Source organism: Homarus americanus, unplaced genomic scaffold (genome assembly GCF_018991925.1).
Source record: "Homarus americanus isolate GMGI-L3 unplaced genomic scaffold, GMGI_Hamer_2.0 scaffold31037, whole genome shotgun sequence".
In the NCBI taxonomy this organism is placed as follows: Eukaryota; Metazoa; Arthropoda; class Malacostraca; order Decapoda; family Nephropidae; genus Homarus; species Homarus americanus.
Genome location: NW_024722227.1, coordinates 3,875,447 through 3,926,236, shown reverse-complemented (window position 1 = coordinate 3,926,236; position 50,790 = coordinate 3,875,447). Strand labels below are relative to the sequence as shown.

The window sequence follows — 50,790 nt, the reverse complement described above, 5'->3', positions numbered from 1 at the left end:
TCATATAAGTCCATATCCTCACTATAATTATCACTATCACTGACTTGGGCCGGCTGTAGTGGGTGGCGGGTGAAGAACTGGTAATGTTTTGATGACTGGGCGACCTTGCGCGCACCATTTTCGCGCCTCTTACACAACATGGCGGATGGCGGGAGGTTTGGATCCAAAAATGGCGCGGCTTGCCAGCCGCTCTCCGCGTAATGGGGTATACGCACCGCGGAATGTGAGCATGTTAGGTTCCGGCAGGGCACCGCGTTAACGGTGAACCGCGGAATGCGGGACCGCGTAATGTGAGGGTTGACTGTACCTTTATTTGAAATTTACAATGTCTTTCTTTTTCCTGGAAAAAAAAAGTAGAGGGATGGGGTAAGGGGGACCCCCCTCTATAAAGTGCCAGGGGCCCTAGATTGTCTTGATGCGACTCTGGCAGACTGCTACGCCAATCTATTCTGAGGTGCCAAAGGAAAATTTTCATAAAAATATAAATATATTTACAATATATAACATACACACAATAGAAATATAATTATTAAGTTTAACTAGGGGATTATAATTATCTGCCGACACCTGAACATCAGGTACAATACAGCAGCTCTGCCGACGATTCTGTCAGTAGTGGTGTATGGAGGCATGAGGTCGACCAGAGTAGAGAGGAATTCCAGCTCCCCGAGCAACATACTCAAGGGATGGGGATAAGACTTAAGCCGCCCTTGAACTGGGATCCGGTTAACTCTGGTCTGCTGGCCTCCGTGAGTCCCCACGACTGAACAAGTCAGGTGATATATGTCCCCTAGAGGACAAGGACTGTAAAAACTTCACAATATCTCTCACGCCCGGCCCTTGACGTGGGTAGAGTCCTCCGATGCACTCTGGCTGAGGGAAGGAAGTCCTGTCACTACTCTGTTTCGGGTTAAGTAACCTGTATATTAAGGACACGAAGTAGTACCTTAAGCTGTGTATTCATATATTACCCTATTAATTATGTATAGTAAAGTATTACAGAACATGTATTAATCCTATGTAATATTTCCATTTATTATGCACCATGTTATGTATATGAATTATCATATTTACATTTTATGTATTCAGCTTGTGAATGCTGGCATCTGTACAGGCCAGCGTGCAGTGATACATAGAGTGGAGACCACCAGTCCTCATGGTGTGGAAGCGAGTCTCTTGGTCCATCTGTATATATCTCCCGTACGAGAATAAGAACCTATTTTTAAGATAACAAGTGTTTGTGTGTACCCTCAGGAGTGTAGAACATTTTGGGGGTATCAAAGACAAACATAGATAACCCAACACTTTAAATAAAAAGTAAACAACCCTAAACAACACCTTCACCAATTTTCCCTACAGTTTACTGGTTTGGAGGGATGACACATCGACTTCCTGACCGTTGATGGGCTGACTGTCTGGGTTTTAAATAATAGATGGACTTGCGTACCTTTGTGATGCGAGTATTTGCCATTCTTATTATGATTACAAATGCTATTCCCTCACACTAGTGGAGTACCCCAAGGCTCAGTACTTGGACCATTATTATTTATTATACAGTCAACCCTCACTTTACGCGGGCCCACATTCCGCATTTCCACGTTAACGCGGTGCCTTGCCAGAACCTAACGTGCTCACATTACGCGGTGCGTGAACCCCATTACGCGGAGAGTGTCCGGCGCGACGCTATTTTTAGATTCGCCCCACCCGCCCGCCTGTGCTCCTCGCCTCTCCCTCCTCCTCCCTCCGCTTGGGCAAGCCGCACGGTAAGGTTGCGCAGTGTGTGTCTTTGTTGCGTTATCACTGACGTCATATGACGTATCGGACTGTGATTGGCCATGCATCCCTACCCCCCTCTGCTGCTAGCTGTAATTGGCTTAAAGTATTATGACGTGTCCACCCGGGGGAGGGAGGGAGGGAGGGAGGAAAGATGATCCTTGACCTAGCCGCGCCAGTTTCATCCCTCCACGCCAGACCGTGTAAACGTGCATCCATTGTTCTCTAAAATGGCTTCCGCCGGACCACCACCCCCAGAGAGAAACCTTTCCTTACCTGGACCCAGCGGCACTAAGCCAAAGAAGACACGACGTTCCTTAAGCTACGAGGTGAAGTATACCATCATCCAAGAGTTGGAGAAAGGAACAAGGCAGGTTGATTTGGCGCGCCAGCATGGTGTGAATGAATCTACGATTCGAACAATAAAGAAGGATGCAGCCAAGATAAAGGAGCACATGAAGATCACAAAGTCTACAGGTGCTTCTATGATGGGATTAATTGAAATGGAGTCCGGGCCGATCCCCAAACTCCACTTTTTGACGACACACAACTATGTTGTAGTAAAAATATTATCTTAACTTTATGATGGCATGCACACACAATTAATAATTAAGAGAAATATCAATAATATTAGGTTTTTTAACACTTACATTAGTAGAAAAGATGGCTGGGCACACGGGGATGGGCGGTTGGTTCCGAGGCAGAGGGCAGATTATTGGCCCTCACCTGTATCACTTGTATCAATTGTATCACTATCCACCACAGAGGCGTGCAGGGCCTCTTTGTCAAACCCCCAAAGTTCATATAAGTCCATATCCTCACTATAATTATCACTATCACTGACTTGGGCCGGCTGTAGTGGGTGGCGGGTGAAGAACTGGTCATGTTTTGATGACTGGGCGACCTTGTGCGCACCATTTTCGCGCCTCTTACACAGCATGGCGGATGGCGGGAGGTTTGGATCCAAAAATGGCGCGGCTTGCCAGCCGCTCTCCGCGTAATGGGGTTCACGACCGCGGAATGTGAAAATGTTAGGTTCTGGCAAGGCACCGCGTTAACGGTGAAACGCGGAATGCGGGACCTCGTAATATGAGGACCAACTGTACTGTAAATTTCAAGGTTAACCCCGTTCGTATCGGTGGACGTCTGTAAGTCAGGGACCTCCTGACATATTATAAGTAAATTGTTATGAACTCCTTCAGCCACTTACCCAGCTTTCACCGCTAGTTACCAGTGATCAGGTCGTAGATACAGAAGCAGTACAAATACAGTGAACCCTTGAAGATCCAAACTAAAAGCGGAAACCACCTGTCTGAAAAATCCGATTGTCTGAATCTTCCGGTGAATGTACTAAATGTATAAAAACAATAAATAATGATGTAAAAAACACCAAAAATACAGTACATATCCTGACCACTGGAGTTAGTTATACAGACTTTTTCCTGTGAAAAGCCATAATTTTGAGCAACATATTACTGTACTCACTTTGTACCCAATGTACTACATTAAAGGATTAAAATTTTTATCTCTTATGCAAACTATGTGATGTACCGACTCGGTTTAGTCTGTGACATTTTATAAGATAAAAACTTTAAGCCTAAAACTACCTTCAACCTGTTTTGGGAATGCTTCTTAGCCCAGAACCCCCAAATTTTTTATCCAAATCTTCCGAAATCCGGATTTACAGGGTCCAAATCTTCAATGGGCCACTGTATTACAAGTGTCATCGAATTACCATTGGCTGTCCCTCCAGTCTCCAGTAATTTCCGGACGATCAGTATCAGTGTACAGACAAACAACAGGCAGGTAGATATCCACCAGGTCACAGAATCACTGCTTGTGAACTGAAGTCCTCTTCACAAAACTGTTCACAGAGTATGTCTTTACCACTGGACTTCTCACTTCAAATATATATAGTCAGCACACTACCAGTGTATAATTCCTTTGCCTTTTAACTTAATATAGCTCACAATTCCACAATACTTGAACTATAATTATCTTTAGCTGTCACTAGGCTTGTACTTCACTCTAAGCAGGAACGGGCGAATACTCCCCAGATGCTTCCCAGGTGCTATTTATACATCTCCTCAGGTGGCCAGAGCATCCTAGCATCATCCAGGCATTGCAAGTCAGAACGAGATACGCCTGGAAGGCTCTAGAATGATCTAGGCTTACAATGCATAAGTAAATCATAACAAAAATGATGCAATACATTCCAGTTAATTCTTACATAGGTAATACATTATTATATACAATAAAATCTCCCTAAACTTGCCAAAATAACTGCTCCTTATAATAAAAAATAATCAGAACACCTAGTTCACAAAAAATTATAATTCTAAATTATACACACACACACACACCACACAGCTTCTTGGCTGTAAACCTCAGATAACTTGGCACATATGGGGCTCTGGCCTTGCCGAGTTATCCCAAATTCCGACTTATCGAGGCACTTCCTCCTACAAAAATACAATAAAAAATTATCGACTCATTTATGTGGAAATGTAATTACTAAATATAAAAAAAGTAACACTTACCAGCACTGTAGGTGAAGAATAAAGCACCATAGGTGACACAGATGCATGGTAGGTGACACAGAGATATGTTAAGGTGGTGACACAGAGGTATGTTAAGGTGACACAGAGGCATGGTAGGTGACACAGGGGTGGGTGATACAGGGGGCCAGATATGCCGAGATTTTCCCAGATAATTTTATATATCTCGGCATTTCCCGAGTTATACTATAAAATATTCCGAAACCATATCCATGCCGAGTTATTGAGGGTTTACTGTATACGTAAAATGTTAATACCATTTCTTTTTGCACTTTCTGTATGCGCATGTACCCAAAATTACGAGTTGAAAAATAATCTATGCCTTATGAAAATGATATTTCTTTTTTTTTTTACATGTTCTTTATGTAAGATTGAATGTTTATGTAACTGAGTAAAGAACTTTAAGATAATTATACATACTGTACTGTATATTTACCTGAAATTATGAGTTGAAAATAACCATAACATAACATAATAGTGGGGAATGGTTGGAAATATCCCAGCTCTGGAATTAATTTTGGCGTTCATTTTAAATAAATTGTTCTACAACATAGCCAGTTTTTGGAGCATTCAGGATACCAGATAAACAGTCCCATACAACAACACGTAGCATCTGGCTTAAGTTACCCAAAATCTTTGGTTTTATTTCACCAATATTTAATTTCAAAAGCTAAGGGAAAACAATAATACAGTCGGCCCTTAACATACGCGGGGGTCGACCTCTAAAAGGGTAATAGTTTCGTTAGGTTGAAAAATATTTACCAGTAACTACCAGTAAACAATGGAAACGATGCACCAACGCACCACCAGCTGTGAGTGTCGGTACAGTTGCCAGGGCAGATCTCTTGCGCCATCATAGCAAGCCTAAAGTAGCCAAATCCATGGTATGGTAGCACAGGGCGATGTAAAACAAAGTATTCATTTATTAAAGTGTATTTATAGATACTGTACATAAATTGTTGTTCATTACATTTGAAACATCAATCTTTGTTAATTAAATTTGAAACAAAAGAAAACTACGATACCGTATTTTCATTAAAATATTACATCACAAGTATATTTTACCTTAACTGTGACTGAATGAATATATTCTCGGAAATAAATACGTAAATATAATATTTTTGCTGGAATGACGTACATATTACAGTGGAAAGTGGGATAAAATCATGACGAAAACAATGACTTTCGCTTTCTTTCGTTGTTCAAAAGATTTTACCGTAATTGCTTTTCGAATGGTTTTCAGTTAAAAACTGTTGTACTCGTACTGTATTACAATAATATTCTATCCTATCATTAGCCTTATAATCCCACAACTGAAAACCATTCGAAAAGCGATTTCGGTTCAAAAGATGAACGAAAGAAAGAGAAAGTCATTGCTTTCGTCAAATTTTATCCCACTTTCCACAGTAATACGTACATCATTTCAGCAAAAATATTACATTTCTATGTTCTCAGAAATAAATGGTAGTTTTGTTGAAGCGTAATGTACAGTATTTAATATTAAAATGCAAAAATAGCTATAAAAACAATATATACACCCGTAATGTACTGGCTGGGATCTCCACTCGTCCCTCCTCCCGCCAGTCACCTCCTTCCCGCTCTATCCCTCCGCCTCCTCCACATAGTCACTACTGTTGTATTACAATAATATTCTATCCTAATTCACTTGAATAAATACCACGATACCACATTTCTGAATATTTTCATTAAAATCCATCAAAATCATTTTCCTTGTCATCGTCTTCAACACCAAACAGCTCCTCCCAGTCTTCTCCTTGAACAGGGCTAGAGGGTACGTGTTTTTCGAATCATTTTCAGTTAAAAAAATTTTACATCACATGTATATTTTACCTAAACTGAGCCCGAATGAATATATTCCCAGAAATAAATAGTAGTTTTGCTGAAACGTGATGTATTTCAATGTAAAATAGGATAAAATACATGACGAAAACAAAAGACTTTACCTAACCTTCCGATGTTCAAGAGATGTTACTCATTTTTATAATAGTTTTCGGTTAAAGTACTGTTATATTACAATGATATGCTATTCATACTGTGCTTGATATAATGCATTCACGGAAATGTAATATTTTTTTCTGAAATGACGTACGTATTCCAGTGGAAAGTGGGATAAAATCGTGACGAAAACAATGACTTGCTTTCTTTCGTTCAAAAGATGTTACCGTAATCGCTTTTCGAATAATTTTCAGTTAAAAAAACTGTTGCATCACAAGTAAATTAGGATAGAATATTATTGTAATACAAAAGTTTTTTAACTGAAAACCATTCGAAAAGCGATTACGGTAACATCTTTTGAACGAAAGAAAGCGAAAGTCATTGCTTTCGTCCCTTTCCACTGTAATACGTACGTCATTTCAGCAAAAATATTACATTTCCATATTCTCAGAAATAAATACAGTCAACCCTCACTTTACGCGGTTAATGTAACCCACAGAGTACTGCGGAAAGTGAGAAACGCGTAAAGTGAATAACATAACATATGGGATTAAATGAAATAGAGACCAGCTGACCCCCAAACTCCACTTTTTCCAACACAATACCTATGTTCTAGTAAAAATAACATCTTAATTTTATGATGGTAAATGCACACAATTAATACTTAAGAGAAATAGAGAAATACAGTCGCCAAGTTAATGTCCATTCAAATAATGGACTCAACTCCCTCCCCCTCTTCTCACACTACACTCGCTGGCTCTTCCCTCTCTGAGAAATTTGGGGGGGAAAACCACTGGATTTTAAGGTATAGTAATAAATAATACCTCAAACTAAAGTTAGGATAATATAATTGACATTGCTGGATTCCTTGTAAGACCAGGAATATTTTGAATATAAATGTCATATATTTTGCACAAAAGATAACATATTTACTCAGAGTAAACAATACATCTAAAATTTGTATGTCTAATGCAAAATCTATGATGTTTATATTCAAAATGATCATCAAATTGTAAGAATTCCAGCAATGTAAATTATATTCTGGCTGGGTAATTTGTATGAATTTTATGAGCTAAAACAAATATCTTCAGTTAATAAAAAAAAAAAAATATTCTTCACACGGTGCCAGATGGCCGTCCGTCCCTCCCTCCCTCCCACCAACCCTCCCTACCAGATAAATGTGTGGGAAAACCAGACTATTTACCTTTTTAGTAATAAATAATACCTCACACTAAAGTTAGGATAATATAATTGACATTGCTGGATTCCTTGTAAAACCAGGAATATTTTGAATATAAATGTCATATATTTTGCACAAAAGATAACATATTTACTCAGAGTAAACATTACATCTAAAATTTGTATGTCTAATGCAAAATCTATGATGTTTATATTCAAAATGATCATCAAATTGTAAGAATTCCAGCAATGTAAATTATATTCTGGCCGGATAATTTGTATGAATTTTATGAGCTAAATAAAAAAATTATACTTCCGCGTAAAGGGGTACACGCACCGCGGAATGTGAGCATCCTGGGTTTTGGCAGGGCACCGTGTAAACGTGGAAACGCAGAATGTGGGACCGCGTAAAGTGAGGGTTGACTGTAGTAGTTTTGCTGAAACGTAATGTATTTCAATGTAAATTAGGATAAACTACATGAAAACAAAAGACTTTACCTAACCTTCCGATGTTCAAGATATGTTACTCGTTTTTTTAGTAGTTTTCGGTTAAAATACTCTTATATTAGTGATATTCTATTCATACTGTGCTTGATATAATACATTCACAGAAATGTAATATTTTTGCAACTACAATGCTGATGTCAACACAAGTGTGGTTACAGCAAGACTGACTGAGTGAGGGAGAGCTATGCGTGTGTGTGTGAGGTTGCGGGAGCAGGCGGTGTCCCGTGTTCGGTGCCTGCGCGAGTTGAATGGCACGCGATTTGAATGTACTTCAATTACTTCAATGTACAGAATATTCCTCCGGCAGGGCAATCCTCGTATTTGCAAATCCGTGTATGCTAAACCCTCGTATGTTAAGGGCCGACTGTACTTTATTAATACAAATAAATATAATCAAAGACACTGAAGGTACAGTACTCTATTGGGTTATTTGAATCAGACAATACTTATTTATGAACTCTATTTTTGGAAAATGTGACTCACTACAAGTTTCTGGAATGTCAACAAACCCATTTAAATCTCATTTAGGGAATTCTTAATTTCTAAATACTGTAGACTGTATTTAATGTAATTTTTATTTAAAATATTCATACAACAATGTTTTCTTTATTTTGTAATTTAAGAAGTAAAACAAACCTTCAACTAAGTTTATGTGAGCGAGTGGAGGCAAAACTTGACTTAGCAAAGGAGGATAATTTAACCTAAAGTAAGTAAGAAAATAAGCGGTTTTCTGAGATCCAGTTCCGAGGGTCTGTACCTGTAACTTTTATTTAAATTTTGTTTTATTTACATATTTGCAATACAATATGTGACTAAGTAACTACCTGGATAATTTGATATCTCAGCAATTCTTCTTCTTGTGAAATTTTCTCTTGGTATCCTCTCTTCTTGATGAAAAATGTTTGGCCAGCAGCAAAACAGGCTGTCAAAAAATAAAAGATTTACCAAACATTACTCAGCAAACTGTTCTCTTAATTTACTAAACATGTTAATGGTTGAGATAAAGACTCTGAAATACATCAACTTGTGTGTAGTGTTGGAGCTGGTTGAGGGAGATGTAGTTCTGAAAGGTGTCCTAAATGGACTTGTTGATGTACATATTGAGGGTTATGAAGGTGTACATGGTGGAAAAGAGTTTCGTATCTACAAGGAATGTGGAAGGAGAAAGAATAGTTGAGATTGGGATGCAATGAGCATAGTTGCTGATTAGGCTGATTATACACAAGTCAGGTGGCACAAAACACAGATTAACTACTTTCTCACTGGGAATTCAGATAGGAAGATTACAGCAGGGGAAGAATGTGCCTTGCAGCACAGATTGCTTGAGTGTGACACGATGCTAAAAGGTGCAGAGAAAGGAAAAGGTGTATGTTCTAAGAAGGAGAGTGTGAAAGTTGAAAGAACAGAATATAAGAGAAGGATTTTAAGTAGAGCTGAGAAGACCGGAAACATCCAGTGACAGTGTTATGGGTTGTGTAGCAAAATGTTGGGACAAAATTAAGAACATTCTTAGAGTGGCTGGACAAAGGGACCAGCCAGGCATGCAGTAATATGATGGTGGAACAATAAAGTGGACAGTGATAATGGAGAAAAGATAATGGGTGGTGACAAGGAATATCTGGAGGTCAAGCACAGGGTCAAAAGTAAGGTCTTCAAGGCTAAGAAAAAGAATCATTCACAGGATACATTCACAGACATGTTGAATAGTGCAGACACAAGAGTAGAGGTGTTCAAAACAGCCAGGCAAATAGTGGGTAGAAACAAGGATGTTGTTGGTGAGCAGAGTGAGAAATTACCAAGATTGACTATGAAGTGACAAGTACGAATGGGACAGGGGTAACCTAGGGGTAGCAGAGCCATATCCAAGGATTGAAAGAATGGGCAAAGAGAGCAATTGACAAAATGAAGAATGGAACAACTGCTGGTAGCTATGGAATTGTTACAGAAATACTGAGGGCATCAGATAAAGTTGAGGTGTCAGTGATGACTAAATTTATTACAGTACAGTAATGCAATTATGATGAATATATGTATTGTTCCAGACGTCTGGCAGAAGAATGTAGATATACAAAGGTTAAAGTGATGCCCATGAAGTGCACATGTTGTACTGTGCTGGATGCCATGCTTTGAGCAATATCATATTAGAAATGTGCCGATACCAATAGATAACGATACTCATCCTAAAGCCGATACCGAAACTTTCTAGTAAACTATCTATCTATGGATATGTTAGTCTGTTAAATTGCTGCAATTTAACGTATTGATGATTGTTACAAAGTAGGCTTTATAAATTATTAAAATTTATGTACTTGTAATTAGTACTGTAATTTAATGAAGCTACTTTTTTGTTGTAAGTAAAGCATTTATTCAATAACAGTAGCATAAATGCAATAATAGATGATTTGATATTGTAAAAGTGCTATGTGAGCTACTGAGCTTCCATGTGAATAGGATCTGGACAGGATCCTAACATTCAGGTCTATCTACTAACCAGTAGGCGTAAATCATTGCTTAGTGCCACAGTCTTAATTTTTCTTTGTTAATTTAACTTATGAATTTAGGATCTTGTTCATTACATATATACAGGTTGTACCTCTCTAGTCCGGCAACCTCGGGACCTGACCAGTGCCGGACCATGGAAATTCACCCTCGAAACACCATACATAAAGCATAAAAACATATGATAGGAAATAAATACAGCTTCTCCCCGACTTACAATGGGGTTAGGGACCCAAATCCAGGTAGTAAGTCAAAATGGTCGTAAGTTGGAAATGCTTTAATAATACATAGAAAATCTAAAATGGATGTCTCTTTTTCTTCTCAGCACCACAAAACACTCAATTTTAAGCGTGCATCTAAACCAAGCAGAGGCAAGACTACACCACTGAAGACCACTGGGAGAAAAGGACTGGCAGTTAGAATTATATCCATTGAAGAAAAACTGAAGAAATGTGACAGGATTAATGCTAGTATCTCCATGAACATGATTTGTCAGGAGTTTAGGTTGAAGAAAATTACAGGTACTTTCTACGACATCAAGAGGGCCAAGCGGAAGCTGAGGGACTATGCACTGTCGTTAGATGATGTTGGTAAAGCTACAAAGAGTAAGAAGAGGATTAAGGCGCTGAAATTTGAAAACCAAAAGTACTACCCAGTGCTGAGAGACTTGCGTACTATTGTAATTAACCAGCAACATGCACAACTTAAACAAGTTAAAATTCACGAATTTTTCAGACCAATGCCAGTGCCAAGAAAAGAGTACCCTTTTACTAGCAGTGATTCATTGGCCGTCATTGTTGCAATGTCCTCTGACAGTGACCTACCTGGCTTATCCCTTCATTCACCCTACACCTCACATCCTCGATCCCAACAGTGATTAAACCAAGAAATAAATGCTAGTTTTAAGTGTAACTATACAGATAAATAAGAGTAAAACTAAATAGTATATGTGAAATTACAGTAAAGGAAATTTAAGAGGCCCCCCCTTTGTCCTCCAACTCAAGATTGATCGAGAGTTGTCTGCTACAATAACCTCAAAACTCTTCTGCTACAATGTAAGTATGTACACTGCAAATAGGTATTGTAATCTTTAACTTTGTGGATGTGATTTTTCAGCAAAATGGTGGTCGAAATTACTGGGGAAGGGGGGGGGGGGTTGGTTCCACATAAGTCAGGTTAGTTTGAGCCTCATATACTCCGACTTTGGGGGGGGAAGGGGGTTCCTTACTGTATGTGCACTGACAGTGGGAGCATCAAAATGGGACCGCTTCATTACACTTGTTAATTATAGGTTGAACCTCGGTTGAATGGCACTGGATTTACCAGTAACTCGCATTTAACGACAAAATTAAGAGATCATAAATTTGAAAGGCCTGCCTGTAATTTTCACTAATTCCTCTACCTGCTGCAATGCTCCCAATTATGGCCTCAGCGACCTAAAAACCCTACCAGAGTTACAAGTGATCCAAAGAAGAAAAGAGTTCCCCTGAACAATATGCAGCAGGTTGAAATATTACAGATGTCTATGGTGTCGGGTCTTCACCAATTTATGATTTAAAGAAGCAGAAAGAATAACTTCTTAAGTACTATGTGGACAGTGACACAAAGAAGGGAATGTAAAAGGGTAAGCACATGAAATCAGGGAAACCCGAAGTTTTAGAAAAGTGCTTGATGCAATGGTTTAGTCAGTGATGCCCCCCCCACCCCCCACATACTTCGATTTAACAGCACAGTCCAGGTCCCTTCAATGCTGTTAAATTGAGGTTCAACCTGTACCTACAATACAGCATGCCTGTAATGAATTTATTTTAAGTAAACCACCCACCTCTACTTGTTTTTAACCTAGAGCTGTATATTATAGGACTCTAGGTATATCTCTCAAGGGGTCACTTCCTCAAACCCCATTTTCCATTAGACCGAGCTCATGCCAAACATTGCTTAACCAATAGTGGGAGAGTTATAGAACATTACCCCTGTGGATGCCAAGGGATTACTGTACAATATATGTAAAGAAGACATAGTTTGTGTGTATTGTCCCAAAACCCAGTGCAATGCCAATTGAATAACTGAATGTAAATGTGTACAAAAAGGGCCAAGAGTGTTCAGGAGACATATATCTCAACCCACCTGAATTTTTATAGACATTCAAATTAGTATTAAACTGATTTTTAGGCCTACAAACACACTATAAATGTTTTTTTTTATAATATATACATAACTTGCTCTACCAAACACAAAGACAGCCAGATAGCCTGGCGACACAAGCAGAAAATGGCCGCTAAGTGCGTAGTGACCACGAGCGTCAGCTGTCAAAACAACACTGTCCCCTTATATCCCTCACCACTACTGCCACAGGGAAGTTTCTAGAGGGTCAATATATAGTTTTTCTTACTTATTTTTTTATTGTTTTATCATTTAAAAAAGTTAAAAATTATTTTTGGAAAAGTTGATTTTTCTCAATTTACCCCACATGGGGGTTAAGGCCAGCAGCACCCTAGCCCGGGGAGTAGGGGTTAAAAGTAATCAAAATAATTCTAAGAAAAATTATCAAATACAGACACTCCCTAGGTTACAGATGGGTTCTATTCCTGGAGGCTATCTGTAAGAAGAATTATCTGTAAGCCAGAAGCGACCTTTCCAATGGTAATCATTGAACACACACAGTACACATAATTTATATACAATTACTATACAGTACAAGTATTTCTTTCATTATTATCTCTTTTTTTGCACTTTCTGTATGTAAGAATCAGTGTGATGTAACTTAATAAAATGAGGAAAATAGAACTCACAGGTAAAGTAAGAAATCCATAACCCAGGGAGTGTCTGTAATGAACTGGAGCAGTGAATGTTAATTTTTTTTATGTAAAACAATTCTCTGTATAAGTATGAGGACCATTACTTTGCATACAATAATAAACACTATTAAATCTTTGTTATCAAAGTACTGTACCTCATTCCCTCAGGCATCAATGAAACAAGGTAAACATTATAAAACTGACCTTCACACACATAATACAAAACATGTACTGGTAATCTAGATCCGATATTGTCAATGCTTCTCCTAACAAGAAAATTAGCTCCTAATAATACTTAGTAATTTCAATAATTTTGCAATAGCTACAAAGAAAAACATTACAGTACCTTTTTATGTGGTATCATTGCTTTGACGGCAGCAAGCCAACGCTCACCGCCCAAAATTGTGTAATTGGGCGAACAACTTATAGTGTCTGCTAAACTTTCTTTGGATCTTTGAGAGGTGGATGATGCAGCGTGTTGCACTTCATTTGACTGGGTTTTGCGATCTAAGGTTGAATTTTGGGCTTGGGTCTCCATTCCTTCATCACTGTCTATGTCCCAGAAACTCTGAGAATTCTTGTGAGCCTGCAAAAGATACATTGATTAAATAACTTTTCATAACATAACAGACTGAAAAATGCAGTGTATCGATTAAACCACAATAATCACAGTCAAAGATTCATCCCCAAGAACAAATAATTCAAGGCATTTTAATCATCAAAGCACGAAGCATACAAGTATCCCTCATTTAACAATACTGTAGTTCACTCAGCGACTTAACATTTTAACACTCTCATTTAACAATCATGAATTTTCAGTTTCGCAATTTTCAACTCACTAGAAAAATTTGTGAGGGAAGTCGGAATAACTGGGCATCCTGTGCTCCAAGTTAGCATTATTACAATACTGTACTGTAATGTGGCTTATAAATAAAGAAAACAATGTACTGTACTGTATACAGTGCCTGTAAATGTACAGTACAGTACTATAAAACCATAAAATAAGAAAAATGAAGAGCATTGGTGTGTAAATGTGGAAGTGAACATACATACCGTATTTAAAAGTCATTAGACAGTTTGAACTAACCTAGCTTTAATTGGAAGTCAATGTAATTTGATCAAGAATGGGGTAATGGAAGTCCATGCTGGGAGAGCAAAAATAAGTCAGGCAACCCTGTTCAACACTGTTGGAATTTTTTCAGTAAATAATTAGATAATTAGGTTGGCAGACCCATAAACAGTTAGAATAGTCAACTCTAGACAAAATAATGTCACAAGACACTGTAGATCCAAAACCTGTTGACAGCATATAGATTTTGAATATGAAAGTTGCATCTCTAACAACCAAATTTACATGCTCTTTAAAATTCAGTTTTGAGTCAAAGTACACTCCAAGATTATGCTAAACAGAATTGACAGGACTGAGTTGTATTTCCCCAAAGTTTAAAGAGCCAAAAATCATCTGTGCTGTCACCCAACCTATCAAGGATTTCATTATCTCCTCAAACATAGATAGTATGAAGGAAATTAACAAAAAACAAACGATATTGACACTAACCTGGTTCTGAAGACTCTTCTTGGATCTTTCCATGTGTGAACTCTGTTGAAATGTCAGTTACAGTAATTTGTTGATAAAGGTAATGACAAATTAAAAATAATTTTATTTACATAGTATGGAGAGGTTGTAAGAAATGACCTCAGACATAAGAACCTGACAACAGAGCCAGCAAGAGACTACGCAACACAGAGAGCTGCCATCAGATAATCATGGCTAACTCACGCAAGCATGGAAAATGGTCATAGAATAATAATGATGATGATGAAATAGATGACAATGATGATGTGTATTCTTTACAGTTATCCTCAAGCAGTAATCCCAGAAGACTGAATTGGGTTAAACTACGTGCAGTATTCTATGGGAAAAAAAAAGGATTCTAAGGATATGAGCTAATAAATTACTCAGTGAATTTTATTCCTCATTGGACTTTAAGTCAACCACAAGTTCAAATGGGGTCCAATGGACCCTGAATCCAGTGAATGAGAGATTACTGTAACAAAACATTTTCTGACCATTTGTCAATTGGAGGTTGTACAGTCAGACCATAAATTACTGTTACCCTTTCATTGTCAAACATTATGACAAACTGGCGAAAAATCCCATACAATGCTCTCACATCTGGCTTCACATTGGTAGCCCTGCTTTCCTTATCTGGGAATATGTGTAGCTAATAGTAACACTGTTTCTGTCACTTGTCATGATGCAATCAAAGAATACAAATTGTGAACATGTTAAATTAATTTGAGGAACTAATATTTCAATGCACATTTATTATTATGTCAGCAATGTCAATATTTTCTCATTTATAAAAATTTCTTGGCAATTATTTAAATAAATAGCATTAAATATTGATGTGACTATAGTGACATGTATTGAAAATAGACGAAATTACATTTTAGAGAGCCGACGACAATATTGGGCATGTTTACGGTAGTTGGCAGGCAGTTTTCAACACTTCTTTTTGGTCCATTTAGGAATAAAAAATCAAAGAAACAATATACTGTACCTGTATATAATTTATATTTATTTGTGATAGACCTTCAAACATTTCTTGGATAGGAAGACAATATTCAGATATCAATCATATTTAACTAATACAGTACTGTATTTTGTAAAAGCACCTTCAGCCCCGATCAAATTGTTCAGCCAACAAGGCATAGATGCCACCAGGTCTCCAGTCGGGCATCCAAATTGTTCTCAGGAATGCAATGCACTTTCAGTGATTATGTTGGATATCATAGGTTCTAATTTTGTGTCATTGCTGCCTTGTGAGGAAAAAAAAAAAAAAAAAAACTTTTGCTAACCTTTCAAAGTGGAATTTGCCCTATTTTGAGTTGAACTCATTAGCTATGTTTCAAAATATGATATGAATGTTTTGAAATACATGGATAAGGGAAATACCATCTCAATCAAGCACCCAGGGATAAATGTAATTTATGATCTGACTAGACTGTACAATGTACAGTCGGGGTCAAAAGTCTTGAACACTTGACAGTATTTGGCATGTACTGTAAGTACCCAAAGATCTTAGGTATTAAGGAGAGTTTTATCCCATGTTGTGGTTCAAGCATAATATGTGATGACAAATAGTGTTATTAGTATATCCCATTCAAATATGTATAACTCAGAAGTAGATGCCAGATATTCCTAAGTGTTCAAGACTTTTGACTCCAACTGTACATGCCATTAACTATGCACCATTCCTAATGAACTTTGGAGAGGGTATTTAATGGTTGGATTCTCTCACAAGTCAGTCATAAGTCATAAAAAGAACCATGAATGAGAGCTACTTTAAAATGGTAAACAAATAAACTATTACCCTTTTCAAGGTTTTAACCTAAGAGGTTAACGCCCGCATTATTAAACAACATCTTCCCTTGAAGAGGGTCATCGTGTTTCAACCCAAGTTTTAAACTAAATGAGTCCTGAGGGACACCGCAGTACTGTACTTAACGGGGAGGTGTGGCGGTAAAATTAACTAATTCCAATAAAATTAATTTATAATATTGGAATTAGCTAATCTTACCGCCACACCATCCCATTAAGTACTGTACTGCGGTGTCCCTCAGGACTCATTTAGTTTAAAACTCGGGTTGAAACACGACGACACTTTTCAAGGGAAGATGTTGTTTAATAATACGGGCGTAAAACTTCAACAGGTTAAAAATAAGAACCTACCTGAAGCTTAGAATCATGAATTGGTGCCCACACCCTTAAGGCAGTTCGGAGAGAGCTCTGGTGGGGTCCGACTGACAATGATGAGTGTTGCACTGGTAGGAGAGAAAGCTCTTCTTCTGAATCAGAATCCATTTTTAAATGTGAAGGAGGCAAAAGATTTTTATGTAAATCTTTATCCACATTTTTAATGCAATCACTTCCTTTTTCTGATGTGTTTCTACCAATTTGTGCTGTTGCAGATGGACTTATGTTTCTATTGGTATTACTACTTACTTCGTGATAGCCACTGTATTTATGGGATTTTCCTTCAAATGTCTCTGAAGCACCCCGGATATATTCATTTTGACTTATTGAAATACCTGAATCAACACTTGTAAGTGCTGATAAGACTTTCTGTTTTCGTGCTTTAGATGAAGGAGATACAGGCAATGTCGAGTCTTCAACAATACTTGAAATGTCTGGAAAACGGCCCCTCTCAGATATCTTTTGTGCACCAATATGTGTAGGTGAATGACATCTCTTCTTCTTCACAGCATTTATGCCAGTAATTATACTTTCTTCTTGACTTTCATGCCACCCTTGCCTGCTTCCCAATTTCCTTTTCTCACCTTTATTTGAAAGAAAACTGTGAATGTTATGTGAATCCTGACATATAACTCTTTTAATACAACTTGATGTCTTGCTAGGCTTTAGAATACTGATTTCTACTTGACTTTTTGTGTTATTCACCGCTTCTTCTTCGGGAAGAATTTCATTTTTTTCATCTAAACTATTTTCCAAAATATCAAACCTCTTCCTTTTCTCTTTATTTCCATCACGCATTTGAAAGACTATACAGCTTCTGGAGTGAGATAATTTTCTATTTAATACCAGCCTGCCCTTATTTCTTGGTTGGGATGCTCCCTGTCTTAAGGATAAGGAGGATATTTCTGTTTTGGACTCTTTTGGTAAATTTACCACCACTATTTTATCATTTTGATGTTCTTCTGATGGAGCATTTTTTGTTAATTCATGTCTTTCGTTGTGAATCTCTCTGACAGCCTTTGTGGACAAAGTTGGTAATGTCCCTTCACTATGTGTACTGTTTTCTTTTTTACTGTCATTTTGCTGCTTTATATGAGATTCATTAAGAACTTGGATTTGGACTGTACATTTACGTATAGTTAGAGGTTTACTTTCATGTGATAAAATGGTTTGTCTCTGCAGGTTAACATTTTTTGGTGGAGGAGGTGGGCAAGGTAACATAATTTTTGCATTTACGCTGTCCTTTTCCACCACTTCTGCAGATGATACCACCTTCATAGACGTAGCTTGCAACCTCCCTTCATCTTGTTTACAATATTCCTTCAGCCTTCCTCTCCTTTTACCTATCACTTCCTTAAATACCAGTAACTTATTTTCAGGTGAGCTATGAGTTTCTGTTACTTGTTTATGTTGGGTTTTAACCTCTGGAGATAAATGTTCATGATGAACATTTTCATCCTCAGTAGTTTTTTGTTTCTCATCCAGTTTTATTTTCAGTCTTTTACTCCTGCGAACTTGGCAAGAATTACCCCTTTCTTTCAAAGTTGACTCCATCTCTGACTCTTCCTGACAAGCTTTGTTAGTAACAGGTTGTTTAGCAGCAGCATCAGGGAAGTTTCTCAATGAATGTGGCACTTTTTCTTTTGTATTTTTACAAAATGTAACAGAAAACAATGGGAGGTTATTTCTATCTGATATATTGTTCATGCTCTTTGCAAGTTTCTTTTTCTCATAATGTCCAAGGTGGGGTATGATAACAGCATCAGCAGACTCCAAGAGAACAATTTTAAAGTTATTAGGTCTAACTTGTATTAGTTTTTTTAAGGGTGTTGCCGTATCATTATTACCGCATCCTGTTTTTTCAACAGCCAAATTGTCTTTGTTTTCAATTTCAGGTTGTACAATGTCATCCAAATTTTTTATTTGGTTATATTTCTTTTGGGCTCTTAGTTTCCTCATTGTGCTGTCAGAAACATAATTGTTCTTACAATTTATATGTTTCTTAATTATGTCTCTCACCGGTATTTCAGTTTGTTGGCTTACTGCTTTACCACAATTCCTCCTTTGTGAGTGTCCATTCTTTCCAGGTGCATTTTCAGTACTTTTCACCTTCATTAACTTCTTACTTGATTCGGAAGTGTCTTGTAAGTGCCTATTTTTCTTCTCTTGTAAATCATTTTCTTTTTCATTTTTCTTATAATTAGGAATTTTCCTGTCATTTCTGTTTTGGGTGATCTGACAATCGGATGGCAAAGAATCAGTTCCATAATCAACATCCATTTCTTCCTCTAACTGATAGTTTTCTGGTAAACCCAACTGTATCTTGCGACTGTTCAGAGTTTCTTCTACTTCTTCTGCAAAGTCTTTCTCTGTAACTGGATTGGTTGATGTGGAGCATTCAAAATTATTACTGGTTTTAAAACTTTTGCTTGAAATACTGTAGTCAGGTTTATGTTCCACAAGGAATTTCAAAAGAGATCTTCTCTGTGTTAGTTTGCTTTGAGAACCTTCAGTGCCTGTGGGAGGTGGTGTAAGACCATGAGAAAGGCAAATGTATTTATCAATGATGGAAGAGTAGCATTTGTGATTATTTTGTATAATATCTTCCGTTAACTCTTCAATTACAGAGTCATATTCATCTGCTGGAACTGCAACCTGAAAAAAGAAAACAAAAATAAGTACATCTATACTTGTACTGTATAGTACACAATACTGTACTAAATATTTCTACCATAACCCAAAATTAGCATCTGAGTGCAAGTATCTCTGATAACGTAATTATGTTACCCTAAATATGATGTCAGATTGTGCTGCCTCATCAATTGCTTATGTTGGCATTTATGCAAAATCTTGGGTTCCGAACATATTCTAAGACCTAAAAGGTCATTCAATAAGTAACCTGTTCGATTATCCCACCAAAATAACCCCTGACATAATACAACCTGCTTATCAGTAAACCTGCTTTTGTTAGACTAATTCTGTGAACTTGGTTTTGTACACTGCGAATCGTGTTTACGTTTATTGGACATGCCCTGCTTTCTTTTGTAAATCATGTTCATATCTCAAAAACCAAGAATTAACCCCAAAAGTGAAGGTCATAAAATTATGTTCATGTCACAATGAAAAACATAAGAAAAACAAATTTTAGTAATAGAATTCCTGGTTGAGGATAAAACGAATCTTTACCTAATTACCCAATATTTTTTTTTTTTTTTTTTAGGGAGATTAGCCCACCCGGGCACAGGTCACTGACCCACATCAGGGCCTGGGGGCGAAAATTTAATAATAATAATAATAATAATAATAATAATAATAATAATAATAATAATAATAATAATAATAATACAGTAATTCATAGTAAATAAAAGCTCAAATAAAATAATAATAACAATAACAACACTGTAATAATGAAAATAAAAAAAATCAATAGTGAGAAATGCTATAAGTACAGTATGTACTGTAGGTTGTGTTGTCAACTGTAAGAGAAACAATTGAGACCCTGCAATTGTGTGTAAATGAGGCAGAAAGTCAGATCAGCAACCTAGGACTTGGTCACAATATTCGTGATGCCATATGGCAGCAGGGTCTACCATTAGACAACACATTATGCTTCCAATATCTTCCCAGGCGGTAGTACCTCCCTGTTTGGTAGCTGCCTGCTACCTACAACTAGGAGAGTAATGTAACTGTAAATGACTAGATTACATAAGGTTAGGCACTTTGGTTATTATTTTGCAAACAACAACTTACCAGCTTAAATTGTATGCCAGTTTTGCAGAATTATTACCGAGTAGGTGACCACAATGAGTAGGTTAGGTTAGGTTCTTTTAGTTGGGTTTAAATTCCAAATTTTCCCTCTGCTTGAAAGTACTGTCCACCTTTGGTGGTATCATGATTGACAGGATAGGAAGGATCATAATTCAATAATTATGCATATCCTCAAACTTTCATTCAAGGGTAATCATTGATGACTGACCCGCTGCCGATTTTTCATAGAAAACAATTTTGCAAACGGCACAACTTCACTGTGTTTTGTAGTAGACACCATGGTAGTTTTTGCAAATGTGTTAAAAAGTGATTTTTTCTAAATTAAACCTAACCTCCTAACATTAGTTGATAAGAAAACAAGTGGCAGAAGGGGTCTGACTAATTACCCAAATGAACCCAAATGTACCCAAATGAAGTCAAATAATGGTCCTACATGAATAAATCGGAATACCAATCACTTCTCGACTAGTATTTGGTGTCACAAAGTCACAAAAAATTGGAAAACTTAATATAATCTGAGTTAATAGATCGAGTGCATGTACCTAACCTAACCTAACTCGGATTAAATTAAGTTTACCAATTTTTTGTGACTTAATGACACCAAATACTAATCGAGAAGTGATTCACAGCCCTATTTACGCTTGTATGACCATCATTCTATTTTATCTAATCAAAGAACTTTATATGCAGTTTCCAGACGGTAAAGTAATTTATAGACGTAGACAGGCGTTGATCAGAGCATCAATATGATTGGCTGTTTACATATGGGGATGCATCACCGCCGCATTACTGCCAGGAAGACAAAGTAGTGCATGCCTAGGCACTTAATTATCTACCAAACGAATCATTTTCAAAAGAAATGATTATCATATCAAAATTCACCAATGAAAATATAATAAGAAAATAAACATCAAAACAAATAACACGTTGGTAAGTTAGTCATCAATATCAGCCCTTCCTATATATGCCACTATAGTATATTCAGCATGAAAAAAAAGCATTATTTTCTTTGTAATAGGCAAACTGTAAGTATGGTAGCCATACATACTGAACACCAAAAATCAAATTGGATATAGGTACGATAGCCGTATTGATGGACTGTTTTGTTAATTTTTAGGTTAGATTAAGTTAGTCGGAAAGAAGCCATTTTAGTAACTATTATTATACAGTATAGTCTGTCGTACTTATATCCTGTACCTTATTTTTTCCATGCCTAATCTGCATGACAGTGTTTATAATAATTACCACCCTTACATTATAATCTACAGTGGCAACAGTCAACGTACCTCATTATTTATGTCAGGCTTTACACTTTAATGGAAAAATCATACTGAATTCATAAATGGGGATAATGTTTGTTGGTATTATTATCACTTCGGTCATCCAACAAATTTTAGTAGGTTAGGTTAGGATGCATTTGAGAAGCATTGCTGAGACCAATTTTCACCAGTTAGGTTAGGTTTGGCTAGGATGCATTTGAGAAGCAGCGCAGACCAATTTTCTCCGGTTAGGTTAGGTTCCAAATAGGTAGATGACCAAAACGATAATTTTACCTGTGAATTTTGGGGCCTGTCAAACTTTTTAAAAATGAATATTGTACTGTGATAGGCTTTTCTAATTGAATATGGAAATAACTATCATTTTCTTGTGCAAATCAATATAACACTTATTTGTGTTTATATATTTCATGATTGACGATAATACCAAAATAAATATTATCAACATACCTGTAATTAGCGTCATAAACTGAACTAGAAAATCACCATAAACTGGTGTTTGTGGAATAAAGGCCAAAAATAATCATCATTAATGTACAGAACCATTCTTGTGTACTATCCTGAACAATATTGTGAAGAAATATTACTTATGGTACTTAAAATATTAATCTAAAGCTAGTTACATAAATAAAGGCAGCAGTTACTATATAGTAGAGAGATGTCATCCCATATTTGTTAGTTTGCGAAATTTTCTGATGAAAAGAAATGACTGCACCACTTTCTTCAAACTATTTTAAGTCTTTACCCTGACAGCAAACAGAACTACAGTACAGTAAGAGTACTTCCTTGTTATGTTGTGTAAGTTTCAACGTTATTCGGTAAATATTCGTCCATTGGCTGTTCTCTTTAGGTTTGCAGAGAATAGTTTTCTTTAGTCTTTTAGAGTGTGTTTTACTCAAATCTTACCTTCATTTCTTGTGCAAATTAGCGGTTTTTGCAAAAAAATAAAATTTTCATATTTAAGAAACAGATAATTTGCAATAAAAAAATAGAGATCAGATTTGAGTAAAAAACACACACACAAACAAAATACTATTCTCATACCAAAGGAACCAACCTACCTAACCTAACCTAAATTACAAGGAGGAGGAAAGGAAGAGACAACCGACTTTAAGTGAGGAGTATAACCTCAGGTAAACATGGCGGGACTCTACGGACAGCCAATGGACGAATATTAACCAATTATTCTCCATTTAACTTCTAGAAAACTCTGCACTTGCTCAAGAACAGAATAGCCGATTCGTGTTAGCACATCGAAATAACCCTAAATACTCTTTCTTTCCTTGTGCTGAACTCGACTAGGCTCCAAAACGAATATTTACCTTAAATGCATTACATCTTTTTAAAATGTTAAATTGAAGTACCTTTTCTCCCAGCTGATACATGGTGCACCACTGTGGCAACCCTCACGGTCACTCCCCCGTCCAGTAGACTCAACTTTGAAACTTGTTTGTGTTTAACCATCAACAGTGAACCGCCAGGGATGCTTACACTAAATATTAATTAATGTATTTTTATTGTTGATTTGTTGTAAATATCACAATTATTAAAATATCATTATTAATTTATATAATAATTTCTAACATCCTTATAAATTTAAGAGTAAAGCAAGATATTTGTAGTTAGAATCTTTGTAGTTATTCTAGAGCCGAAACTATTTCAAACCGGAGCTTGGCTTTTTATAACCTCTATGTCTATGGTGTTTCCCTAAATTCCCTTCACACATTTAGATGTACTGGAATCATATTTAGAATTAACCGGATGCCAAATTAATACTGTAGTGGAATTCTTCCCTACAAACGCTGTTTGTCGCTGCTCAGCCGACCCCACCAATTCCCCAGTGTATGCCTCATGGTCCAGGGTCAACCAGCGCCGCCATACACCACGGAGCGGGGGTCAACTGCTAAGCCACGCCTACCCCCGCTATTTAAGACCTGACCTAGTGGTGACCTGTCTTTCTACCTACACCAACCAGCCAGCAACACCTCCTCCTCCTCCGCCTGCCTGGCGGCCTCCCTCGCTCCTCCGCCTGCCTGGCGGTCCTCGCTCGCCGGCGAGCATGGCGACCCACAAGCTGGTCCTTCTGAGCATCCTCACCAACCAGCCTTCTACATCACGCTTGTAACCATGCTGCCATCCCAGCACCAAGCGTGTACATCCAATACAACATGTATACAGAGAGCACATTGTGAGTTTCCTTTCTCCATTCCATCCTGAGTGTGAACCAAACATCCTGAACCCCACAATACTCTGAATAAATAGGTAGGCAAATATTTAGAAGTTTCCAACACCCACCTATATATTGCGTCTTATCTAGGGAAAGAAAAAATAAAGATAATTTATTCAATAGCGTTTTCGTCGGAAGCTTACATTTTTCGAATATTTTAACCGATAAAGCTACCGACCATATTATTTGTTCAAAGTGGGCAGGGCCCTGAAGCAGAGGGAAAATGTGGTAAAAAAATAAAATAAAATAAACAAAGCTTTGAAAACCTTACCTAACCTTTATTAAAAAATCGAAAACTATAAAAAGTTTACCTTATTCAATTTCTCGGTGTTTAGTATGTGGAAGAGTTTTCATATTTAATGTTTCGTATAACTCAAAGCTTTATGTATTATAAATAATATACAAAACAACACAGATACACTTAAGCTTTACACAAATGCTATAAAAAGGTCTTATTTAATTTACGGTATTTAAATTTATGTCCAAGTAATGCAACAGATCACTCATACTTATTATTATACAATTGAATTGAATTGAAACAGTTTATTTAGCCAGATAAACACAGATACAGAGTGGATAATAATAACAATATTAACATGGTTGAGCCAGTTGAGAACCTGACCCTCTTTAGGCACCTGATTATTATATACTATACATTTATCTCAAGGAAGTATTATGTAACATTTAGTATCATATGGAATAGTACAATAGCATGGTGGTAATAAGAACATCCCATAATGTTTCCACGGTTATCACTTCAATATTTATTTATTTTATTTATTTATTTATTTTTAGTTTATTTTTATTTATATTATACGTATATACATGAAGTACAGTGGAATTGAAAAACAGAAGTATAATGGGGGAGTAGTACAACATGGGTTGTACAGTATTAAGGTTGAACAAGAGGACAGAGCTGTCAGGATTATGTCTAGTTGGCAAATATGTTTATTGCAATGGTAATTTCTTATCTATTTAAATGATAATTTCCGATAAAAGTTTTGATGGTACAATAAAAGCAGGTACTGTAAATATAGTAGGCATCAGAGGAAATATTAATACTTAGACAATAGATATTTTTTAAGAGATAATTTAAAGGAAGGGAGAGTAGTCTTTGCTCGGGTGGGTGGGGGGTGTTGTTCTACACCTTCACACCGTGATATCTTATGGAGGTCTGTGACTGAGAGTAGCACATGGGGGGAGGGTGGTCTTAGTAGCTCTGGGTGCTTTAAGTTGTATCTCTGATTATTCTGGAACTGGAAATAATTATGTCAAGCAAGTGATTGATAGATTTGCATACAAAGGGGGCACAGCAGTAGGTGTTAATATCTTCGAATTTTATCATTTTCAATTTAGCAAATTTTTCGTTTGTGTAATCTGTTTTTTTCAAGTAGGTCATTGTCTGTACAACTTTTGTGCAGTAACCAAGGATTTGTTTTGAAGAGCCAGAGGCCCCCCATAGTGTGTGACAGTGTATCAGGTGTTGGTAAACAAGATCATGATAGATTTCTTTCATTGCTGTGAGAGTGAGTGACTGTGGAGTGTGATACATGATACTGCACTGTTTATTGACTTAACCGTGAATGGCTTGTATGTCGTTTCTCCAGTTAAGTTTCTCATCAACAATAACTCGGAAGAATTTAGTATTTTGTTCTCGTTTGAGGACTGTATTACCAAGGTACAGGGGGTCCAAGTCTGGGGGGTAAGTTTTTCCTTCTGTGAAAGATCGTGTAGTGGGTTTTCTCAAGGTTTAAGGTCAGTTTATTATATTACCCAGGTCCTGGCATTAGTTAATTCAGCATTCATAGTTTTCATTAAGGAATGGAGGTCTGAGTTGCTGGCATAGAGATTGCTATCGTCTGCAAATAAGTTGTATTTTATGAGTGTGCTGGCGTGGACTATGTCGTTTATGTACAAAAACAGTACTGGACCGAAAATGGAACTTTGGGGGACGCCATACAAGATTGGCGGGGAGTCAGATTGGTGATTATTATAGCAGACATACTGCATCTTGTTGGACAGATATGAGGTAAAACAATTGTGGGACAGGCCCCTAATGCCGTAATGTTCAATCTTTGAAAGGGGGATGGTATGCTCGACAGTATCGAAGGCTTTAGAAAGGTCCAAGAATATACCGACTGTAAAGTGACTGTCATCAAAGGAATTTAAGATGTCATTAGTAAAGGATAGCAGAGCACTCTCAGTCGACCTTCTAGCTCTAAATCCAAACTGGGAGTCTGTAAAGATGTTATTGGCATTGCAGAATGAATTTAGTCTATTGCACGCTAGTTTTTCCAGTATCTTACTCAAGGCTGGGAGGACTGATATGGGGCGGTAATTCTTGAAGAGACCTTTGTCCCCAGGGTTATTGGTTTCCACCACAGAGAGTAGACGTGTAGTACTCGAGTTGGCCGGCAGTGGGTGGGGGGGGAACTCCTCAGGTGATAGCAACAGTGGCTGGTTCCCCCCTCAGTGGGAGGGGTTCTCGAAGGGCTTGAGGGGGGAGTACAGTGGGTGGGTGAGTGGGCAGGTGTCCACTTGCCCGATCCCTCACAACAAGGGTTTTATGACTTTTATGACTGAACGTCATGTTTTTCCCTTTGTTCCTGGCTTCTTTAAACTGGTCCATTTTCTGTAGACGGGCTTTAGTCGTATGTAGGGTTTCGTGATATTATGTTGTCTAGCACTCAGTTTGGATGGAAACTCTAAGGTGGTGGTTTTCTTATATAATGTAAGTTATATGGTAGACAGTCTGGTGCTGGAGATGCCGTGTGGTGAGGAGCTGCTCAGTAGACACGTTCGGTGAGTAGCGTGTTGAAGGAGGTAGATGTGCAGGAGCTTCGTTAGAGAAGATGTTGCCTGTTGCTGGCCTCCAGGTTGAATGAGAGCGACAGCGAGGAGCTTTGGAGGAGGTGTTGCATGTTCAGGAACGTAGAGTAGAATGAGAGAGCTGGTTGGTGAGGATGCTCAGAGAAGGACAGCTGGTGGGTTGCCATGCTCGCCGGGTGGAGCGAGACCGCCAGGCAGGCGGAGGAGAAGCGAGGGCCGCCAGGCAGCGGCGGAGGAGGAGGTGTTGCGGTTCAGGAACCGAGGCCAGAATGAATCTCAATGGAGAGACAGAGCTTATATACACAGCAGCCGGAAGTAAACTGCGGGAACTCGCCGGTTTCGACTCGAGCTAGGGAAGACGTAGCAGGTGGCTGGTTGCTAGGATACTGTGGCATCTGGTGACGCCCCCCCTGGGCCGCTCGTTTGGTTGCTAGGATACTGTTGCATTGGAATGCGGATACGCAGTTGTAGGGGAGACGTCCACTACACGTACCTGGGCAGAGGTCCTCGTTGACGAAGATAGTGGTGCCTTTCAGTTTACTGCGTTGATAAAACACTTTGTCACGGTCAGAGGGGGATGAAAAATTTTTTTATGGTGTCGCCGGGGCGGGAGGAGTTGGGTTTCCCGATGCGTTGAACACGGTCAAACTTTACTTCTGAAAGTTTAAAATGGTCATTCAGCAGGTGTGAAATTTTGCTCTGGGATGACTCCCAGTTCTCGTGGGCATCTTCGGCGACTTTTTTCTTTTATCCTCTTCGCCACTGATCGGCTTGTTAGCCGCTTGGGCGATCGGTCACGTCTCTTTTCATTTATATTCTTCACCAAAAGATCGGCTCGCTAGCCGCCCGGGAGATCGGTCACGTTTCTGTCACGCACTGTTGGCAAATACTGGGCATGCACCGGCTCCTGAATGTACCTGAACCCGCTCCAGTGTTGGTCAAGTCTTGTCTTGAAAGAGCTCACACTCGGTGCCGTCACAACACTCTCTGGTAGATTGTTCCAAGAGTTTACAACCCTCACTCCGAAAAAGTTTGCCCTCACGGTTTTCTGGACTTGCGGCTTCTTCAATCTTGAGCTGTGGACTCCTAGGGGCGAGCGTCCGCCAACTCCAAGTATGGACACTAACGAGTAGTGCCTCTGGAGATGCGTATACCCTCAACCAGGTCCCCTGTCTGTCTGTGGTATAGCCAAAAGTCCAGGCGCTCCAATCTCTCAGGGTAGTTGAGGTGCCGAAGTGCAGGCACCAGTCTGGTGGCCCTCCTTGAACATTTTTCAACCAACTGACAGTCCCTAGCATATCTGGGGACCAGACGGGTGATACAGTAATTCAGATGGGGAAGCACTTACCCTGAAGATCGTTATGAGGACGGACCGTCTAGATATCTGGAACGATCTATAAGACCCACACTTATTTGCCTGATTTACCTTTCTTCTCACAATGGCCCGAGAACTCAGCTCATTGTCAACATACACACCTAGGTCCTTCTCTCACACACAGTCTCTTCAACTAGTGCAGTTTCTCTCATCCTGCTGGGACATATGATACGCCTCCTTACCGTTGGTACGCCCCAGGTGCATCCTCTTACACTTCGTGACATTGAATCTCAGCAGCCATTTCTTCGACCATTCCTGGAGCCCACAGAGGTCCTTCTGGAGCTCTTCACAGTCCGCTTGGTTCTTAATTTCCCGAAATAACTTGGCGTCATCAGCAAACATTTGTATGGAGGAGTGTACAACGTCAGGCATGTCATTTATGAAACAAACAAACAACAGCGGGTCCAATACACTGCCCTGTGGTACCCCACTTGTTACAGGTACAGATGACGATTTCGTGCCATTAATCACCACACACTGCTTGCGGTCATGTAGAAAGTCTTCTATCCACGCTAGGACATTTCCCCGAATTCCGTACCCTTCCAGTTTGATTTTCAGCCTTTCGTGGGGTACACTGTCGAAAGCCTTGGCGAAATCTACGTAAATATATTCGATATTACCACCCCGTTCCAGAATATGGGTCCAAATATCCAATACCTTGAGCAATTGTGTTAAGCAAGAGCGCCCGGCATAAAACCGTGTTGGCAATCTTTTACAAGGTTGTTTCGTAGATGTTCCATCGCGGCATCTCTGATAATACTCTCAAATACTTTACATATTATGCTGGTCAGGCTCACCGGTCTATAGTTGTTCGTGGAGTGACGATCGCCCTTCTTGAACATAAGACTCACATAAGCCACTTTCCATTCACTGGGGACCATTTGTTCATCCAGGCATTTACAAAACCGGATCTTCAGGGGCTCTGCAAGCTCGTTGCTCAACTCTTTTAGCACTCTAGGATGCACCATGTCAGGTCCGGGACTCTTATGGACCTTTAGCCTGGACAGTTTATTTCTAATACCCTCTTCTGTGAACACAATGTGGGTCAGTGCTGTGTCGAACCGTCTGTCCTCAAACGTAGGAAGGTTAGTTGCATCCTCTCTTGTGAACACTGAGGAAAAGAAGCTGTTCAATGCCTCAGCTTTATCCTGGTCAGAATCTGCGTAACTACCATCTTCAAGTTTCAGGTCTGATACTCCTACTCGCGTTTTCAATTTCGACTTTGCATAGCGGTAAAACGCCTTTGGGTTTGACTTGGCCTCGCTTGCAACCAGCCTCTGGAACTCCTTTTCAGCCCTCCTACACTCTATCTTTGCTTGGTTTCTGGCTCTTGCATACATCCTCCTGTCTTGCTCATCGTTTGACCCAGCCCACGTCTTGAATTTCTGGGTTTTCTTCTTAATTTTGTCGACCGCCGCATGGTTCATGTGCAATGATCCCCTCGTATTCCTAGAAGCACTGGGTTTGGTCTTGGGTATATATTTATCGATCAAATGGGTCATTTTACGAGGTATGATATTCAGCGTAGTGTCTGCGTTCTTGTACCTTAATAAGTCAGGCCAGTTGATACCCCTCATCTCTTCCCTCATCCCATTGTAATTTCCCTTGTAATATTTGCACCTTGGCCTGGCCTTATCTTGAACTAGGTAACAGTTAAATCTGAATGACAACACTGTATGGTGACTGGTGCCAACTGGGGCAAGGTGTTCCAGTTTGGCCACCATACCCTCCTCGTTTGTTATGATGAGGTCAAGTGGCTTGGATGTTTGCTCCCCTCTGTAATGTGTCGGGTCTCTAACATGTTGGAACAGAAAATTATCTCTCAGAGTTTCTACGAAAAGAGTAGCAGGGTTATTCAAGTCATTCGGGGTGGACTCGTTTCTCCAGTCGATGTCGCCATAGTTAAAGTCCCCCATGATAAGGAGGTGGCTAGGGTTAAGCATCGCCGAGTTGTTTATTAAGGTTCTTAAGTTCCTTTGATTTAGTGGGCCACAGATTGGGGATCTGTAGATACACCCGACGATAAGTAAGTCCCCTCCCTTTAATTTAATTTTACACCACTTGGACTCTTCAAAAACATCCTCTCCCTGTACCCTCGCCTGGCTGGCTCTAAGGTCTTGCCTAGCTTAGATAACCACACCCCTTTTGCAAGTTTCTTGAGATAGGTTCGTAAATGAGTCATATCCAGCAATACTGAACTCACATTCCTCTGGGTCGATTCTCCTGTTCTTGTATAACAGTTCTACAACTCCTACAATATCTGGTTGGTGTACTCTTAGTAGTGTTTCAAACTCCTCTCTCTTATCAAGGAACGTGTCAGTATTAGTGTACATGACATTCAAGCCAGAATTTGTTCTCGGTAACGTCTCTGCTCTTAGTAATAAACCCGCTCCACCCACATTCTCAGAAGCTGCAGCATTTGCTAAGTACACTGTATTGTGCAGGGTGTGGTTAGAAATGTCATTGTTTACACGGCGCTCGCCCCCTCCTGTCCGGTAGGCTAAGCTGGTGCCGCCTCCCGGGTGGGGGGTTGAGTGGGTGGAGGGTGCACTGCTGCCCCCTGGCCCTGTATCGGCACACTTGTTTCCACTACCCTCCCCCTGAGTATAACCCATGTACACCTGTCCCCGTTCCTCCTCGACTCCTCCCTCTTCTGCTTCAAGTCCTGCAGGAGCTTCTTGTGCTGTTCCCTCTGCATTACCGTGCGGTCTGGGTGAATGAATACATCCCGAAATGCCTCGCTCCTTGCTAAGTTTTTTGCCTGCCGAATAACCTGCCATTTCTCCTCCTCACTCACTAGTGTGATCCTGAGGGGGCGAGGCTTAGTCCCCTGCTTTTGTCCCAGCCTCCTCACATCCTGAGGGGTTGATGGAATCTTCAGAACCTCTGTGGAAATATTTTGAAACAGCACCTTATCATGTGTTTCCTTACTCACAGTTCCCTCCGCCTGGCTCTCTGGAACTCCAAACACTATTACATTGTTCCTGCGCTGGAGCCGTTCCTGGTGTTCCTCCTCTCCCCTAACAGTTAATTTTTATTTCTTCGACACACTTCTTCAAAGTCCCAAGCTGTTGTAGAACCTGTTCTGATCCTGCATTACTCTCCGCCTCCTCCCGTGGCCCTGCTAATATGTCAGCATAACTCCTCTTAGCAATCACCTCCATTCTGTCGGCTACTTCCTCAGTTCTAGCAAGGATCACTTTCCCAACTTGCTCCAGTTTGGCAACCAGCAGGGCTCCAGCTTCATCTATTTTCGTCCCTAGAGAACTCATTCCCTTATGGCTTGCAATCGCTTCATTCACCTTGACTATGCAGCCAGGGCAATACCAGCAACAGCCATCATGCTTTACGGCAGTTAGTAACGTCCTAAACGTTGCATTAGTCAGGCCTGTATCCTCCATATCCGACGTCTCCCTGCAGTAATCACATATCAGACTCATGGTTGTTATTGTTGTTGTGGGTGAGGGGGGGGGGTGCAGACTGTGTATAGATCTACACCTATTTAAAAAAGTAAAGAGAGAAAAAGTACTTAGCTACTCTCTGTTGCCTATAGAGTTGTCTACTATCACTGCGTACACTGTATCTCCCTGTGAATGGTGTATTGTAGGCACAGTTTCAGTCCTTGAGAAAGCACACAAACAAAATAAAATTTAAAGTCTCTGTGGCCCCTATGACACGACTTGGTTTCAGCTGGCACGGTGCCTTTCCAGCTTGCTTGCTAGTGAGCGCTCACTTTAAGTTATTTACAACTTCAGCGGTCACTGATGACACTATGAACTATCACTGTGTACACTGTATCTCCCTGTGAGTGGTGTATTATAAACACAGTTTCAGTCCTTGAGAAAGCACACAAACAAAATAAAATTTAAAGTCTCTGTGGCACCTATGACACGTATAGGCTGGCAGTTGTCCTTACCAGCTTGATTGCCAATATGTATTCACTTTATGTTATTTACAGTCTCTTCTGCAGTCACTGATGACACTATGAACTGATTTAACTAAAGGCACAGTACTACACTCCCTGGTTGGCCTTCATCACAGCCGTGGCCACAACACCTATATGTCATCCACATAATCCACCCGGTCTGCTGTTGTCGTTAGTTCCGTTTTGAGCTTGGAATTCTCCTCACTAAACTGTTGAACTTGGGTCTTGAGTGATCGGTCCTCTTTAGCTTCAACGTTCAACTTTGCTTGTAAGTCACTTATTTCCCCCATGCGAGAATTCCAAGCTTCTTTTAATCTCACTTAGCTGGTCAGTGAGACGCCGGTCAGCTTCTTCTAGCTTCTTGATGGTCTCCTTATTCATTTGTTGTATGGTGTCCTGTATGAGTGTCCGTTGGACTTCCATTATCACATCAGTCAGTTGTTTTTTCGTGAAATTTGAATGTTTGATACTAGCAGCCAACTTAGACATATTGGAGCTAGTGAGGGCCGAGTAGCTGGCAGTAGGGAGATAGTCTAGTTGTGTGGTCAGCTGGGTGGCCTGGTGGGACAGTGGGGGAGGGTGGAGGGTGGGGGTGGACAGTGTTCAGATTACAAGCCGTGGCACTGAGGGGAGTTTGGTGGGCCTACACCTCACTTAATAGACACAGATTCACCAGTAAATTGACAAATATATCTACTTAGGGGGATCACAGACCATTTTTTGGCCACGGAACCCTGTAAGCCACATGTACTAGTTTCTTAAACCCCAATCATCTTCATCCGCCCGTTTCTCTTCTCAATCAAAATGGCAACTAAATTACATCTATATAAAAAAAAACTATCTTTAAGATTTTTAATATATTTATTAAACCAAGATGACATAGTTCAGATGTCATTTTAGTCGGTCTGTGATGAACCTTTTCTAGAAATGTCTGATCTTTCTGGAGGTATATAAGGTTTCCATACCTGTATACACCTATCCAAGACGATTGGATTTACGACTTTCAATTCCTAAATCTCGCCACATCTATCCCACCATGATCCACGTCACACTACTATGATCCACGTCATACCTGTCCTACCATGATCCATGTCACACCTGTCCTACCATGATCCACGTCACACCTGTCCTACCATGATCCACGTCACACCTGTCCTACCATGATCCATGTCACACCTGTCCTACCATGATCCACGTCACACCTGTCCTACCATGATCCACGTCACACCTGTCCTACCATGATCCACGTCAAACCTGTCCTACAATGATCCACGTCACACCTGTCCTACAATGATCCACGTCACACCTGCCCTACCATGATCCACGTCACACCTGTCCTACCATGATCCACGTCACACCTGTCCTACCATGATCCACGTCAAACCTGTCCTACAATGATCCACGTCACACCTGTCCTACCATGATCCACGTCAACCTGTCCTACAATGATCCACGTCACACCTGTCCTACAATGATCCACGTCACACCTGTCCTACAATGATCCACGTCACACCTGCCCTACCATGATCCACGTCACACCTGTCCCAACATGATCCACGTCACACCTGTCCTACCATGATCCACGTCAAACCTGTCCTACAATGATCCACGTCACACCCGTCCTACTATGATCCACGCCTCACACCTTGGGTCCTACCATGATCCACGTCAAACCTGTCCTACAATGATCCACGTCACACCTGCCCTACCATGATCCACGTCACACCTGTCCTACCATGATCCACGTCACACCTGTCCTACCATGATCCACGTCACACCTGTCCTACCGCATCCACGTCACACCTGTCCTGGCTAAATGATCCACGCGTCACACCTGCCCTGCTCATGATCCACGCTCACACCTGTCCTTCCTACCATGATCCACGTCACACCTGTCCTACCATGATCCACGTCAAACCTGTCCCAAGGAATGATCCACGTCACACCTGTCCTACCATGATCCACGTCACACCTGTCCTACCATGATCCATGTCACACCTGTCCCACCATGATCCACGCTCACACCTGTCCTACTACGATCCACGTCACACCTGTCCTACCATGATCCACGTCACAATCTGTCCTACAAATGATCCATCACACACTCCGGGTTCCACCATGATCCACGTCACACCTGGGTCCTACCATGATCCACGTCACACCTGTCCTACCATGATCCACGTCAAACCTGTCCTACAATGATCCACGTCACACCTGCCCTACCATGATCCACGTCACACCTGTCCTACCATGATCCATGTCACACCTGTCCTACCATGATCCACGTCACACCTGTCCTACCATGATCCACGTCACACCTGTCCTACCATAATCCACGTCACACCTGTCCTACCATAATCCACGTCACACCTGTCCTACCATAATCCACATGTCTCAAACTAATTCTCGTCACACTTGTAGCTGAGTGGCCCGAAAAAACACGAAATTACTTCTCTGTGCAATGTTTGTAAAATGCTGTGACTAGTAGTACTACCGACGCCATAAAAAAAGGCTTAGTTCCAGAATTTGGTTGAGACTTATACTTGGATTAATTATTCCTTCAATTTTGAATTGTATTTAATATGTCGCCTCTTACGTCGTGGCGGAGGAACACTTTGTCCGTAGGTGGGAAGGTAGCCATGTTTTTCTGTTTTACTCTGGGGACTTGTAGGAATGGGCTGTGCACAAGGCAGTATTGTTTTTGTTTATTTTAATGTTTCACAACACAGTGCAATTCTAAGCAAAGACAAATATATATTTTTGTTGTGATAAAATAATAAGTGAAAACATATGAACTGACTTGAATCGGGGAAGATATTTGAGAATATTTTTTCTCCCTTTTATAATTATGTAACCCTTCCCTATCACAATACCTGAGTTAATGCTAGACACACTATTAATATACTTCAGTTAATTTTAGGGTTCAAGTGTGTGCTGCTCAATACACAACACGTGCGTCATAAAGATTCAAGAAGTGAATGGTCGCGTGTTAAGGGCTGTTACCGGTCAAGGCTGATGTATAACTGTACAAGGAACGTCAAATAAAGTGGAAAAAGAGCATCGGGGTGTCTTTATTGCCTCTGTGAAACACGAAAAAAAAAACAGCGTTACAACTCAGGCCCGAGAATAATCCTTGTAAACACCTGTCCCAGAATGATCCTGAGTGGTCCACGTCACATCTGTCCCTGAGTGATCCAAGTCACATCTGTCCCTGAGTGATCCACATCACATCTGTCCCTGAGTGATTCACGCCACATCTGCCTCTGAGTGGTCCAAGTCACATCTGTCCTTGAGTGACCCACGTCACATCTGTCCCTTAGTGACCCACGTCATATCTGTCCCTTAGTGACCCACATCACATCTGTCCCTGAGTGATTCACGCCACATCTGCCTCTGAGTGGTCCAAGTCACATCTGTCCTTGAGTGACCCACGTCACATCTGTCCCTGAGTGATCCAAGTCACATCTGTCCCTGAGTGATCCACATCACATCTGTCCCTGAGTGATTCACGCCACATCTGCCTCTGAGTGGTCCAAGTCACATCTGTCCTTGAGTGACCCACGTCACATCTGTCCCTGAGTGATTCACGCCACATCTGTCCCTGAGTGATCCACATCACATCTGTCCCTGAGTGATTCACGCCACATCTGTCCCTGAGTGATCCACGTCACATGTCCCTTAGTGACCCACGTCATATCTGTCCCTGAGTGATCCACATCACATCTGTCCCTGGAGTGATTCACGCCACATCTCCCTCTGAGTGGTCCAAGTCACACCTGTCCGAGTGATTCACGCCATACATCTGTCCCTGAGTGGTCCAAGTCACATCTGTCCCTTAGCACCCACGTCACATCTGTCCTCCCTTGGAGTGATCCACATCACATCTGTCCCTGAGTGATTCACGCCACATCTGCCCTTGAGTGGTCCAAGTCACATCTGCCCTTGAGTGACCCACGTCACATCTGTCCCTTAGTGACCCACGTCACATCTGTCCCTGAGTGGTCCACGTCACATCTGTCCCTGAGTGATTCACGCCACATCTGTCCCTTAGTGACCCACGTCATATCTGTCCCTGAGTGGTCCACGTCACATCTGTCCCTGAGTGATTCACGCCACATCTGCCTCTGAGTGGTCCAAGTCACATCTGTCCTTGAGTGATCCACATCACATCTGTCGCTGAGTGATTCACGCCACATCTGCCTCTGAGTGGTCCAAGTCACATCTGTCCTTGAGTGACCCACGTCACATCTGTCCCTGAGTGATCCACATCACATGTCCCTTAGTGACCCACGTCATATCTGTCCCTGAGTGATCCACATCACATCTGTCCCTGAGTGATTCACGCCACATCTGACCCTTAGTGATCCACGTCGCATCTGTCCCTTAGTGATCCACGTCACATCGGTCATTGACTGATCCACGTCGCATCTGTCCCTTAGTGATCCACGTCACAACTGTCCTTAGTGATCCGTCACAACTGTCCCTTAGTGATCCACGTCACATCTGTCCCTGAGTGACCCACGTCACATCTGACCCTTAGTGATCCACGTCACATCTGTCCCTGAGTGACCCACGTCACATCGGTCATTGAGTGGTACACGTCGCATCTGTCCCTTAGTGATCCACGTCACATCTGTCCCTTAGTGATCCACGTCACAACTGTCCCTTTGTGATCCACGTCACAACTGTCCCTTAGTGATCCAAGTCACGTCTGTCCCTTAGTGATCCACGTCACATCTGTCCCTGAGTAGTCACACCTGTCCCTGAGTGGTGCACGTCACATCTGTCCCTGAGTGGTGCACATTACACCTGTCCCTGAGTGGTCACACCTGTCCCTGAGTGGTGCACGTCACATCTGTCCCTGAGTGGTGCACGTGGTGCACGTCACACCTGTCCCTGAGTGGTCACACCTGTCCCTGAGTGGTGCACGTCACACCTGTCCCTGGGTGGTGCACGTCACACCTGCCCCTGAGTGGTGCACGTCGCACCTGTCCCTGAGTGGTGCACGTCACATCTGTCCCTGAGTGGTGCACGTCACATCTGTCCCAGAGTGGTGCACGTCACATCTGTCCCTGGGTGGTGCACGTCACACCTGCCCCCGCGCCAGTTGAGAAGGGCGTGGCAGCGGTCAGTAAGGACGGTGATGATGGTTCTAAACTAATTATCTCTATCGTAAAAGCGTATTCTTTTTATTTGTTAAAATATCTTTCGAATATTTTTGCACTGCGTAAACTTAATGTAATGTAATTATGTCGTCATCTTCGCGGGGAAAGTGGAACACTGCCTTAAGGAAAACCAAAAATTGCTACTAAAACCTGCGAAACATTGTTGGTGATGATTATTGTGGATGATCCGAAATATTACTGAAGTATTTATCCTTTCCAATAAAACTGTCACAATGGACTGCGTATCCTTTTACTTTTCATGAAGTCTCTAGAAACAAGACTAAGTTGCAGTGATATGCAAAGATTTTGTTCAGGTTCCAGCAAAGAAGATGATATCCTGGCTACTCAGGGACGTTTAGCTCAAGGAAGCAGCTGAGAAAGTCACACATCGTCAAATCCTTTAATAATGTGGCAAATGAGGTATGGCCATCTTTTGCTTTACAATATGACCAAAACTTATCTCATAACCTCCCAGTCTCCAAACTATTCAGCAACACTCGCATCACACAAACACACACACACACACATCACACAACACAAAGGTGACTAAGTCATTGTTAAAATCTATAGATAGTATACTCTGTAATGCACTGTGAATAATTTTCATTCTTCCAGCCGCTGTCAAAACACACATCTTCCCCAGCCCCACCATAATCCTATGGAGTTGGCGTATTAAAACAATGTGGCAACAGTGTTTATGCCCCGCCTTCTTCCCGCTGTTGCAGGTGTGATCTTCCACTCTCGCTCACTACCTCGACCACATCGACAACTCACACATTCATAACCTGGCAGGTATGTTTATTTCTCTAATGCTTTTTTACTGACATGTTCCCAGAAGATCGAGTTCTTAATTTTACCAACAAAATATATAGTGTTCACCAGTGTTCGCTGGTGGGTATGTTTTTGTTTTGTGTTTGTGAACCTCAGCTTACGTAGTTGCTATTCCGTAAAATATTAAGAAAAACAAACTCAAATGAGCCACTTGCGTTAAAACAGCAGTGTAGTGGACGATCATGGAACAGTTACAGTATGTGTATAACACTGAACATGCGTGAGAGGACGTACTGGCAGATGCAATATATAAGAGTTACAGACCTGGTGATCCAAGTGTTGGTAAATCCTCAGCAGTACGAGTAGGGGTTTAAAGAGCCAGGGTCAGGAGATAGAATACATGATACCTGGGCCATGTGTTGTTGCCTACTAGTGGTCTCCAATTTCTTGGTAAATGCAATGCTCAAATAGCTAGTAAAGTTTATAGCTAAGAGTTTACAATATTAGTTGAACGAGTGGAGAATAAATGAATTTGTTAGTCTCCAGAGTTGAAAGAATAGTAAGATATTATACTGGTGGGATATATTGAGAAGGATAAAACAGTAAGCGATGCAACTCATTAATATGAGGCATGCAGTTATTTTGGCAGGTTGCCAATGATGCTGGCGGTATTGTGAGAATTAACATGATTTACTTGTTGTGTTGTGTGGTGTTGTCAAACAGATGAAATGTGTACATGAGCAAGTATGCCATGCTGTAAATGATGTAGCCTACTCAGTTATGTTTTACTTTTTATATATGCGTTGTATGACTTGTATAGAAGACTGTTTGTATTTGTGTCAAACATCGAACAGAAGAGATGTATTGTTTAGTTTAGGGCTTACAAACTTACCTTTAACGGAGACAACTAATATATGTGTAGAAACTTAATTTAAAGTCATTGGCCATGTCATTTTTTTTTACTAAGAAGCATTTTCATAAACTACTACTGCTAATTATATATATATATATATATATATATATATATATATATATATATATATATATATATATATATATATATATATATATATAGTTCGTATTTCCGTTTATTTAAAATATAAATAAATGATAATAACGGTTACCAGTAAGTAGTGAGCACACAACACAACACAACACACTAACTTATTCATAAACAATTAATAATGAAAGTCTTGGGCCTTGAGTGATATAAAGTATATGTGAACGAGAATTCCAGCTCTGGAAATTAGTTACCATCAGTGTTACCATTAGCCTCACCAGGAGCTCGGTGACGTGACGTAACAGTGTATGTTACATAACCTGGGAAGACTGAGGCGTCGTGATGGTAGTAGTATAGTACACGGTGGATAAATAATTCACCATTAAAACAAACAAATAAAACTATACCCTATTTGAAGTGATTTCGTTTACGAGCGAAGACATATTATTGGTTACAAGATGATTGTTGACGGAGAAGGTAAACTGTCGCTGACCGTGAGGTGAAAAACACGTTCGGTCAACGTCATCTTTATCAAATATGAGGAGAGGGTTGACCGTGAAAGCATAAGAAACAAACCCCCGCCACTAGTAGTCACAACAACAAGCAGGGTAAACACTATAGGGACTATATCCACCAGGCTCATATGGAGGAGGAATCATTCACTGCATAATTTCTTAGTATAATAAAATTAGGATCGTATTTACAAAGACAAGTAAAAGAACAATTTAAATACAAACAGCCACAGCTTAAATTAACCTATACCCTAACCTCAGCCTTACTTTAAACGTGAACAGCACAACAGAATAAACTACTTACCTCCACATAAATATATCCTGAGTCCAGACCAACTACACCACACTTGGACCACACTCTCACCAGCCAGACTCGTCTGCTGAAATTCCCTCTCTATCTCCAGTTCCATTATCCTAACAGCATTATTCTTAAAATCATCCTCTAACTCACACAATGATGAAGCGAATTCGTCAAGTACCTCTGTGTTTACAAGATGAAGTAAAACAGCATTTTTCACTCCAGACTTTCTCCTGTGATGTTTAATTTGGGCTCCATACTCACGAGCCAATGTAATCCACCTCACAAACCAACTATTCCACAAGCAACCACCCCCCGTCATAAGCGAGTGGTAAAGAGTTGTTTGGGATCGTCAAATTAATTACGTCTCCCTAATTATCAGTTCACTGGCGGAATGTGGAGTCCGTCGTAGTTTATTGAGGGTTCAGGTAAACGGTAATTGGACACCTTGGCATTTTTTTTTTGTAGGAAAAATTTGATTACTTTTTTAATTATTTGATGTTTCATTCTTAAAGGTCCCAGAGTAGGAGAAAATCACGAGACAAACAGACAGACAGACAATGCTCCTCTATCAGAGTTGAAATAAGCTTAAGTCTAAAACATAAACATTAGTCTTTATATTGTGTGAATTTTGTAGCCGCCTGTAGCTGTTGGTAAAGCTCTTTCTTGGTCTGTGAATACCGGTTCTCCTTTTCTATATACGCAGTAGGTGCGTGCTAGGTTATGTGGTAATAGGTGTGTATCAGATTATGTGGTAACCGGTGTGTGCCAGGTTATGTGGTAGCGTTGAATTTAAATTTTGGTGCGGACAGCAGCTAGTTTATTGTGCACCCCATACCCACCCTGTAAGCAATATCTCAAAAAGGATTACAAAGTATAGGCCACAAAGGGTGTTTATCGGACCCCAGTGATCATTATATTATGGCAATGAATGTTACAGAGTATTTCCAATATATTATTTGCTTAAGTCGGCACATAGAATTTTGAATAGGTACTAGATGCGAAGTGTGGATACAGCCTTAGTATATCAGCTACCTTGTCTTCAGAGATAAAGTGCCGTGCTATTGCATACACAGTGTACTTGGATTTATCCCTATAACGTTCTATGTTTTTTTCATTCTAAGACGTAGTGTTGGAGTGTGTGGCCATATGTCTGGCCACACACTTTACATTTAATTTTGTTCACATCTGCCTGAGGGGCATACTGCCCGCGGTACTTCCTGTATATCCTAACCTTGGTCAAGCGGTTACAACATCTTGTAATCTGGTGATCTTGTTACTTGCTCCATATACGTACATGTTTTACTTGATACATCTCATCATGGTAAACAATGGATTAACTCGTGCTTGTTTGTACTTGTCTACTGACTTCAAATTCACCAGAAAACTCTTTTCTAGTTACAGTTTTTAAGGTTCTGTTTGACAGTCCTAGATTGTACTCAACATTGGCATTGTTCGACGCGAGTTTAGCTAAGGCATCAACTCTATCATGTTCACTAATGCCAATGTGAGAGGGGCTCCACAACAGGTTGATCCTGATACCCCCGTCAACAAGACACAAATGCTTGTGTCTGGCTTGAAACAAGCGGGTGACAATCTGAGTTTAGGGTATCAAGCGCAAGTAGTGAGGATAAGGAGTCAGTGATGATGAGACTGTGAGTAGCAGTATCTTTAACAAGTTTGGTAGCAGGTGTGTGCAAGGGGTGTATAGCAGCAGGTGTGTAGCAGGGTGTGTGTGGTAGCCGGTGTGTACCAGGGTGTATGGCAGCAGTTGTGCGGCAGGGTGTAAGGCAACAGGTGTGGGGAGTTCCACGCGGTGTGGTACTGGCAAAGGTGTATGCCAAGGTGAAGGTTTCATCAGTGAACCAGACTCTTGACATATGACAACAAAGGTTACCAGAAGGCCGCTAACTGTATGCTAACTTATTATACACCTTCAGGAAGAAGGTGTGCTGTATATAATATGTTGCCGTTTGTTCACATATTGGTGTTCCAATAGTAGTACAGTATGAGTTTCCCTGCAGTGATGATTATCATGCTATACGGGTCTTTTGTTTACTAAGAGGGTTACTAGGTCGAAAGTAATATTTATTATAACTGAAAATTTCTGAGCTGAAACATATGTTGTTATACATTGATGGACGCGACACGTCATTTCTTCCTTTCTCACATGTGAGCAAATTCCATGCTGAAAGTTTCACAGTCATAGTTTAATGACATTGTCAAGCAAACATTTATTGAATTTTGCAGGGAAAAACAGTCTGCATCACTCTGGGTGTACTTTGTGCCATTCTGGACACTCGCTTCCTGTTTTTAACATATACTGTTAACAATGGTGAACCACCTACTGTACTACTCAAGCATTACTAAGTGAGATGAATGAGGTAAACCGAAGACGCCCCGTGAAAGAGAACATGACCTTTTGCGTGTCTTGTATTGTGCTAAATAATAATAATAATAATAATAATAATAATAATAATAATAATAATAATAATAATAATAATAATAACAATAATAATAATAATAATAATGATAATAATAATAATAATAATAATAATAATAATAATAATAGTAATAATAATAATTGTCACTTATTAGAAACTTCTAGTCAACAATTTAAAATTAATTCAGAACTTCCAAGGAAAACTTAGTGAAATATCCATATGAGATGTTAACTTGAAATTCCTCTCGTGAACAAAATAGACACGAGAATAAGAGCACTGTGGTGGTCCCGTATAATGGTGCTCATAAAACACCTAAGTAAGAGTTTCGGACCTGGTATCACTAATAAATCAGGAGTAATGATAACGGTTCACTGGCAAGAGTACGTAAGTCACCTAATGCGCATACGAGTATCACCAAAGTATCAAAGTAAAGTAGCACATGAGGCTGAAAAAGTCACTTGGACGATAGAGGTAAAATACGCAAAGGTCACTTAGCTGTAAGATAGCAGATACGAGGTAGAGACAGGTGCTATAGAGGAAGTCCGAAGATTCCACACAGAGGCTGTTGAAGAAGGGAAGAGAAGAGCAAACAACAAATCTGAGGGAGTGAGTGCTCGAGAAGCAGGCGGACAGGGCCCTATACGGGCCCACATTGTGGGAAAATCACGGGCTTGTGACATCACACTTCACATACACGACCAATGAGGGTCTCATTGTACACGACGTTAATTGGCTGATAGGTGACGCCTTCTCTTGTTTGTCACCATAAATGGTGTAGGTCTGTATTCGCCATGAGGTATCCTTCATTACAAGACCTTGACACTTCGTGCGGACACTAAATCATTATTTGCTGTAGTACTTTCTTTTTCCTTTCAAAGTCTCTTTGGCTATTTTCCGGAAAGATGAGATTTGTTACGAATTCTTAGTTGTTGTTTTTTCTAGTGATATGATTATCATTGTGTTAATATGGTCACCATGCCACGGTAATCCTTGGGGGGACGTTCGGGGTATTTGAAGAACCGAGTGGTCCTTTTTTATCACTGTGTTAATTACTTTAGATTTTGACTGGCTTTTTTTCAACACCATTTCCTCTGTTTTATTCCCAAGTACGACATCTTAGTACTTTTTCTTATTTAAACTCGCCAGGAAATTTTTTATCAGCTGTTAATAATATTGTGCTTTGGATTATGGTGACCCTGTTTGACTTTTACAGGAGGGCAAGATGGCCTCTCAGGACTGTCAAGTGTGCCTAGAGCCTTACGACGATAAGGAGCGTCGTCCTCGGTGTTTGAGCTGCGGACACACCTTGTGTACCTCGTGTGTGGCAGACACCATCACCTGTGGTCCCCTCTACTGTCCCTTTTGTCGTATCATTCACTCCTCCCCCGTCTCCAGCGCAGACGATGTTCCAGTTAATTATACTGTAGTCAGCTTACTGCAAGACAACGCCTACTCTATAGGTAGCCAGCGGTCCCACACCCTACTGACCGAGCTTAAGAAGGAAGCTAACGAGTTCACCACAGCTGAGTTAGTTACCTGCAACTGTCACCTCACTCGACTTGTTGAATTTAAACGGCGCCTGTCAGAGCAGAGGAGTGTGCACCAGGTACACATACAGGCACTGAGGTCGTTGATAGAGCGGAACGAGAGTCTCCTAGAGGAAATGACCCGCACAGCCGACCAGGTCTCTAATACCATAGCTCAGGGCATGGAGAAGCGCGCCGCACTGGAGGCGGCTCAAGCCAGAGTTAATGCTTCCTCCACACTCCTCGAGGTCACCGCCGCCCACCACTACGACAGAGCTCGGGACAACGACATCCAGGAGTGGGGCGCCGCGGCCCACCAGCTGCTACAGTCACAAGTCATTGTCTCAGCCAGGGAGGTGAGTCACAAGTTATTGTCTCAGCCAGGTAGGTGAGTCATAAGTCATTGTCTCAGCCATTCATTAGTTTTTATATAGTTAGGAAGTCTTTTTTTTTAATATTAATCATTGAGACGACCAGCATGACTATTTACACCATCTTTCTGGAGTGTGTACCATTCTCCAGAAATTTCACGAATTGTGTGTACTGTACTGTATATGTCTTATGGATACATTGTCACGATAATAAACAGCATTCTTTTCAAACGTTTTATTGAACAAAGATAACATTACTTTTGCCCATTTTTGAGATACGTTAAGAGATCCTCACCTTGAAGAGATGCTAAACCGTTGAATTAAAAGTGTCATTGCTGACATATTTTCAGTGTTGACAGATGATCGAACAGTAAAAATAAAAATGTCACGGGCAATCATTCAAGAACTTGATATTTTACCAATCTTTTCACACTATTGACTGCACTCAATGTGTGTACTGGTCAGCGTCTATAAAATGTCAAATACAATTTGTTCTAATAATTCGTTGTATATAATTTCTTGAAAACCCTGTAGGAGTGTAGGTTCTCCATTTTCATTCTAGGATTACCTTTCCGAATTAGAACCACTTCCACAACCACTGTGATATTTTCGCCAGTTTCACTTATAATATTTTCTACACCATAACGCGTCTATTGCATGTTTATCTGAAAATATTGATATAATGTTTTTAGCACCATAATGTTTCTCAGTAGGTAATAATTGTTTCATTGAATGTGAGGCCTTCTTGGCTGTATGAAGACATTTGGAGTGTGTTGTACCGTTTCTTTTTAAATTTGAATATGTAAATTACTAACTATTAAAGATGATTATAAATATATTTTGCCACAGAAACATGTAACCTATTACAATAATGAAGACATTGGTTAAGGAAAGATACCTTACTTTCTTCTGGACAAACATCCATATACAGTACAGTGCTCGTGTTTAAAAGCGCAACAGTACATGAGCTCAAGGTTTCCCTTATTGGGGGACTCCAATATCATTACCGTACCTCGTTGGCAAGTGAGAATTTTGTCAACAGGTGCAAGAGAAGGTGCTGTACTCAGGTAGCAAATGAAGATGTACCCTGGCGAGTGAAATGTTTCAGAAAAATAGATAAAAGTACTCTGATATGCAGTGATCCTGAGGAACTCGGTAAAAATTCTTATCACAGTACTGTAATAAGTTTGAGGAGTTGATTGATTATATTGAGAGAAGGGAGACGTCCACCAACATCAACGACTCAGAGGAGTTAGTGACACACTACACCATCACTTGTCTATCTTTGTGATGATAACTACTACATCCTTCCCAGGTGGAGCACATAACCAGCGCCGCCCTGCAGGCTGTGGTGGGTCGCAGCATGTCAGCCGCTGCTGCCGCCCTCACGCCCACCAAGACCCAGGTTAGTTATCTCTCACACCCACCAAGACCCAGGTCAGTTATCTCTCACACCCACCAAGACCCAGGTCAGTTATCTCTCACACCCACCAAGACCCAGGTCAGTTATCTCTCACACCCACCAAGACCCAGGTCAGTTATAGTTGAATTTTGCCTAAGGAATGAAAGGGCAGAGGTCACAAAGTGTTTTTAGCATTACCCCAGTGGTCAGGTTGTTGTGGTATTGGATAATACTGAGTATTTACAAAATACTTAATTAGTGGTAGACTTACCTATTAGGTGCAGAGTGTGGATACAATCTGATATACTGTATCAGCTAAATTACCATTGGCAATAAAGCTGTGTGTCATTGTACACACATTACGCTTGGACCTGTCCCTAAATGGTTCTATATTCTGAGCCAAGGATGTAGTATTCGAGTGTGAGGCTGTAAGTCTGTACTGTTCACACCTGCATGAAGAACATACTGCTAGACTCAGAGGTACTACTTATATCGTTAAGGTAAACAAACATGAAGCTATAAAGTCTCGGCTATCGCTTGAAAATTATATTTCTTTACTTTTATGAACTGAAATATGTTTTTAATACGTTACAGAAAGAGTTGTTAAAAATTGGAGAATTGATAATAAGGAAAAACTGAGACTGCTGGATTGAAATTTTACACAATTTGGCTTTCAGTCGATATGGGTTTTCTTTACTCAGCAGACGCACCAGAATGTGTGGCAGTCACTATATAACACATCGGAGGGGTGCTTAAGATAAACTGAAGATCATCCCTGCAGGGTGTGAGGGGCGTGATGAACCTTCCTTAATACCACTCTGCTTAAAAACACCCTGCTTATTATATTTATCGTGCAGTGTTTTATGCCTCAGCATGGCTTGAGGTGATGCAACTATAAAACAACATAGAAATACAAACTCGGCCAGTATTCTAAGATCGCTACTACGAAGAACTAAGTTATCCCCAAGACGCCACAAACACGTACGTACATATATAAAAATAAAAATGTATGTAAGAAACAACTCCCTGACCTGGTGTTTACCTCCTTTCTGCCTCTCATTGTCTTGTGCTCATCTGAATGGCTACACATTTTCTACCTTGTGTTTTACATATGACAAATTATTACATTAATACCTGTCTTCTCTTATACCTCATAACCTCATTTATCCTGATAAAATTAGAGCAAACTGTATACTCTGTGTGCGCATCTGTCTGTTATTGTGAAGTGACCTACTGTGTAGTGGTAAGCTTACTCGCTTCGCATACGAGTGGCCCCGGATTCGATCTCCAGGCAGGATGAACCTATGGACAAGATTCTGAATGTTTATTGCCTTTGTCTACCAAGCAGTAACATGAAACCTGATGTTAATCGATAGGTGGATCGTGTTCCTGGGTAATGGTTAATCGGTGCAGTTGGCGAGTTGTCCGGTCTTCTTGGGCTATTCTTTGGCACTGGGTCATACAGGTCGTTAATTACGGTGTATTTGTTGTGTTGGCGACAGCTTTTACACCTTAAACAAATTCACATCTAGGTGGTCCTCGGGCCGACCATCCTGGAATGCGAGGGACAACCATTACTCTTGATCTGATAGTGACCTAGTAGTATCCTTAGGCTCACACCCATATACAACTAGTGATCTTAATTCTCTCTTAGTGTGTAAGGCGGCTATCATCCAAGACGGAATTATTCTGGAATTATTCACGAAATGATTCTTGAATGCTTTGAAATTAATCCCTAATGGGTCAGATATAAATAAGGTTCGTGACATTTAATATATTATAACTAAGAATGTATTATTAAGTTAAACGTTATGCAACAGATGGTGGACGACCTGCCGGACACAGGTCAGTTGGTGGTGCAAGTGTTGAACAAGGCGCGACTGGTGGGCAGCGGAGTGTGGACGGTCATGGAAGTAGACGGCAGGCCCCGATGTGCTAAAATGGTCCATTTCGACGACCGAGTGTATCTGTCCGCTCTCAGGGAAGGAAAGCCTCCCATCTACTCTCACACTATACCGGTAAATTTATTTGTTTAGATTAAATAATGAAAGAAAAGGGAATATCAAGTATTAACCACCATTTCATAGTCTTATATAATAAACAGTTAAATGCTTAAATATTTCCCAATACTAAGATGGACTCTGGTTTTGTATACAATCTATGGTATCTTATCAAGAATTGTGTTGATGGCATCACCTTATGTTTAAGATAATGTTATAACATGTTTATGATTCTTATTCTCCTAAAACTTGTGATAAAATTGATCCTTAATGTCTCTAACTCCTGTTGTGGAGCTGTCTTCCAGTATGTTGACGTGAGAGGTCTGGTGGACGAGACCTGTGTGAGAATCTTCTTGGAGCTGTCATGGGGAGGCGAGATACAAGGACGAGTGTGCATCAAGTTGCTCAACACAGCGCCAAGGACCCGACAGTTCTTCTTCTTGTGTTCTGGGGAACGTGGCCCGTCTTACGCCAACACTAACTTTCTCGAGGTAGAGAGTCGCGGCCAGCCCGGCGAGCGTGTGTGGGGCGGCGACTACGAGAAGAACGATGGGAGCGGAGGTTCTGCTCTTCCTGGACTTTTAATGGGCGACCTCAACGTCCAGACTGTGACGGCTGGGCTAGTAGCTGGTTTCTGTTACGGCGACGAACACCGTAAACCGTCACACTTCGTCATATACAACAATGACTGTCCCATAGCCTACGAAGAGTGTCCTATAGGGAAAGTTGAAAATGGGATGGATTTAGTTCGCGCAGCTGCTAAACTTGTCAATATGCGGGAAGCCACCATTAGTGACTGTGGTATAGTATTGTGTCTCTGAGATGCCTTTACATGGATTTTCACTATGTGCAAATCTTTTGGATGATCACTCCAAGCGAATTTTTGTGAATTTGTCTTGATGTATAAATGTAGATATGAACTCGTTTCAGGAGACAGACTGGCATATATTCAACATTGTGCTATGTATATTTCTCTCCAATAACACTTAACGTGCGGTGTGACTATGTGTGTGACAATGACAAGAGACATCTTATAGTGTATGTCAGTGTTTCGTGTTCATTTCCAAATTGGCATTCCTGTTCATCAACAAGTCATTAGGGAACACAGATAATGTTTCTCACTGCGTGTATCAAGTAATGTTTGTTTTACACGTACAACACTACTGCTTCAAAAAACATACCAAAATCCAGTATCATCAAGCGTTATATTTATGACAGCTTTAGTGAGTGCTGGAACTTACAAGTACCAATATCATATGAGGTACGTAATAACAATGATTATATTTTAACCTTGGCCACTATCACTCATTATGAAAGAGTATGTTTTAAGCTACTTTTTGTGAGCTACACACCCGAGTATGGGAGTGTCATAAACTAGGGTTTGAGGAGTGTCACAGCCTCTAGGCCCTAGAGTCTAGGGAGAAGTTATTGATACGACTTGTATCCGACACAGCGAGCCACAAGTGATATAAGTGTAACTTACATTTACCGATTGTAACGTGACTGCTTTATCAGAGAAATGTTACACCAAGTATCTAAGAGTGCAAGTGCCACAAATGCTTTGTGAGTGTACCTTAACTATTGTATAATAGTACTACAACTACTGAGAGAGAAGTATTATAACTGCTGAGAGAGAGTGTACGACAACTATACTGTGAGAGACACACCCTATAACTGCACTAGCACCAGTTTAATGAAAGAATTCACGCTTCGCACTTCCTTCACTATTTTTTACGTTGATAAAGTATTCAAAGTCTAAAACCATCAGTGTTTATTGTTGTTGTTTTTATTCTTCTACTGTTGTGTATAGGGTATTGTGATGTACCGAAGTGTGGTGTGACATACTAGACTAGAGTATGGTGTGGTGTACCAGTGTGGCGCGAACTAGGTAAACATCGGTTTGGAAATGGAGTAGTGGATGAATGGAACAAGTTAACAAACATTATCATTAACTCAAGCACATTAGGTAGCTTCAAACATAGGTTGGATGGATATATTATGAGCGATAGGGGTTGGGTGTAAATGGGACTGCCCAGTATGGGCCAATAGGCCCACTGCAGGTTCCTCCATTCTTAAGTTTTTATATTGAGTGTGGTGTATCAGTGTGATGTGGTGTGCCAGTGTGATGTATCAGAGTATGATATAATATACCAGACTAGCGTATGGTGTGGTGTTCCAGAGAAATGTAAGGATGTAGGGTGAGGCAGTGAGTTGAGGCGTGTCACACGCACACAGCTGAAATAATTATATCAATATATGCTTCATATCTGTTTCTGTATATTGTTGAGAGCATTATAAACGGTGTGCCTGTAATGTCTTGTCATTTATTTTGTAATGAAACTATTGTCCAGATGTTACTTTTTATGATGTATGTTTGTTTACCGAATATGTCAAAGATTTTTATGAAATATATCACATATATCAACCTTTCATTTGTCTATATCTTAGCAAACATGGGAGGGTGTACACGTGGAGATTAAGGTGTGGGCATACTGCCCTCTTGTGAAGTAGGGGCGGGCCCAGTAATACTGTATAATATACCATCAAGCTTTACTCACACCTATACTGTATTGTATACTGTATCCGTTTTCTCAATTAGGTACTGTATGTAATTTGTTTACTGCTGTTACTAGTTCTAGTAAATTGCGAAAATTAAAACAGACAATGCAATGTCCGACCCCGAGACCTGCAGCACCAGTACTCAGGCAAACAGGTGTGGCAAGGAGACTCAACCAGCTTACGGTATGAGATAAATAAGGATATACACGTACTGTATAGACTCACCCACAAAGCGAGAGAGTAAAGTCTGGAGACCCCTGACCTCACTTCTGGTACTTTGGCAACATTATTCCCAACTGTCAGTCCCAGAC

At 40.3% G+C, this 50,790-nt stretch overlaps 2 protein-coding genes across 2 annotated transcripts; one reads left to right on the top strand and one right to left on the bottom strand.

The window, feature by feature from the left end:
- Positions 1–8,530: 8,530 nt before the first annotated feature.
- On the bottom strand, positions 8,531–23,533 carry LOC121862309. Its single transcript, XM_042360465.1, has 5 exons — positions 23,440–23,533; positions 17,007–19,685; positions 14,829–14,870; positions 13,617–13,856; positions 8,531–8,895 (listed from the first exon to the last, which is right to left on the bottom strand). The coding sequence occupies exons 1-5, from the start codon at positions 23,458–23,460 to the stop codon at positions 8,815–8,817; spliced, it is 3,063 nt and encodes a 1,020-aa protein (XP_042216399.1). The 5' UTR covers positions 23,461–23,533; the 3' UTR covers positions 8,531–8,814.
- Positions 23,534–38,261: 14,728 nt separating this feature from the next.
- On the top strand, positions 38,262–50,350 carry LOC121862310 (tripartite motif-containing protein 3-like). Its single transcript, XM_042360466.1, has 5 exons — positions 38,262–38,388; positions 43,835–44,503; positions 45,834–45,923; positions 47,741–47,938; positions 48,226–50,350. The coding sequence occupies exons 2-5, from the start codon at positions 43,844–43,846 to the stop codon at positions 48,739–48,741; spliced, it is 1,464 nt and encodes a 487-aa protein (XP_042216400.1). The 5' UTR covers positions 38,262–38,388; positions 43,835–43,843; the 3' UTR covers positions 48,742–50,350.
- The last annotated feature ends 440 nt before the right edge of the window (positions 50,351–50,790 follow it).

What these genes read in the sequence shown, in the direction of transcription:
- LOC121862309 (XM_042360465.1), bottom strand. Translation starts at nt 23,460, where the DNA reads ATGTATCAGCTGGGAGAAAAG. An exon ending in TGTATCAGCTGGGAGAAAAG is followed by an intron (nt 19,686 to 23,439) that starts GTACTTCAATTT and finishes TTCTTTTTTCAG; the next exon opens with GTTGCAGTTCCAGCAGATGA. An exon ending in CAATGATACCACATAAAAAG is followed by an intron (nt 8,896 to 13,616) that starts GTACTGTAATGT and finishes ATTTTTTGACAG; the next exon opens with CCTGTTTTGCTGCTGGCCAA.
- LOC121862310 (XM_042360466.1), top strand. Translation starts at nt 43,844, where the DNA reads ATGGCCTCTCAGGACTGTCAAGTGTGCCTAGAGCCTTACGACGATAAG. An exon ending in TCATTGTCTCAGCCAGGGAG is followed by an intron (nt 44,504 to 45,833) that starts GTGAGTCACAAG and finishes CATCCTTCCCAG; the next exon opens with GTGGAGCACATAACCAGCGC. An exon ending in TCTACTCTCACACTATACCG is followed by an intron (nt 47,939 to 48,225) that starts GTAAATTTATTT and finishes GCTGTCTTCCAG; the next exon opens with TATGTTGACGTGAGAGGTCT.